Source organism: Ixodes scapularis, unplaced genomic scaffold (assembly GCF_016920785.2).
Source record: "Ixodes scapularis isolate PalLabHiFi unplaced genomic scaffold, ASM1692078v2 PGA_scaffold24__2_contigs__length_7659602, whole genome shotgun sequence".
Classification (NCBI taxonomy): domain Eukaryota; kingdom Metazoa; phylum Arthropoda; class Arachnida; order Ixodida; family Ixodidae; genus Ixodes; species Ixodes scapularis.
The window spans coordinates 3734770-3806858 of record NW_024609851.1 but is presented as its reverse complement, the minus strand read 5'-3'; the positions used below and the strand labels follow the sequence as shown (position 1 = coordinate 3806858).

Sequence of the window (72089 nt, the reverse complement as noted above, 5' to 3'; positions counted from 1 at the left end):
TGGTGTTTCTTAATGCGTTCTACAACTTTCCATTTCTCACTTCCGCTTTTAAACGAAGATTTCAAAAGTTAGCTTGTTACTCTTAATTAAGTAAATAGGCGCACTAACACAATTTCGTGCACTTTCGCAAGAGATTTTCTAACAGCGTACAGTTCGTTTCACCCCCGGAGAACGCTCCGTTTTTTTTTTTTTGTTTTTTTTTTATGTTTGGTGGAAGTTATCTGGGACACTCCGCCTATATGTACTGATAGTGTATGTTTTGTACACTAAAAGCATACATGTAGTGTCCTGAACGTGCACTTATAGTATGCTAAAAGTACACTCGAGGTGCACTTATGGTATACTACATATGTACTTGGGGTGTACTAAAGGTACACTATTTTGTTCCATAAAAGTGTGAAACTAGTACGATTTCAGTACATACCCTAAGTTCACTATTACTATACTTTCAGTATACTTTCAGTATACTGATTTTGAACGACTTTTCGCTAAGGGTAGGCGGCGGTGAAACTCGGTCCGCCAAATAGCAGACGACTTTCTGGTATCGAGCGAGATTTACGCCTGTGTATATGAGGTTCCGAGGATAAATATGATCACTCTTAGAGTGCCAGTCATAAAACACTTCCTTTTTAATATTGTGTTAGATACCCGAACCCTAATGTTTTTTTTACTCGCTCATCTCTCCGTTGCAATCTGCCAATAACCGGAGCAAAGAGCGCTTCCTGCTCTCAGTGGCTTGTGCCGTATCACATTGCGCGGAACAATACATCGATCAGCGAAATGAGAGACCAAAATCGACAAAAAACTATGCATGCCTCTGCAAATAATTTCTAAAATAATCTACTCATAAAACGAAAATGAGCGCTACAGTCTCCTCTAGAAGCCCTGAATCGTAATTTAGCCGTGAATGATAATAGTGCTTCTCCAATGCATGCAATTTACCCACCACCTGGAGCTCACAAAAATTCCCAGTGCTTGGCAGCAGTAAATGGTTACATATGAAGCAATAAGTCAATGCAGAAAGCTAAGGACATTAGCCAGTTATAGGGCCTGCTTGCGGTACCCTTAGCGAAAAGTCGTTCAAAATCAGTATACTGAAAGTATAGTAATAGTGAACTTAGGGTATGTACTGAAATCGTACTGGTTTCACACTTTTATGAAACAAAATAGTATATTTTTAGTACACCCCTAGTACATATGTACTATACCATAAGTGCACCTCGTGTGTACTTTTAGCATACTAAAGTGCACGTTTAGGACACTACATGTATGCTTTTAGTGTACTAAATGTACACTACCAGTACATATAGGCGGAGTGTCTCAAATAACTTGCACCAAACTTTATAAAAAAGAAAAAAAAACGAAGCGTTCTGCGGTAGTGAAACCAACTGTACACTGTTAGAAAGCCTCTTGTGAAAGTGCACGAAATTGTTTTAGTGCGCCTATTTATTTAATTAAGAGTAACAAGCTAACTTTTCAAATCTTCGTTTAAAAGCCGAAGTGTGAAAGGGAAAGTTGTAGAGCGCATTAACAAACACCGAATTAAACCATTTTCAACAAGGTGCACTTTGCATGCTCCTTTTTCCTAGCCTTCAAAAAACAAAAACGCAAGCGAAATACAAAAAAATACCCCGTGACAACTCGCTTCACCAATCACGGTGTGCGAGCCCGCCGCGAATGTGCGTTCTGTGAAGGCGGGAAAAAAACACGAAAACGTATTATGTTTCAAACACTTTAATTGGGTGTTTCTCAATGCGCACTGTAACTTTACAATTGATATCTTGGCCGTTAAAAGAATATTTGAAAGGTTGGCTCATTAATCTTAGTTATTTACATAACCAGGCGCATTAAAAAAAATCTGTGCACTTTCTCAAGACACTTGCTAACGACAGTTGATTTCACTCCTGCAGAGCCCTCTGGTGTTTTTTTAAGTATGGTGCAAAATATCTGGGACGCCGTGTATGTCGGGCGTTCTGAATGGAAAGAACGCTCTCAAATTGACCAGAAAAATTGGCGCCTGCATTTAAAAAGCTGACTTTTCAAAGGTGTTTCTTTGAACGGCTGTATACCAACCTGTGAAATTTCATCTCATACAGCTCCATTCTCGTGAAATGTTAAGAAACGCCGTTGACAACTCAATTGATGATGATAATACAGAGGCGCCACCATCGGGAGATGCACTCTTAAAAATGAGTCAGGAAATTAACGAGGAAATCTATGGCAGCTCTATTCCTCGTGAGAATGACGTACTGGAGTCTTCTGAAACTGTCTGAGAAAAGTCATAAAGAAGAGGTGCATTGCATTTTGCAACTGAAAGTCTGTATGTGTAGCATACAAACATTATGATCAGTGTTCTCCGCGTAATTGATAAGACAGAAATTGAAGTCTTACTTATCACTTTATTTAAGTTTCGGAGCCTCCCTCACTGTACACTCTCCTTTGTGATGATGGTATGCCATTACATCCTGCGTAAAAAGAAAAGAGAAAATTACCCTATGCCACTCTATGATGTACACATTTATGATATTTACACATTATCTGATATCATAAAAGCACTAGAGCAGGGTAGGGCTGTACTGCATCAATTTTAAATTTCTAACCATTTAAAAGTTGGCATTTATTTAATTTATTAGTATTGGCTATTATTCTTTGACAAAGAATAACTGGGCGAGTTGGTACATTGGTAGTCTTTCAACTCCATCGAATATTCAGGTCCTTTTAATATTTTTTTCATGCTTTTGCTTTTTCTAACTGCTCTGCCTTTTGTAGCGGCTTTCGCCGCCACTAAAAAACGTGACATCCAAACTCACTTTATTCACAACACAAAATCGCAAACTTGGAAAGCGTGCCGCTTCGGCATACGCAAAGAGATCATCCGTCTCCACGGCACAGGCATCAGCACGTGCAAGAAATCATGCTGCTTGCTCTCGTAACGTTTTTCACGCTCCCGCTTTATGAAACAAATCGTTGACGAGAGACTGTTAGGACCACACGTCAGAACTAGCATGACCTGTGATTGCTTGAACTGCCGTCAGACTGTACTTTAACGCTCCGCAAAAGCGTCGTCGGGCGACCGTCGTAGGGACGGCGACCAGAACAGGCCCTCGGCTGGCCCTCGGTTCCGCAGCACGCGAATCTTTCTCACTCTGCGGAGAGAGCCATAAATTTTGAAGATACGCTCTTTTCAAATAACGAAATAAAACCGGGTAGAGCATAGTGAGAGTCAAGCATAGCTTAGCAAGCACACGGTACAAGACAAAGTTTGTAACAGCGGCGCACTTCGGCAGAAACAAAAGGAACTTCCTCACCTTCGCTTGCACCAGTCGGCCATGACTGTCCGCCACTTGCGACGCTGCGTCTCACAGCTCTCAGCAATCGCTTCCTATTATTGAACACGGTATTCGTAAGTAAGATATCTGAAATATCCGCAAAAACAGCTAAAACGTAAAAAGGAAGCGTTGCTCGAACTCTCCGAAACTCCAACGGCGGCCGAATGGAAGCTAGTTGCAATAGCGATGGTCTTGCGCAGTTTTCAAAAGTCTCTTCTTTTTGTTCTTTTTTTTGAAGACAAAACTAAGCAAATTATTATATTAATAATAATAATGTCACTTTATTATATTCGTAAAAAATTAACAAAACGTTTAGTCTATCTTAGGTGTTATCTAAACTTTCGGTTTTCTTTTTCAGTGTAAAACCGAAACTATCTCAAGCATTTCTCCCTTGTCGGCAAGGCTATTTTGATTCATCAGCGCATGCTTGCACCGTTGGTATTTCGGCTTTTCTGGAAGGATCGGCTCTCGCGGCACATAAATAATGAGGGCAACCTCGTGTTTTGAAACAATGAGCGTGTCCGTCTTTTTTGACGAGGGAAAGACACGTTAAATTTACGTCGATTTTTTAGAGTGTGGAAATCTCGATGGACGATCTTGTTCGTTGTTGCAATTGTAGATCTCTTTTCACGTTACTTTCGGTGAAAGTTTGAGGTTGTTACATAAAGGTGCCGATTTCTCCAGCCAGTTTCAGAGCGAGCTTCCATTCATAACATCACTTCGCTTACGCGGTTCGGAAGTTGATTTGCGCTGCATGCGACCATGCAAGGTGGAGCATCTTATGTACTCATTATGAGCCGTTGTTTCTTTTGCCTCCTGTCCTATTGATTGCTGTGGATGCAGATATCTGAAACAGCGTATGTCATGTTGATGCACTCTTCATGTGTGTCGTGCGACTCGGCGGACATTACATGGGTGAATAACCGTGGCAGCATTTTTTTTAAGTAATTAAAATCCGTAAATTTACTTCTTCATTATTATTGCTGTTTTAGAGGCGGTCGTTATTGGAGCCTAACACAATCAAAACTGTTCACGAAACAGCAAGGCGCTTTAAGATGTTTATTTATTAAATTTCGCACTTTTTCCCTCGATTCAAGAACCACGCGCGGCAGGGTCGGGCAAAGTGGAGAGTGAAATTAGCGGTTTCGACATGGCATATCGGTGATGGCATGTTTGTTTGTGTTAGCGAGAACTTCTCATACTGGAGTTCTATGCATTATTTAATTTTCTAGTGAAGTTACAACCCTCATAAAGTGCTGTCGCATTCAGCATGAACGAAGTTGCACTCTTTTGAAAGCGTGCCTTTGGTGGATGCTCCAGCATCATACTTCCAACAGTTCGACTGAAGTTAATAATTAAGAATAGCATCCTGCGCTCTGTCCAGTGCGCTGTTTTTAATCAGGCGACGAAAGGCAGAGTTTTAGCGATGAATAACCTAAAACTCGTCACCTTTTTGCAAATTGTTTCAGTTGGGCTAGAGTTTATTCATAACCCCTTTAAAATTGAAAATTCAACATGGTCAATTACAATGTCAATTAAAAAAGCTAATTAGACAACGCACTGTGACGTTTATTTACTCATCTAATGTCCACCGAGCACCACAAATATTTTGTGAAAACGGCATCGGCCTATCTATCGCGTTTTTAGTGTGTTGATGTTAAAAATCGCACTATATATATATATATATATATATATATACCCGTTAATATAATTTGAGTACACCAACTGAAAGCACTGAAAGTAGACCTTTAGTATACTGAAGTGCGCTTTCGGTATACTGATTTTGAACTACTTTTTGCCGCGGGCACTACGATTCTACTACATGTACTAGTTTTGTACGGACGAGTATACTTTCAGTCCACCGCCATTTTTACTGGAAGTATACTTTAAGTACACTTAAAGTATACAATCACTACAAAGACCGCACTGAAAGTATATACTTTTAGTATACTTCAGTACACTTCGAGTGTACTGATTTTGAACGACTTTTCGCTAAGGGTAAGCTTATAACGAGTTTAAAATTAATTCTATAATCCCCATTCATGTGTACGACAAAAAAGAATGAGTTCGCAGGGTTACTTTTCATCGGGGTAAGCCTTTTTGTTCGTATTATTCACCGCATACATAAATGAAGCTCATGATTGCACGTAGCGGCCGTCTTTCAAGCAAGGTTTCGCGTTTGATAACTTTACGTCGCCCTTTCACGTCTTTTTTTCAATAAGCGTACTTTTTTAAATCAAGAAATTTTTTAGTAATACTGCATAGTTGAACCAATGCGGACTGAGACTGAACTTACAGCATGTGTCGACCTCATATATAGTTATATCTTAACCAAACGCAACAAAAGACGCATTTTGAGGAAGGGAAATTAAAGGCCGCACATTTTCAACCCTCTCTTCATCCAAATTTCGGTGCTCTCAGTTGCCGTTTTAGAATAAGGTGCGTCTGAAGGTCACGGCAAAGAAAAAAAAAACGTATTACCTTGAGTTTTAAAGATTGTAAGCCTAGCTCTTTCCAGCTTGAAAGGCAAACTAAATAGCTGCCCAATATGAAAGTTAATTAAAGCTCTGTGCGATGCGTGGATTCAAACTCCGACTACTCAGAGCGAGATCGTAAGTTGTCAATAAAGTTCTGACGGCGTCAAACTAAACTTAAAGCATGTTGGAAGAAGAATTTCAAACAGCTGCAAAAAAAAATGTTGCATGCCACTCATGTAAAAGTTCCTTGGAGCGACCTGAAAAAGGGGTGGTTTCTTGCGTGAGTATTGTTTTGATTAATTTTCTACAATTCGAAACTGTAAATGCCACACTGGGCACAGAAAAAGATCGTAATAACTAGTGTTGAATCGACACACATCTGAGCATTAAATTTGAGAGTGAATGGACAACAGGCACTCTAAATTAAAGTGTAATCAAACCACTCGATACGCTGCAGACACTCCAGGCGGCGCGCAAACGAAGGCCCGAATTTGAGAGCCAGCCAAGCGAAGGGATCTCGTAGAAGGTGCATGCTGGGGAACTTCCCAGTGGAGTGGTCATTAGTATAGTGAAGGTCATGCTTTAACGCCATAGGGTTTATAAGTTCGAGTCACACAAAATTCTGGCGCCGGCGTCGATGTCGGCGTCGGTGGAACGGAAACTCCCGATTGGTCACCTAGGTCATGACATCACAGCCAAATCACCTCGCGCGAGAATTTCAACAACCCACAACGGTCACGTGAAAGGTATGGAATGAAATATATTAAAACACTATTTGTATGGCTAATTAAAGTTCGCCGAGTGTCTCAAACGTATTCACTTTATAAGGCAATTAATTTGACTTCAAGATTCAATTCGAAGAACTTTAAAAGGAGGTGGGATTAAAACCCTTGGTCCTTGTGTTGTGAGCCAGACAAAGTGCAGAGTAGGCTAGACATAGATTTTTTTTTAATTTTCTTTATTAACTATTGCACACCGAGTGGCTTGCATGGCTTGGTAACGAGAGGGGGTTTGTATGTTTATCGTTCCGCTTCCGCTCTTAAAGGTGAAGCTTGAGCGTCCCCGTGTAATTTTTTTGTGACCGACGTAGTAAGGGTGCAGCGACTCTCAAGCAGACATGAAACGATTGCGACAGTCCCCGCAAGTTTCACACCTTTCGCCGCAAGGAAGGTAGCTCCACTACGTCCGGTAAATTACACAGACTACAAAAATTTTGTTGGAGGCCGTACCAGTGGTCCAGTGAAAGGCCGTGTGTTGGGCAGCAAAGGTATACTGCCACAAGGGCGCAGGCACTCTCATCTGGGGATAACTGGCGGGGAGGCTTAAGACGACCTGATACCCAATGGCTGAGAAGGCAAAATTACTTTCAAAAAGTGAATAAATTTGTGCGGTCGCTCTGCAATATTCGCCACCCGATCCATCTGTGCTTCGCTCGTCTCCCAAGGAGTGACACAACACAACAAAAAGACAGCCAATATGTTTGCTATACTTCCCGGTTGCCCGTCCACGAAAACCGGCACTTCTAACCCGCCGAAACTGGTTTTCGCTTGTCGCTCAGAGCTCGCAGTTAGATTCCCTGTCCAGGCCTGCGCATTGTCCTTCCCATGTCAGCGCTGCGTAGGCTATGGTTGAAAAAACCCCAAGACTGCGGGTACACAACACAACACGTAGGCTAGCTGTTCCGGGCTATTGTAGCCCGAGTCTCGCTGCGAAAACACGCCGGGATCGTTGTGTTCTAGACTGGTACGGCCAGGGCTCGCAGTTTCAGCCGGTCCTGGTCCGAGCCTCACTGGTGGACCGCTCCGAGGATTGCCATGAGCCAGACCAACCAGAGTGGCTCCATCGATCCTGCCCGGAACCACGCCCGCGCAGCGCGTTGTGTCACGCGCCAGTTCGTGTACCTTCGGCCGAGCTTTTTTCACGTGTTCTTCGCCCCATCGTCTTCGACCCTCGTCTCCCACACTCTCCCTCCCTCAAGGCCCGGACTTCGCGGGAGTCCCGATACTCGGGGTTTCACAGTCCAAGAAGAAGAGTACTTCCACGTTTAACCATGGAGTGTCCGTCGATGAATTGGGAAGAGAGAGCTGACCGCTCTAGGTCGGCACCATCTCAAGTGTCGTGAGAGGTGTGCCGAGGTGTTGAGATGTGAAGTCTGAGGTGTTGCCGGTGTGGTCACGTTCTAGCTACTCCCGTCAGACCCGATTTTTTATCGGGTGTTGATAAAATTTTATATTTTCTCATTTTTACGCTACGGTGTTATATAATAGTCAGAGAAAAAAATATCAGCTTTCTGAGATGGATGTTGTTAAATTTTTGTTGCATCCTCATATGTGCACAATGCGACTCAATCCTGCCGTTGTGGTTGTGAACTTTGTTTTAAATATTACAAAAAAAAAAACGAACACATTTTTTATTCAACATGGCACATTGGTTTTATGCGCTAGGTTCAGGTATTATGGTAAAGAAAACGAACAGTCGTTAGTAGAGCTGACGCAGAAAGACACATCACATTTTCGGCAGCGCACTTTTGCTTTGGCCGCGCAGAGCTTGTACTTGCACTGCTGTGGCAAAGGCGCTTGTATATGCTGAGGCCAATGGTCCTTTGTGCCACGCGTTACAGCATTTGGCGGTGCAAGCCTCGCGTTCTGGGCATACTGTTTCCCTATCCCAAGCGACTCAGTGCTTAGCCTCCCTCTTCTCCTTTTTTGTATCTTTGTTTGATTGAAATAGGCTAACACACGAATTCAAGGACCTCACTTGTTTTCCCTGTTGCCTTATCTTACTAAGGAAAGTAAATAACCCCACACACGTTAAGGCCGCATTTTGCATAATAAACCCGCCTCACGCTTTCCTTAGGTGAGGAGTTGACGAAGAGAGGGTTCGCTGAGGAACAAAAATATGACCGAGTCTGACATTGAGATGACTGCACACTTAATTTGTGATACTTTGCGAAACATACATTACGAAATTTTAAAGCTGTTAGTTGGGAGCTTGATATATTTTAGAGTGGCAAAGGACTACAAATGCAAATGTAGAATTTTAGGTCTAAAGCATTTCGTGTGTTTTGACTGTGCGCCTTGTTTAACCGTGTCCTCGTCTGGCAACAACAACCCGGGACGCTCCACCACGTATCTCGCTCCTACTCGTTCCTCGTGCGATTTTTTTTGGCGTATTTAATTTCTGCTGCTTGTTGTTTTAGGTCGAGGTATGGCTGAGCCGGCTGACCCGAAGAAAGATTTTTTTTTTCCGGAAGACTAGAGATTGTTGCTCGGCGAGCTTGTCTCAAAGCATTCTGCCGTGGAGTGCAAGCAAACAGACAAGTCGTGGATGGACGCGAGGAACAAGGCATGTGCCGTGCTATGCTCGGAATTCAACAGCATGCACGGTTTCTATCCACGAACCGTCAACCAGCTTAAAATGTTGTGTGATAATTTAAAGACGAAATGGAAGAAGGAGAGGTCATCGGACACTCGGGACTGTGCCGCAACAGGTGAGTTCCCCTTTCAAAACTAATGCTACAGCCATAGTATCCGTACGACTGTACTATGTAATAAACTGTGCGTGTTTTTAGTCCGACGGTCTCGGGGGGGGGGGGGGGGGGGGGGGAAGTGGGATCGTGGACTTCAACAATTTGTGGGTTGTCGGAGACTCCCTGTCAATCCCAGCGTCTAATGAAGTATCTTTATGAAAGTGACTCCACCTTTGCTTGGCTTGTGTTAATTTTATATACGAATAATGATCTTGATATAAACTTCAGTTTTGCGAACACAAAGACCTCAGTTGCTGATTGTCAAGGATTACCGGGAGCAATTCGAGAAGAACTAAGGAGACAAAACAATTGCAGTGGTGCGTTCCATTTCCGTCATTAGCGTTTCGTGAGTTGTTTAGTTAACCGTTCAAATTAGTATGGTTCCAACTGGCTCAATTTTAAACCGTTACAAAATAAGTTCCCTCGGGTAACGTGTAAGGCTGTGCAGAAAGGTAAGAACCTGTATACGAGTGCGCCTGCCTGTCCATTACGCAATATGTTAAGCGAACACTTTTTGTTAGGAATTGAAGAAGCTTAAAGATGAAGGTGAAGTTATGTCTACTTATCTTAGCCGAATGACTGATCTTTGTGAGATCTGCATCAAAACGAGGAAGTTTAGCACGGTGTTCCACACGTGTTCATACAATGCATATTGGGCAAATGCCATTTTATTTTTTTTTGTGTACCTCATGCAATTGACCCCAACTTTTCCTAAGACTTAAAGGTCTGGTTTGGGCCGTATTTGATCAAGTTTGGACGCGAGACTGTGAACTCAAATTCAAGAGGCGCCAACATCAAAATGTGATGAAGTATGTCCGTCCTACCCGGTCGCATAGTAATGTGAAAAATATTCTACAAATATAAGACGAAAAAGTAACCTTGAATACAGGAAAAAAAAGGAAATGGCTTATGAGTCTGTTTGATACGCAAACAAATTCATTTACTTTCGTCGATGTCGATTTAGAAGTCCGATACGCAAGATATTTGAAAGCGGGTCGTTTATTGAACAATCCTCAAGAAGATATGACAAAGGATGGCCGTCAACGGTGGTCTGATGGGTAGTGGCAAACCCATATTTATATGATCTAGATGTATTTTGCATCAGGTACATGTAGTCAGCTGTTTTTCTGCTGAAATTTATGCTGAACCTTGCGGGCATCTTCTAGCTCCGATTTCCACAGACCCTGTTCCCGGATGAATATGACACTGCAATACTTCGCTCTCGGCAAAAGGGTTTATTCACTCACTCGTTGCCTTGGGGGGTTTCGGGATCGGGGGACGGTCATCAGCGAGGCCGGGGGAGAGCCCGCTGCCACAGCAGCTTCTCCGAGTCCCAGCGGTGGTCGTCCACACCGCGTCATGGGAACATCGTCGTCCAGGGTCGCTGTCCGGTCCGCTTGTCGAGTCCGCCACTCGACGTAGTGCCCGCACTCTCTGCGCCAGCGTCCAGCGCCGTCCGAGCTCGCCTCCATGACCGGTCCCTTGTGAAGTCGGCCGCCCAAGCCCTCTTCCTTTGTCTTCGTTCCCCTTTTGAGACCTTCCCAAGTCCTTGTCCCGCCGACCGTCCAATCGGGAACCTTGCTGCGAGCCGACCCTCCGACGTCAGCGCTGGGTGAGGGGGCGCTTGCCCCGTACCTCCCGGAGAGCTCGGACATTCCGCGACAGGCCGGCGACTGGAAACGGGAAGGTCACAGGGAACGAAGGAGCGCCCGACAATACGGCGGCGGGGACCGGCAAGGTCACGGAGAGCGGAGGAGCCAGGGAGAGGGGGTCCCCACACCTCCCCTCCCTCAAGGCTCGGTCCCCGGGGGGCTTGAGGTTGCGTGGTCCCCAGGACCCTTGGCAGGGAGCTCGTTCAGCTGAGTGTCGCCGATGACGACGAGCACCCTCGATGATGATGATGGCATCAAATCAAGCAGGTCAGCGGTGAACGTCCATTCACTGGGAAGCTCGTGACCGACGGAGCATGGTCCACGAACTGGTCCGGAGCACCACAGCTCACAACACGGACGGGCACTCAGGCACACACAACACGCCGGCACTTAAAGTTCACTTCCGTCCCTAATGTAACAGACAGCGAAACGCGCAAAAACGAATAGCGGCACGCTATATCAGACAGCGCGACGAAACCAAAATCTTTCGATCGTTGGACATGCCACGAAATAAAAACGAAACTCTTCATCTCAATACTAGCACGCAGGCAATCATCAAGAACATCACGCTGCGCGTTCATGAGGTACTTAAGTGGAAAACCATTCCTGAACTAAAAGTATGAGCACTCATTGTATACTCAAATCGTACATACGCCCACCATACAACATTTGCTCCTATCAAACTCAACCGCATTCCTTTAAAACAGTAAGCAATCTACCAGAGCGTCAGAACCGCACACCTCTGACAACAATATTAATCTCCAACACGCTCGCGAAGAACACAAAACCTCAAAAACTAAGAATAACCTTCCGTAAAACAGAAACGGTCACAAATCCAGTCCCGTTCGCGAGGTTCGACTCGGAAGGAACACGCTGCCAACAACCCATGACGGGCACTCATGCACTCGGCGTTCACGCTACCCGAGCTACAAACACGCTACAGCCAAGCTGCGCAGCACGCCTTCATCAGAAGGGGTAATCACCTTCCTGAGAGGCCGTTGTTCCGTGGCACCGGCCACTTACACCAGTACAAAGGGAACAGTACCTGGATCGTGCGAACAGCAGATCTCATTGGACAGCCTATTTACACGGCTATGTCCGCAACGTCTGGGCATGTACCAGACGTTACCGCTTCACCGCTCGGAGGTGACCACCCAACAGGAGCGACGAGCGCGTAACGGCGGTCCGCACCGAACCCCGCACGGGCTCGATAACCGCGACAAGCGCATCGACGCACGTTAGAGTTCTCCCTCGGCCAAACCCCGACACCGCATAACTAAAAAGTCTTCCAGCTGATGTCAAGGCCGGCCGGGATCGAGCAATAAAGGTACGCCGTCCACGCGTCTCGCGACTCTTCGACGTTCTCGAATCGAGCAACGTGTCCACATACAAACGCAGTAGGTTACGCACAAAGCTCGCCCCCAGCCAAGTCAACACGCCGCATGACTGAAAAGTCTTCTTGCGACTGTAAGGACAGGCAGGGTTCGAACAATGTAAGTATCCCACACGCGCACCTCTCAACTTCCGCGCAACGAGCGCGATACCGAAATGCCAAATAATCTAACCGGCTGGTCTTGGAAATGGACGAGCTAATAAACTATATTTGCTCTGCATAAACAGTTTCCGCAGCTTCGAAGTGTCTACGGCATTTACCGCCGCATTCCAACACCCGCTACCCATTCATGCAAAGGCTGCAGTTTGTACAGCGACGGGCTGACCCAACGCACAACAGTTATAGGCCGCCGACGGCCATGCCGCTGCCATAATTTCTAGGCTTCCCGGGCACGTACCCGCCGACGTGAACCGTACGTTTTCCCGGGCCAACCGCGCATCTGTACAGGATAAAACTATGAACAACTCGTCACATCATCGCAAGACCGCCACTCCCCTCGTGCAGGTTTTCACTGCACGAGCCCAGCTCTTTCCTCACCTAGCTGTCTTTTCTGCCCTAAATTTATAATTTATCTCTAACCCAGGTCTTTGCACGACCAATTACACTCTCCACGCCCTCGCGTCCCAACGCGAACCAAACCGCGGCCGAGAGCCGTATCCGGCGGCAGCGCAAAGCGCGCGCTGGCCGCCGCTCCTCCGGAAACGGAGAAAACGAAATGAAAGAGTGACTCCCGCCGCGAGGCTCAACCCTCGATATGGCGGTGTGAGGATCCGGAACCAGCTGTGCGCACAATTAAACGGAATCAACCTCACGACTCTACAACCAGATACGCACGGGTCATGCCCATCGCGTCACACTGGACTCCACGGAGCATTACACACGCACAGCCACTGATAAGTGAACACGGAAACTCTGTGGCTTTCGGGATTCCGATGCCCACGCACCGGACATCGCGTACCCGGCACGATTTAGTGGGCTTAGCCCCTAAATGTAGCCTCTGGCCACTAGGTACTCGTTCAAAGCGATCTTGGTCGGAACCACAAGAGCGCATCCGTACCTTAAAACGCTGTCAACGACGCTCAAAACCGCGCCGACAGCTCAAGCAAGGCCAACTGGGAGCTAGCATGCGATCAAACCGAGACGCTAGTCTCCTCCCGGACAAAATGCAATGCGGGAATAATTTCCAAACACAGTCCATGCAACCGCCATCCGCAATGGGTGCGTTCTCCACCCGGAGCGATGCCTCTCTAACGCGTCCGATCGGTAACAAATGTTCCAAAACATTACATCGATACGCGAGCAAAGGCGGTTAGGCGCGTCACATCCCCCCGACCGTGAGCCGGTATCTTTCCCAGCGGACGCGGACGGCCGGAGGCGTAGGTGGGGGGACGCCAGACGCTACAGGCCTCGAGGGGTGCGGTAATTTCGACGCACACAGCGCTCTTGCGTAGCAGGATCAACCTGCCCGCATCTAACCGTGCGCTGAACAGCAAATACTCATGGCGCGTCTCGCAACGGGGATAAGTGAATTCCGGACTTGCTGCGAAAAAGGGTTAATCCCTAAAGACAATGGTCAAGGTCCGCGCCTCCTCGTCAGGCAGGCGATAATGTCAGGGCCTCCGTGCGGCGCTCCCGCAACGAAACTTCGTGCGGCGCTCCCGCGACAAAGATGACCCCCAAAAAGAGCGCGAAACAGTGCCCCAATTCAACCGGAAACAGGTTGGGAATCGAAATGCCTGCCTGATCAAAAATCAGGCCCCACGTTGCGGCGCCAGTTTATGCGGGCATCTTCTAGCTCCGATTCCCACAGACCCTGTTCCCGGATGAATATGACACTGCAATACTTCGCTCTCGGCAAAAGGGTTTATTCACTCACTCGTTGCCTTGGGGGGTTTCGGGATCGGGGGACGGTCATCAGCGAGGCCGGGGGAGAGCCCGCTGCCACAGCAGCTTCTCCGAGTCCCAGCGGTGGTCGTCCACACCGCGTCATGGGAACATCGTCGTCCAGGGTCGCTGTCCGGTCCGCTTGTCGAGTTCGCCACTCGACGTAGTGCCCGCACTCCCTGCGCCAGCGTCCAGCGCCGTCCGAGCTCGCCTCCATGACCGGTCCCTTGTGAAGTCGGCCGCCCAAGCCCTCTTCCTTTGTCTTCGTTCCCCTTTTGAGACCTTCCCAAGTCCTTGTCCCGCCGACCGTCCAATCGGGAACCTTGCTGCGAGCCGACCCTCCGACGTCAGCGCTGGGTGAGGGGGCGCTTGCCCCATCCCTCCCGGAGAGCTCGGACTTTCCGCGACTGGACGGCGACGTGAAACGGGAAGGTCACGGGGAACGAAGGAGCGCCCGACAATACGGCGGCGGGGACCGGCAAGGTCACGGAGAGCGGAGGAGCCAGGGAGAGGGGGTCCCCACAACCTCTGTTTTGTGCCAGTGTGTGTTACGCTTCTGTTCTTCTTCGGTGTCTGAGCAAAATGGGTAGAATTTGATTACAAAGTGTTTGTGTGGTTCAGCAGCTAACGAGGAGTGCCTGCAGCAGCTGCCATGAGCCAGCTGTCCTTGTTGGTGGAAGCGGGGCCTCCCACATGGCACGGCGGCTCACCAACGGCGCGGACAGCGACGCCAGGCGTGCTGGCTAGCCGCTGTTGGCCTCCGAATTCATGGCCCTGATACCTGAGCCAGTGATATTGCCCAAGGGGGACGAGGAGCCATCTTTTAATAGCATATATGATAGGGTCAGGAAGCTTCTCAGAATACATGCTTTTGAAGATTACCATCTTGAGGGTCAACGGCCTTCTTACTTCAGGTGTCGTTTGCTCCCATTTAATATCAAAATTAGGCCACGTAGGATTGCTGCTTTCGCACAACACAACTATCTTGATCCGAAGGGTAGCACAGGCGCAGCTACACACCACCACAAAATACCCTGGCAAATTATGAAAATAACAACTATTTCAATTAAATTAAAGAATTGAAATGAGGAACAAGCACCGTGCGGAGGAATGTATGCATCACTGCACCGAATGTGTTGTCATTATGCCAAAGGCATTCATCGTTCTTGAGTTCACAGCACCTTTCGAAATCAACAAGGTGAGATTAGGCTTAAATGTCTCTGCGAAGCTCAAGAAGCCAACCGGTACGAGGACGAGGCAGAATATGCCAAATTCTAATTGTGTATTGACAGCAAACTCAACTTTTCTTGCTGCATGTGCGATAGGGTGGTTTCAGCAGGACCCTCGTGCCAGAGACGTACTATTGGTGCTATTAAAAAAAAAACTTGATTGAAGATGGGAGTTTTAAACGAGCTAACTCAATGAAATTGTTTCGTGGAACAATGCAAATTACTGCTGTCGCTGTCTATCATCTAATGCTTGGGGCTCTCAAACAACTTGATTTATACAAAAGGCTGTCTCTTTTGATTGCTGGCCGAGTAGCCTAATTTGCTCTAGTCCAGGGGTCTCCGAACTCCCACATGCGGGCCCTATACGGCCCGCAATTGCCCGCGGTACTCTAATGATTTCCGGCCCGTTGCTCCTTTCCACTGCTATATACCCACGCAGAGAGTATACGCGCCAATAGAGTAACGGCGCCGCGACGCCCAGCAAACTCGTCGAATCTGTTCCGATTTCTAGCTAATAGTGCTTTATCTTATAACATAGTACATATCCTCTAAGTTGTTGTCACTAGCATTACCATTCTCAGCCACCTGTTAGATATATGTTGAACAATGTTAAAATCCCTTAGAGTTCTCATAAATTCATAATGTGTATCTTGTGTCAGCACCGTATCAACACCATATCTACCATTTTCTTTAGATCTGTGCCCTGCGTGAATAAGCTCGACCTCCTCTTTACCTTTCTTTACGCCGGTTGAGCGATCTTGTTCCCAATTAATGTATAATGCTATATTTGTCTAAATATTTGATTTTAAATATAATAAGTCATAAACCACTTGAGACTCACTTAAACTCTAACATCAGTTGTTGTTCTTAAATAACTCTCTATGTTTATTCATTTAATATTTTAACTTATCTGTTCTCTAAAACGCGAGACGGCGGCAAATCAGAAATCCCGCGTATGAGAAAAAACGTTTGGAGACCCCTTGTTTAGTTATTGATACGATTAAGCAGTACATAGTCTAGTGACGTTGCAAACCCTGCACATACCGGGGAGTGCTTGGCACATAGTTCAACATCAATGGGTGGCTTAGGCCTGCTTCAGGCGACGCAATTTCTCTCAGCAACTTGACGCCTTAATAGCAGCAACACTGGCCGCGCGCCTAGCCAAACTAGCCGTAATCACTGATTTTATTTTTACTGCACTATACAGACACACAGTTAAGCGCTAAAATTTTTTTATGCCTTTAAATGACGTTTTCAGAATACTAACGCATCTTTTTGAAACAGTTTATTTCCAAGAACAATACATTTCAAAAAAGGACCACTTCTTTAATTGTCATCATCGTTAGCGCGGGATATCACATGAAAATATTGCGTCCCTGTTTGGCTGCTGCCACTTTCAACGTTTTCGAGTTGTTGCGAGTTTCTCCATTCTTTCGAGCCGGAGACAATTTTTGCAATTCGTGTCTATTTCGGGAAAGTTAGGAAGCCCGCCATCAACCCCAAAATAGCTGAGAAAGTTTCGCCGTCTCAAGTGGGCCTTCGGTCTGCCAAAATAGTGCGGAAAATAATAAATTACTTTACTTCAAGACAAGAGACGTCTAGTAAATTTGAGAACTCTGGGAACTTAGAAGGGCATTTTAGGTAACCCATGGCTTTCAAGGAACAGTTTGAGATCCCAAGTATAGATCCCAAGTATAGGTTAAATGTCTGATGAATGTTTCTTAATTGTTTTTGTTTTGTTTCACGTTCTGCAGATTTCTTTATGAATGAGGACGAGCAGCACCGTGGCCAAAGTGGTGGCACAGCTGTAGAGCTCTTGTCCGCAGCTGTCGGTGAATTGTGTGCGCACAGTTCAGCTTTGCTACAAGCCGCAACTTTGACCGAGGTGCCTGCACCAGTTGGAGGGCGTTTCTGAGTTCCGGAAAGAGTTCCAGGGGTTGCGCAAACTACTCGGATAGATCAGATGAAGCGGGATCAGCAGCGCCAGATGGAGGAGCACACCCTCCGCCTAAAGATAGTGGCCAAGGAGCATAGGTCAAAGCAGGAGCGGCACATGCTCAAGATGCGGAAGCTGCAATGTCAACACAAACTAGCCCTACCTAAAATTGCTGAAATGCAAAATTAAATGAGAAGGACACTCTATTTTTTTTTTCTGATTAATACGTTTACTGATTCTTATATCACAAGAGCGGCACAGTGCCTACTTTCTGGTCAGCAAACATTTTTTTAAACCCGAGGCAAGAAAAATGAACCAAATGATGTAATAGACTTCAAACTTTTGCAAACACGTTACATTGAGAAATATGACAATTTCAAGTTTTGAATGTTCAAACATAATTTTTGTCCTTTGATACCTATTATTCTAAAAACTTTACTATTTTAAAATTGCTTAAACTGCGAAGTTAGTCTTGTAGGAGAACAGCTTTAAGCTCTGAACAACTGCTGCAAAGTGGCAGCGACCAGGCTTTCGCGCTGTCCAGGAAAGAATTTGAGTTTGGCAAGAAGTAATAATGACAATAGAGTTACGATAATGAAAACTTAGATATTTTCCTATTTAGATTTTTTGAAACGAATTTAGAAATTGTGGTAGTCCCGCTATGTTTTTCATACATTTATAGCCTGCTTAAATCAAACAGCGTTTTCGCTTAATATATTTCATTTCTTCATCGCGGCGAGTTAGCCACGTTAAGTGCGCTTCTGACCGATCACAGGTGGACTGCGGGAAAGTAATACCCACGAAACATACCTAAGGGAATAGCTTTTCGCAGTACCCGGGTGCTCGGAGAGAAGCGCACTCTAATGTCCACAGCGATTACGCAAAGATTGCTGTCCTCTCTGTGTTTTTTTGTTTTCACTTTAAAATGTTCAATTTGATATTAAAACTAATATTTGCCTATCGCAAGCAGGTTTGAAAATTCCCTCGATTAGAATAGCTGGGCGTCTCTTTAGGATTAATTTTATGTCAAATCTGTCATTTACATGCTATACCAATGTAGGCTTTGGACTTTCTGAAGCCACAGTTCATAGCAATAGTTATAAGAAAACAAACTGAACTTAAAAATGGACAAGTGGAGCGTTGTGAACAACCTTGATAAGTTCAGCTGAATATTTGTTTAAGGATGGTACAACGCTAATAAAAGGCTTGGCAAAACTGTTCAATATTCAGTTAGAAAACTATGTACCGAAACAGCTATTCACTGCCAACCTTGCCAATGTTTCATGTGTGTGCCTGCCTATAAATAGGCCTGTGTAGAGGAAAGTCTAATACATGCGCTTGGTATGTTTAGATATTCCTATAGCAAATTGCAAATTTACTTCCCAACATATTAGGTTAATTCCTCGTAATTCAAACTTCAGATATCTGAAAAAAAGTCTGTAGCTTCCTGGAGTTTGAACTAAGGAGAGTCTACTTCAACCATGGCAGAATTGCGGTCAATGAACAGTAACTAAAATCACTCAAAGCTCCGACGGGCAAGGGAAGCAGCCACGCCAGCCAGCGATCTGATTGCAGTGATGGCTCTGCCAGCTTTGTCTTCATACCGGATATAGTATCATGTGTCAGATCTTAAAAAGTTGAAAATGCGGATGAAATTGAAGATGTGTAGGAAGAGATAAGTTATGCAAAATATGGTAGTAAGTAAAACAAAAATATCACTTCGAAACTTAAAAAGAAAAACGCTAACCTCTCTTAAATTTGAAAACTTCTAACTTCGCAAAATTGGACATTACAAAAATTTGAACTGCTCACTGTTGTACATTTCAACTTAAAACAGTGTAAAACTTTCAATTACAATTTTTAGAAACCTTTGAAAGACTCAACTTTCGCAATTTATTATCGGCAGAATTTGAAAGCTGCAAACTTTGCAAACTAGAAACTCAGCGAGTGTAAAAACTTTTTAAACATTTCGACAGCACTCTCAAGGTGCTTGCAACACCTCTACTGTATCATTACTTGTTTAGCCTAACAGCAGCTTTGGAAGTAAAAATTGTTTCAGGCGTCTACCTGGTTAGGAATGATTTCAATTAAAGAAGTAAAGCTCAAATCAATGATAAGAGAGGTCCCGACGTTTCGAGGCCAGTTCGGCAGCCTGATGACGGGTGACTCTTATGGATCTCTCGTCATTTTTTATAGTGCCCGGTACTGTTATATTTTAAAAACGCGGTTGTAATTTCGCCTTTTTTGCTGATGACCTATCGCTGCACGCATTCTTCATATTGCATCGTAAACCAGACACGTAGGAGCTTGGGAGTGCCCCCTCTTGCCGGTTGCGGTTGTCTATGGTATTCTGAATGTGCCAACCCTATTGAAAAAGGCCAATATGAAGTCGGCTTATTGGAAATATTGTATTCCAATGAAGATGATGGAAACCAATAAAAACGTATTGTTATCCGATTAACCCAATAAGCACGATGGGAATTCATATTGGAGCACAATATCCCGATATAGTATGCGGTTATTGGCATACAACAGGATATTGGAGCACAATATCCCGATATAACTTGCGGTTATTGGTATACAACACGATATCGGAGCACAATACCCCGATATAATACACGGTTATTGGAATAGAATACGACATCGCGTGCATATTGGTGACCACCATGGACATACTGTACGGCCACACGATATACAAATATCGGTCGTGGATCATGGGACCAAAGGAGAATACAATATGATATCGCGCGCATAAATCTCAGAACGCGGATACCAAGTTACCAGCATGAATTACGTTGGCATATGCACACGGCAATACGCGAGAAATATATTGGGTGTGGATACACACATAGCATAAACGTTCTGCGTTGCGAACACATTAACATTGATCGACAGTGCAAGTATGTACAGCTGTTAGTACGGCACACGGTACACACAGCCTCGCGCGTTTGAAACTAGACAACCACCAAACCATTCAGAATAACTATAGCCAGAACACCCGCCGCGACCTACCTCTTAATGACAAAGCCCAATAACGACGTGCTCATTGGAGTGATTGTTTTCCAACAAATGTTTATTGCAGTTGTAATGCAACAAAAGTTGATCGCCAAACGATACACCCAACGTACCGGGATACAATTCGATGTTGCAACACAACATCGCAATACAACAAGAAACCATCGGTGTTGAGACACAACCACCAGACCGAATACGATATCAATACGAAGTTACCGACGGCGAGAAACACAACATCAAACACGATATGTTCGAAGTTACCGGTGTTGGGACCAAAATCGAACACGATACGTGGCAATGTCGGTTCGCACGATAAAACAATGAGGGTGAATAGGTTTGACAGGTCACGTGCATGTAGTTGCTTCTTACGCGCACATTTATCGATATTGACCCACCTTTCTGGGTAATCCTACGTGGTACACAAAATCCACGACGACATGCGAGCACATTTCACCCACCACTTTTCGTCGCCTGTTTCGCGAGATTCACACACTACAAAAAACGACGTGAAAAATACGTGCATTTGCGCCATCAAACGATACGTTACAGCCTCGTTTTTCGAGAAAATAGTTTCCATCGCCAACCCGCGCGCGCGCGCGCAAGCTCGCGCTTTGGAAGCAGTTTGAACTTCGAACTGTTCGAACTGTTCGAACTTCAAAGGGAGCGAGCCCGGCGAGCCCGCGATGCCCGCGAGTCGGCGTGCTGCCGAGCCAGCAGAGCCGGCAGAGCCAGAGCGGCCGAGAGAGCTGAGAGAGCCGAGAAGCCGAGCATGCGCAGTGCGCAGCGGGCCGGCGTCGGTTGCGCGACCCGGCGCCGTCGCGCTGCCGGCGGGATTGGCGTTCGTCGCACTCTGTGCTCGTGGACATCGACCGAAACCTACACAATTTCAATTGCTTCGAAAGGTACGTATACACGACTTTATTACTTGCAGCATTGAGTGCTTTGGTGTACGCGGATCAAAGTAAGCACCGAAGGACAGAAAGGAGACGTGAAGTTTTTAAATCGCGGCCTTTTTGAACGCATGTGTCACCTGTTGAAAACCTCTAGCTGTGCTCTGTTCCAGGCGTCATTTCGACTGCGTGTGCTCCAATGTAACGTCAGTCACTGTTCACACTCGGCTAGCTTTGCCAGTTTGTTATCTCATGTGCGAACTAGACGTAGAAACCAGCGCCGCGTCTCTCTCGGATACTCAGCCTCTAGCCCCCTTCCTTCCGGCGTGCTTTCTGCCGCGACCGTTCGGCGCATTGGATTCGCGGGCGCGTCAGGCTAGTTCGAAGCTGGTTCGAAGAGGCGTTGTTTGAAGCTGACGAGTCGCCGAAGTGTTACCGGAGCTTCTCTTTAGGAAAGTCGCAATCGACGCTCGGCGGCTCGGCTCTGAGCTCGTACTTTTCTCCTCCCGGGTAGACCATGAGTGCCGATGAACGAATTTGAAAAACGCTAGCGAGTGACTTTGTGACGCCGCCCAACTGTACTTCTATCAACGGCGCAAAGCAAATAATGTACAGAAAAAACAAAAAACAAAAAAAAAAAACGATTTTTTTATATTTCGTTGGCCATGTTTCACCTCAACGCAAAGTGAATCGTGGCTGAACGTCGGTTGACTCATTACTGTGCCTAGATTGTAACGGAACCTTTTTGGTGTGATCTTATTCTGATATCGTTATATCTCGCCTTTTCATCTTGGCTGCACATTTCTAGCTGCACATTCTACACATTGCACTCCTTGTCGACATGTCGCTGGTGCTTGAGACTAATTGGAAGTCACTGTTTGCTCACTCCTTGGTGCACATATTTTATGTTCAACATCAGTTATCTGAAGGAGGCTCCATGAAACCCTGGAATTTGTTTAGAGGTACCTCTACATACTGTATTAGAGTGCTGTTTTGTGTGTTGTAGGTTCGTACAAAACCAAATTGCACTTTGTAATATACCTTACGACTCTTTACTACAATTAAATTTGCAATGAAGCATTGGCCACGAGAGGTAACTCGGCCAACGTGGCCGACAAATTCCTCGCATAATTTTCTCCGTGGGTCATTTTGGATGTTTACAAATTTTCTTGTGAATAATGAGTGTTATGCACATATGTTTCTTCTGCTTTTCAGACAGGTACATTAGTTAGATAAACCCCAGCAAAGGCAGCAAGAGAGTCTCATAGGGTCACACCAAGGATAACGGCATTCTTGTCCGAGTCCTGGGTCTTCTCACCGAACTTCACTGAACATAATGGTACATTTCCTTTCCTTAACTTTCTGGGAGCCAAGGGTGAAAGACTAGGCAGAGGGCATGACAGGCGGTCGGCGGAGAAGTCACGAGCTGGCGCGAGACAGTGCGTGCTGAGCGAGGCTGGAGCTGGGCAGGAACATCGGAGCCGGGCTGCCTGGCCTGGCCCATGCCGAACCCCGGAGCGGTCCACCAGTGAGGTTTGAAGCCCGGACCGGTAGAAACGGCGAGTCCTGGCCATCTAGCCTAGGCCATGACGATCCCGGGGTGATTCCACAGCGAGACTCGGGCAGTGATAGCCCGGGACAGCCAGTCTACGCAGCGCTGGTGTGGCAAGGACGATCCGCAGGCCTGTACACTGACTCCGACTGTGAGCTCTGATCGACGGGCGACAACAAGGGTCGGCGTGCCTGGACTGCCGGCTCCGAACGACGGGCAACCGTGAGGTACAGTCAACTTATTCGCTGTATTCTCGTTGCTGTATGTCACTCCCTGGGTGACAGGCGGAGCGCATACCGATTGGGTGGTGATTATTAGTAGCTAAGCGAACTCCATAAAGAAACCAACATTAAAATGGAAAATCCAACGTTGGGCTCGTTCGGTATGCCTCTGCTTCTAGTCGTCCCCAGGGAGTCTCACGGATTCGTTAAGCGGGTTGTTCACTAATGCTAACGATGCCCATTGAGACAAATATGTTGGAATTTTGGCTACTTGTCTCACGGCAGAGCTCAGCAGGTGTCTCCTCGAATCGAGTACTTAAAGGGCTCGAAGAACGAGGTTGCATACCCGCTTTCTCGGGTACCCCAGATTAGTGGTTGGCAAGAGATGGGGAGCGCGTTTAAGATGTAAGAAAGTTGTTTTCAGAGGCAGAGGAGAGTCACGGCAAATACCGTTGACAATAATACAGGAAACTCCGGGCTAAAATGGGAGACGGAAGTAGAAAGCGATCCTGGCGGTGTGGAGTGGACAACTCGCCACTTTCCCCGGAAATGAATCAAGTGGGTCTGACTCACTAGAGAAATTGATTGTCTATGAAGTATTCCCATTTTTCGATGGAGCATAGGCAGCATAAGCTCGTGATATTGGACCTCTTGGTATTTTGATGTCAAAATGCAGTGTGTTGTATAGACCAGTCAGGATTTGTATAGCGATTTTGTAAAATCTAAATAAGTATTAACCTTCTCTGAGCTTGTTGATTTATTTGTTTTATTCCTACCGAAACATGTCTTATTAGATGAACTTTGCTGCAAGTGACCATAATTGGTAATATGCATAAGTGTGTTTATGAGACCGACTTCAAATGACTCCAAGCGACTAGAATTGATAATTATGTGATTTTTCTGTGTGCTTACTCTTATGAACGGCTCCAAGTAGCTTTTGTTGGCTATTAGCATCTTCTTTGACCAGATTAACCTTAAATGGCTGCCAAAAGTATTGATGAGATAATTGACAAATACCCATTTCGGCGTTGGTGAATGCACATGGTTTCAACTGGCTATTATTGGCTACCAGCCTCCACGTTTATATATATTTGATAGATATGGCTACAAATATTAATGAGTAATGAAAACTGAGCTATTTCTGTTTATAAGCTGGAATGACTTCAGGTGGCTATTGTTGGCGATTAGAATATATTTCTGACCAGATTGGCTCAATGGCTAATAGTGGCTGTTAGTCAGTATAATAGCAATTATCTGCTGTCTGAGTGTTTACGAATGAGAATGGCTTCAAGCGGCTATTAATGGCTATACGCACCTATTTTCGAATAGATTGGCTGCAAATGACTACAAACCGCTATTGGTAGATAACTATTGCTTGAGCTATTTTTATATTTACGAAATGGAATGGCTTGAAGTGGATAATATTGGCTATTTGTAATTATTTTTGCCCAGATTGAATTGAAATGGCTGCTGATGGATATTGATGAGATCATTAAACAATTATGTGCTATTTCGGTACTTAAAAATGAGTATGGCTACAAGCGGCTATTATTGGCTTATGCATAAAATTTTAGATAAATTTGATCGAAATGGCTACAAATGGCTATTAGTTACTATTGTTGATATTTATAGGTGTTTTAGTGTTTACTAACTGGAATGACTTTAAGCGGCTATTGTTGGCTATTAGCATATATTTCGGACCAGATGGGTTTCAAATGGCTAGCAATGGCTATTTGTAAGTATAATTGACAATTATGGGCTATTTCAGTGTTTATGGTTGAAAATGGCCACAAGTGGCTTTTACTGGCTATAAACATTTATTTTTATTGCAATGGCTTAATTTGGCTACAAATGACTATTAATTACTACTGTTGATAGTTATGAGTGATTTTTGTGTTCACCAACTGGACTGGCTTTAAGTGGCTAATGTTGGCTTTTATCATCTATTTCTGACCAGATTGGCTTCAAATGGCTAGCGATGGCTATTAGTGAGTATAATTGACAATTATGTGCTATTTCAGTATTTTTGGATGAAACTGGCTACAAGTGGCTATTACTGGTTATAAGCATTTAGATTGGCTTAAAATTGCTACAAATGGCTAGTAGTGACTAGTATTGATATTTATCAGCAGGTTTTTTGTTTACTAACTTTTAGTGGCTATTGTTGGCTATTAGCATCTATTCCTGGCCAGATTCGCTTGAAATGGCTTGCAATGGCTATTAGTGAGTATAATCGACAATTATGTGCTATTTCAGTGGTTTTGGATGAAACTGGCTACAAGCGGCTATTACTGGCTATAAGCATTTAGATTGGCTTAAAATTGCTACAAATGGCTAGTAATGACTAGTGTTCATATTTGTAAGCAGGTTTTATGTTTACAAACTGGAATGGCTTTTAGTGGCTATTGTTGGCTATTAGCACCCATTTCTGGCCAGATTTGCCTCAAATGGCTTGCAATGGCTATTAGTGAGTATAATTGACAATTATGTGATATTTTAGTGTTTTTGAATGAAACTGGCTACAAGTGGCTATTACTGGCTATAAGCATTTAGATTGGCTTAAAATTGCTACAAATGGCTTGTAGTGACTAGTGTTGACATTTATAAGCAGGTTTCATGTTTACTAACTGGAATGGCTTTTATTGGCTATTGTTGGCTATTAGCATATATTTCTGGCCAGATTTGCCTCAAATGGCTTGCAATGGCTATTATTAAGTATAATTGACAATTCTGTGGTATTTCACTCTTTATGGACGAAACTGGCTTCAAGTGGCTATTATTGACTATAAGCATTTATTCTTTATCGATTTGGCTTGAAATAGCTACAAATAGCTATTAGTGGCTAGTCTTGATAGCTATGAGCAATTTTAGAGTTTACTAACCGGACCTGCTTTTAGTAGCTGTTGTTGTCTATTATCATTCATTTTTAACCAGATTATCTTCAATGGGCTAGCAATGGCTATAACAAGTATAATTGTGGATATTCATGAATAGCCATTCATAGCCATTCAATGGATATTCAGAATAGCCATGCATAGCCATTCAATAGATATTCACGAATAGCCATTCATAGCCATTTGAAGTCATTCTGGTAAAAAATAGATGATAATAGCCAAAACTAGCCACATGAAGCCATTTCAGTTTGTAGACAAAGAAATAGCTGCTAATTATAAATACTAGTCACTTTAAGCCATTTGTAGCCAATTCAGGCCGCCCAGGTTAGGAACAGACGATTATAGCCAATAATAGCCAATCCAAGCCAACCAAGTCAAGAATAGATGCCTATAGCCAATAATATCCAGTTGAAGTCATTCGAATCTATATAGACCAATTGCATAAATTGTAAATAATAGTTGCTGATAGCCATGTATAGCCATTTTAGGCCAATCTAACAAAAATACAATCTAATAGCCAATAATAGCCATTTGAAGTAATTTTCAGTCATAATCACTGAAATAGCATAGAATTGTCAGCTATATCCACGAATAGTCATTCATAGCCATTTGAAGCCAGTCTGGTAAAAATATATGGTAATAGCCAACACTAGCCACATGAAGCCATTTCAGTTTGTGGACAAAGAAATAGCTGCTAGTTATAAATACTAGTCACTTTAAGCCATCTGTAGCCAATTCAAGCCACCCTTCAGGAACAGATGATTATAGCCAATAATAGCCAATCCAAGTCAACCAAGTCAAGAACAGATGCCTATAGCCAATACTATCCAGTTGAAGTCATTCAAATCTATACACACTCCAATTGCATAAATTGCCAATAATAGTCACTGATATAGCCATTTCAAGCCTATTTGGCCAAGAACTCCCATAGCCAATAATAGTAGATATTTGAATCCATTCATATTCAAAACATCATGAATACCATGTCACTAAATGTCACTAATGTTCATTCTGAACCGATTTAAGGTGATATTGTTAAGATGATATGCAATTGCTAACAATAGCCACTTGAAGCCATTTTCATTCATAAGTATAGAATAGAAGAATATTGCAACCAATAAGCACTAATAGCCATTTTTTGGCAAGTCGAGCCAACCAGGTCAATAACAGATGCCTATAGCCAATAATAGCCATTGGAAGCCAACTCAGCCTGCAAAAAATCAAGTGAGTCGAAATAGTGACTTATCATCATTGATAGTCACTAGAAGTCATTTGGGCCCCAAATCCGCCATATAATTTATAAACATGATCATATAGCCAATGATAGCCATATAAAGCCAAATCAGTCTGCACACAATCGGGTAAGTCGAAATAGTGACTAATAGCCATTGAAAGTCTCTAGAAGTCATTTGGACCCCGAATATGCCATATAAATAAAAACATTTGATTGTATAGCCAATAGTAGCCATTGCAAGCCAACTTAGCCTGCACACTATTAAATAACTTAAAATTGTGACCAATAGTCATTAATAGTTAGTATAGGTCATTTGAACTCCGAATCTTCCATATAATTTATAAATACAAATCATATAGTCAATAATAGCCATATGAAGCCAATCAGTCTTCAAACAATCAAATAACTCGAAATAGGGACTGATAATCATGGACAATCACTAGAAGTCATTTGGACCCTAAATCTGCCATATAATTATAAATATGAATGTATAGCCAATAGTAGCCATTGAAAGCCAACTCAGTCTGCACACAACAAATAAGTTGCAAAAGTGACCGGTAGTGATTAATAGTCACAGAAGTAATTTGGACCCCAAATCTGCCATATATTTTATAAACATGATCACATAGCCAATAATAGTCATATGAAGCCAGCTCAGTCTGCACACAATCGAATAACTCAAAATAGTGGCGAAAAGTCATTAGAAGTAACTAGAAGTCATTTGAACTACATATCTATCCTGTCAAATTTTGATCAAAAAGCCAAACTTAGCCATTGAAAGCCAACTCCAGGCCGCCCGCAATCAGATAACTCAAAATAGTTACAAATAGTCATTGCTTGTCATTAAAAGTCATTTGAAACCGAAATCCGCCATATAATTAGGAAATAAAATCAAATATCAAATAATAGTCATTCAAATCCAATCTGAGACGTAACATTACAAATATCACGAAATGGTCACTAATGGTCATTAAAGTCTATCACAAATGGAACTACCTAATAAACAGCTGCTTGGTCTATATGCCACGTAATAGCTTAGGATATTGGCCCAGAGCCATTAATGGCCCTTGGAAGGCAATCTAGTTTATACTCGTTCAAATAACTCAGAAATATAATCCAATAGTAATTGCAGTCATTAGAGGCTAACCAGGCCCCTAAAACGACAGGTAAAACTGAACCGAGCACTATTTCTACTTCCTTATAAATACTGACTCTTCGTTAAACAGCCAGTGTAGCATTTACTGGCTGCAATACCAGGTCGTGTAGCATTTCCAGACTCATTGGAAGTGAATCTCATGCAATTTAAAATAATGACCCATGGAGCAATTACATATTTGAATTGCTGTGCTTTATTTCTAACTACAAAGAGCCAGTCACTACAGCTAGTAAGAGCCATGGCCATAAACTGTTAATTTACTAGAAAGTCACTAATTTCCAGTAGGTCATTTGTACCAGGTGTAATACATAGGTCTATATAATCTAAATACTTAGTGCTATCAGATCTTGCTCAATTGGAATCGGCACACCGATTTGCCATAAATTCACAATTCCTGATAGTGTGAAGAGAAGAAATAGTGTAGTGAATGACTGTTTTCCTTTTAATTTCGAGCGCATAGTTTACCATCCCACACCGAGAGATGGCAGCACTTCTGTGTCTCCCGGCAACCCCATGTATTTTGGCTCGAGTTTCCAGTATTGGTAGTCAATGGTATTTGGTCACGGCATGTTCGCTGGAAGGTAGGATAACGAGCGGCAGGAGGGGAAACAGCCAGGACTCATTGCAGATTTAGGATTTAGGCTTGGGGTGATGCGGTAGGCAAGTAAGCGCTTGTTGAGGCCTGGAGTACAGATGGGTTTTTGTCAGTGGGTGTTGGAAAGATTGCAGAAATGGCAGTTGACACCGGGAACACTGGCAGACAAGATTGTCAGCGGGTGTCGGGTAAACTGGCGGAAATTGCGGTTGGCACCTGGAATGCTGGCAGGCGAGTTAATGAGCACTATTATTTGTAACTGCTGGGCTAAGACGGCTAGTTGCTTTGCGTCAGTCCAACAATCGACGAAGGGCGGAGGGACGACTCTCCCTTGAGGGGGGTCGTTCCAAGAAAGCTACGGAATGATTTATATGATTCTTTCTCGACTTCACTCTGGCCGGTCGTGGCAGTGACAGCAAGACTTTAATAGGTTATGTCGCGTCACGACCTGGCCGGGGATGCAGCGGTAGACATTTAGGTGGCTTGTAGCTGTCCAGCTTGCATTGAGGTGTGAACGGTTGAAGCAGGCTTGCTCGCTGAGCGTAAACGGTGGAAGCGAGCCTAAGGCCCACTTCGGGCGGGGCAATTTCCCCCAGCAACTTAACGTCGCAACACCAGCAATACGGGCCGCCTGCGTTCACACGCTGCAACCGAATTGCTATGACTTGCCATCATCATGAATTTGGATTTTTCTTGCACTATATAGACGCACAACTACGTGCTAAAAACGTGTTTTTATATCTTTGAGTGGCGTTGAGAATACTCACTCATGTTTCTGAAAAAGTTTATTTCCAAAATGATCCATTTCAAACCAGGACCAAGTCTTCAGCTGTCATCCTCACCACCACAGGGGTGTCACGTGAAAATATTGCGTCCCTGATTGGCGGCTGCCGCTTCAAACTTTTCCAGTTTGTTCGAGTTGCGTGTCTGTTTTGAGCCGAACCTGATCTCAGAAATTCGTGCTGATCTGGGAAAACCTAGGGAACAACCTACCAGCAACCTCAAAATTGCTAGAAACGTTGCCCCGTCTGAAGTAGTCCTTAGGGAACTCAAATCAAGGGCAGTGGAGCTCTGGGTTCAAACCCACCTGGAGACGTTTTTTTTTCTTTTTGCCTTTTTTTAGTATACTGTTTACGACTTCATTTTCGCGGGCTCAAACTTTTGCGAATCGGGCCAAAGCTGAAAATTTGAAATTATTCGCGGGTTCTAATTTTCGCGAACCGAGCGTAGCTTCCATAGTGTTCACATATTGCCCGAGTTGTTCGCGGGACGTATTTCTTGCGTTTGTAGGCGATTCGCGAAATTCGCGACAATTTAGTCGTTTACAGTATATATATATATATATATATATATTTATAAATAATACTTTTTTAAGTTTTAACGTATAGACGCATAATATACACACTAATTCACATTCAGAAGTGCTTTTATTCACACACTGGCTCCCTAGTGCTTGCAATAGCTTCTTGCTGAGCTATTGCAAGCTCTGCAAGGGGAGGGGCATCTTCCCACCCTTTGCAGGCTGTAAAGCTGTGGCTTGCACAGCTCAAGCAGGTCGCACCTCGCACACTGGCTTCATCATCAAGCATAGGGGCTGCATGAGATGCGCCACACTGTAAGGCTATATACGGTCGGGTCACGGCACCTGGGACCATTCGTCGCTGCACTCAGCTATGGTACGGTGGCATGGTCAGGGCATGAAGCAGGGGTACAACTTGGAAATGCTCATCTTGCTCACATTTAAAGCACATTTTTTTATTACTTTTGTGTCGAGTTGTCAGCATTTTAATGGTGAGAAAGCAAGCAGCAGCGAGAGCAAAAAAAAAATTGAAAGCCGCTCTTCATGAGAATTTATTACGAGCACTATTAAGCCGTGGAGTATTCTTAAAACGCTTCTAAAGTTGAATTAGCATATAATCTATGTGCTAGTGCCTAAAAAAAATTTAAATAAAATTAATAAGGATAAAAATATACACAAGGAGGACTTAAACCAGAACTACACAGTCTGCAAATTTGAAATTTGACACCATAAACCACTTGGCCACCACCCAATTTTATTTTTAGGTCGTTTATCGAGGTATATGAATTTCGTTTGCAGCTGTCGGCTGCAAGAGAGATAGCCTTATTTTCATTTATTTTACTATTCCCACCAAATATGATAAGTGACCAAGAATAGAATTTCATTTGTCGGCCGAGGCACTGTACTTGCATCAAGGCAAACTTGTCTGGCTTGGTAGGCTTATATTTTGTTTCATCACCCGTTTAGGATTCTGTTGTCGCTCATCAAAAGAAAATAAAAAAACTGACTGAGTCTGACTTATTCTGGTTTGCAGGTATCCTTGGCAGTAAACTCTGCTAAGTGGGGCAAAATATATGTTATACATTTTTTAGCAAATATGCATTGTTTTAGCAAAATGAGCTACACTTTTTGACTAAGGTGAAACAGAACGAGCCTCTCCACCTCGGTCTGTTTTCATCTCTCGCAGACACTATTTTCTGCTTTTTGTGGTTTTTATCAGACTTTTGTGTCTCTGTCCGGCCAAAGCATCTGTGTTAGACTCAGACTGGTTTCTTTAGGATATGTGCAGGTAATCTTCGCAGCAAATGGCTGCCAATCAGGAACACGTGTTTGTTCTCGGCCACCAAGAGCAAGTATTTTCAAGGTGAGCTATTACCCGCCTGTATGAGTTTTGTGTTTCATTCCTCTTGGATGCCATTTCCTATGTGTTCTGGTCGTGCATTAGTATTTTGTTGTGTCTCTTCTGCAAAAACACCCAAGTTTGACTAAGACCGGGTCTTTCTTATACATGCAGGTCTTGGTGGCGAGCACCAGCCAATCAAGGCCAGAAGTTTGCTCTTTGCCGCTCATGGCAAATGTTTTCAAGGTGAGTGATTGATGCCTATCTGAGTTGTGTGTTTTATTCCTCACAGACACTCTATTTCCTGTCTTTATAGCGGTCTTGTGTCAGGCTTTTGCGTCTCTGTCTGGCCAAAGCATCTGTGTTAGACTAAGACTGGGTTTTTTAGGATATGTGCAGGTATTCTTCGCAGAAAATGGCTGCCAATCAGGAACACGAGTTTGTTCTCGGCCACCAAGAGCAAGTATTTTCAAGGCGAGCTATTGCCCGCCTATATCAGTGATGTGATGGCTGCGCCAATTGCGCCAAACTGCGCCAAGGGGCTAACCCTGCTACATCCTGCTACATTTTGCCAAAATATGGGTAATCTGCGCCAAAGGGCCAATTTTGGTCGCCTTTCAAAACTGAAACTAAACTAAGTACCGTAACTGAGCATGCATGAGCTAGGCGGCGCAAACGGCCGCCCGACACAAAATACCATGCATCAATCGTCCATGGTTTTTTGCATGGTTTTTTCCGCCATGCCGTCTCTCTCGCTTTTTTTTTTTTAACGATAGTTGCCGGCGTGTGTGTGTGTGCTGCGACGCTAGCGTGCTGGGTACCAGCCATGACGTGACGTTGTGAAACGAAACTATGTTTCGGCGCGGCGGGAGTTACTTTTTGAGCTGAAGCTCTCGCTCCTGAAATCAACGCCCGCAAGATGTTGGAGATATGGAGCTTCCTAAACTGAAACATAAGGACCGCCGCATGTTCATCAACATTCATGTTCTTGTTTAAAACATAGGCTGCTACAAAATCCCTCTCTAGCTCAAAGACTGCTCTGTCGAAGTATTGATTACCTAGGTTTCTCTTGGTGGGCTTTCTTTCGAGAGGGACCCAGGTACGTGAAGAATGTGTCGCGAAGAAAAGTTGAAGTGAGCTGAAGCAAAGAAGGGAATGTCTGCACGCTGAACCCACAGAGCGGGCTTGTTTGTTTCGAGTTCAGTCGTTGCACAAAGCGACCCTGGCTCGCGATGTATTGCATCAATGCGCTCAGGTTCTTTTTTTCTGTGTTTATCTCATACCTCACCTGCTGGCCTTGCAAGCACGCGGCGCTGGACTCTTTTTTTGTCGCATGATGTGCAGTTACATTTTGCATAGACTTTTGGCAACCAGTTTGCGGCAGAGCGGAGAGGCATGGTTTCGGTTTCGATCGAACAGCCGTTTCGCTCGCGCGACGAAGCACGTGACCTGCAAGCCTGCAGGAGTTGCCCTCACGTGCATGTGAACCAACGATGCGAACATAATTGCACAACAGAGGAACCAGCCGGGACGCTTACTATTCATTGTTTTACATTTAATTAGTTTTGACGAAAATCTGGCACGTCGGCAACCAGTAAAACGGTGGCAAGCAGTTTTTCGGAATTGCTTGGCAATGCCTACGGCACTGTACACTTGTGGGATGTCGCAATATTTCTTTGGAGACATTGAAATTGGACATTCATTACTACCCTAAGCTAAAGCAAAGCTTGCTCCAGCCTTGCAGAATGTTTCGAAAAGCAAAAAGAAATGTGTCATGTCATTGGCATTTCAGTTACATCTTGAAAGACTCCCAGTTGGCCGAACTTCACCATAATTGGTTTATTTCGGCGAGCATGATTCTCTTCGCGTGTCCAGCATTTAAAACAAATATTTTTATTTTTATTAGAATATCTGCTTTAAAAGCTACTTTTGCTGCTCCAAAACACTGTTTTGGCTGCTCCAAAGGCCACTTTTTCTGCTCCAAAATGGCTTAGGCCAATCACATCACTGCTATATGAGTTTCAGCATTTGTCAAGGAGCGCAAAAATCACAGCCCGGGAGTTGGCCATTGCAAAAATGTTGACTCAGAAGCGCATAGGGAGGAAGCTTTACAAAAGTATCCACCTGCCTCTACAAGTGAAACCAAAACTAAGAATCTGGGTTCCATTTGAAAAAAAAATTGTCAGCCCGAATTAACTCAAGGCGGCACGGAGCAAACAAGCCATAATACGAGTAGGCTTGGCTCAGGCTTTTGTAGGGGTGTTCGATGACTTGGTGTTTTCTAAAAAGTTATCTTTTTCTAAAAGTGTGGTGGTCGAATATTCGGGGATGGGCATTGAGTCAGGATCTTAAGGTAAAAATTTCATCCACATGCCGGGATTCATGTGCCTTGTCCCCCCTAGCTAGGGGGACAAGGCCTTCAAAATTTTAGGTTCGCAAAAGGGGTGCGTCACTATTGACGTCTCATTTTACGTCAGGCCTTTCATTTTAAAACTGCCTATGAATGACATGGCTAAAATTCGTTTGGGTGTACTTCCTCCCAGAAAGTATATGGTTCTGTCTTAAAAGGTCTAATCTGATGTTGACTGCACCTCAGGTCTCCACCGACGATTCATCAAGACGAGACCCAACCGGGACACTAGGGAGGAGCGGCTTAAGCAAGGGAGGCTACATATACGACAGCTTCTTGCGGACAAGAAACGAAAATAGATAGATGGTGAGGGTTTCAATTGCTAAGCCTTTTGGCATGCACATTCTGTTTGTTATGATTGAAGATTCCTGCAGAGTTCAATTTCAACTATTGTTAAATACCGAGCATGCGCTCAGATCGCAGAAGCGCCTACCCTCTGATTCGAAACGATCCGCAACTAATCAAACGGCATACCAGACACCCATCCACCTGTTTTCAGCAATGCTCAAAATATTAAAAGAGCACATCAAGCGCCAGGTGCTTTGGCGTCTTTGCCACAATGGCGCCAGTTGCAGAGCTGACAGACCTGTGACTGGCACAAGCCATGGCATGGCCTTTGGGAACCAGGGAATCGAGATTAAAGAAGTAGCGCAGAAATAGGAGGCGGGTGGTGAAGGTGAGCAGAGTAAATGGAAAACAAGGATGAAGGGGGTCCGTCGCATGAGGCATCTATGTCCCGTGCATGTAATTTGAATGTGCTGTAGGCAGCTACTCGAAAAAAATTGTTACTTGTACGTAACTAATCAAAAATCTCTCTTGCAGTTTCCACGGCCCACAAGCCAGCAGGTGCCAGTTCGCTCTCGTTCAAAGGTGAGGATTCCAGATTTTCTAGTTTTCTCTAAAGCAGCAATACTGAAGCCAAACAAGCGGTACGGCATATTTAATTGACGGAACTTAGAACGACTGGGGACGCTTTCACTGAAGCTTGTTTTGCTGCAATACACGCGTGTATTGTAGCAAAACAAGCTTCAGTGCAAGCGTCCCGAGTCGTTCTGAGCTCCGTCAATTAAATATGCCGTATTGCTTGTCTGTCTGGCTTCAGTGTTGCTGTAGGCGACAAAACATGTGCCCAGTTTTGTCACAAGAGGCATATTATGTCACGCACATGTAATTTAGATTTTATCTGGCTTAGTGTGCTGTGGGTGGCTGGTCAAAGAAATTGGTACTTGGACGCAGCTAATCGCAAATCTTTTTGACAGTTTCCAAGGCTTAAGAGCCAGCAGGTCCCAGTTTGCTTCTCCTCAGAGGTGAGAATTCCAGATTCCCGAAGCAGGAATACTGAAGCCAGACGACCGGTACAGCATTTTTAATTGACAGAGCTCGGAACGACTGGGGGCTCGTGCATTGAAGCTTATTTTTCTGTAATACAAGCGAGCGACGTTGACGTATGCCCAGTTACGTTGCAAGAGGTTTTCTATGTCCTGCGCATGTAATTGTTTTAATCTTTTCGACTTAGTGTACTTGGCTTATTGCGGAGAAGGCGTCGTGTAACCGAGCTTTCGGTTGCACGTCAAGAGATCCCCAGGTGGTCGAAATTAATCCTCAGTCCTTCGCTGGGGCGTGCCAGATGCCCGTCGTAGGGTTGGCACGTAAAACCCCCAAATTTGACTTTTTAGTGTACTTTACGGGGCTACTCAATGCAATTGCTACTTGAACGCAACTAATCGCAAATCTCTCTTCCATTTTCCATGGCCTACAAGCAAGCAAGCACCAGTTTGTTTTTCCTCAAAGGTGAGCATTCCAGCTACTTTAGTTAGGTGCAAAGCAGGAACTGTGAAGCCAGACGAGCCGATAGGTTTATTTCATTGACGGAGCTCAGAATGATCCGTGGCAGTGGAATGGAAGCTTATTTTTCCACAATCAAACGCAGACATAATTTTGAATCTATCCGGCTTAGTGAAGGATTGCTACTTGTTGCGAACTAATCACAAATTTTTATTTTGCAGTTTCTATGTGGCCACAGCTAGCAGGTGCTGCTTTCATTAAAAGGTGAGGATTTCACATTCTGTTTTCAAACAGCAAGTTTTTGAATGAGGGTCCTAAACAATTAACTTTGTTTTGCAGTAAATGCCAGATCCTCCAGTTCAGGAATATGTTAAATATATTTGGAATGGATAAGCCCAGTGTTTTGCTTCTTTATTCATAATTTGACAACAACAACACTTTTTATTTTATCACTCAGAAATACACACAAGAAGAGACTGCGTTGCAAAGAAATGTCGTGCTGAACGTGATATTCCAACTCGCATATAGTTTATTGGTAGCCGATATAATATATTGGATTCCAATATCCATAATACGCTGAGTATATTGGAATCGTAAACCCTTATTGGATCCCCATACGGCACATGGGGATCCAATAAGGGTTTCTACGGTATTGGATTCCAATATTTTCAGCGTATTATGGATATTGGAATCCCATAACAAATCCTCATTGTAATACAATACAATAAATGTAATGTTTTCCAATACACTGTCTATATTGTATTGCAATACAATAAAAATATATTGTTTACCAATATCCATAATACGCTGTTTATATTGGGGTTTTCCAATAGGGAAGTCTCTAATAAAAGCCGTATTCGCCATTTTCTCTACGAGTCAAGTATAGAGCTGCTGAATGCGAACTTATGATCCATGGCGACCTTGTGGCGACTACCCTGCGTCATACGTTAGGGAAACTACAAACTTCCCGTAACGCCTACGCCAGAATTAATCTGACGTCAAAAATACATCTGTGCAGGGTAACGCGCTAGCAGAACACGTTGCGACGAAGTGCTACATCATCGCAATCAGCAACAGCTCCATTCAGGAGACGAAGAGAAACTAGTGAAGACATTCGTTATTAGTCTTGGCACTTTAAGAACACCAAGGAGCACATCAAACGGTCAGCTGGTGCACTACCAATCGCCTCCGTGTCTCGGTTACGATGCGGGGTATGCTGAGTGATACATCATCCGCAACATACGCGAAAAAACAACTACCGTTTTAAAAGAAGACGACATAACCGGTCACTATGGAAGGCGAAGACGGGTCCACAACAGCCAGCCCGTGGACAAGACGTAGAGCTGGCCTTGAAACGTCGGGACCTCTATTATCATTGGTTATATCCTTAACTATTTCGTTTAAACAACAACATTGTGTCACATGGCGGCATATAGGCAGTTATGTGAAGCGCCTTGCGATGATAATACTCCTCACGGTCGTACTTGTCGTGGGTGGAAGAGGAGTTTGATTGCATAGGTCTTCGGCGCCGAGGCCTTGGAAGGGAAGGCAGGGGTACAGCTGGTGGGCAATGGTCCAAGAGCTCCTGTCCCAGGTTGTGCAATGCTCCAGAGGCCGGCATAGTTTTGGGGACTCTAACCAAAGTTTTATTAAAAACTCATGAACCCGACGTTTCTGGACCTGCTCGGTCTCTTGGTCACGGCTGACTGTAGGTAGGGGCGCGGTGTGGAAGGTTGCCCAGGTGGCTGGCCTTGTCAAGGCGTACCCCATAGGGCGCGAAGTCCAGAAACGTAAGCGCTCGGGAGAGTGCCCTTGGACCGGTTCAGATTCTTGCTCGTTGTTTGGATAAACCAGCACTCTAAATAAAGGCGTTTCCTCCAATGTCCCTCGGTGGCCAATATCTGGGTCTCGTCGAGGGCAAAAGAGTCCCCGTTTTTTGGTCGTGCTCTGCCAGGGCGTTGGACTCAGTGTCTTTCTTTCTCACGTCGTGTTTGTGTCATCGAAAACGATCCGGGAAGCTTTTCGTTTCCCCACATAAGCGACCGGGCAATCCGCGCAAAGAACGCGGTACACAAGACGTTGAGTGCTTTCCCTTCTCCGTCTGTTTTTGGGGAGAGGAAGCCGCCGACGGATGGTAGACAGGCGCTTCTGGGAGACGGAAATGCCATGTTACCGAAGGAGGGGCAGACCTCTGTCGAAAATGTTTACGTTTATGCTCCAGAAGCCGTTATTATGGCAGCTGGCCACTCAGGCTTTTGTTGCAGTCACATTTCAAGGCATGGAAAGCGGCTTTCCAGACCCCAATGGCCCGCTCGGTGCTATGTCTGGTATTTATATGAGCCTTTTTGTACCTGGACAGCAAATTGACCCTTTTCAAAAGTGTAGGCCATCTAGCAGCTGCTGTGGCAACTGTCTGAGGCTGCCATTTTTTCGGAACACATTCTTAGCACGGATTGCACATGAGTGCTTTCTCAGCTCTCAGCATGAATGCTTGTGTTAGGTCAGTGTTCAGAGGGGATTCGTACTCAATCACAGGCTTTGTATCCATGAAATGGCAACTGTGGGCCGCGATAGGCCAGGCTGTGCTCTTAAATATTGCCTCTGCAGACCTCTACCTCGGTATGTATGACATAACTATGGGAAGGCTTATCCCACATACTAATAACAGATTCATATGTATGCAGTAATTGTTAATGTAATCTGCAATTACTTACATTGATAAGTTATTTGGCCTTATGCATTTATTGTGACAGGCTGTATTCTTCATGCATCTTGAATTTCCTTCCGAGGATGAACTGACATGCTGTCCGGGGAAGTTTTCGACTAAACTTGCAATTGTAGTGTTTAAAAATATTAGCGGAATCTTTTCCTCAAAAATACAATATGCCTATTACTAACAAATCTTTCTCGTACACTGTTTGCGAGTGGTTGATGAGGGCATGTTACAATTATGTCTTTGGAGCCTTTATCACCACATTTAAGGGCCCGTCACGTCAATACATTTATCAACTTGTTACATAACCTTTAAAGATCATGATGCAAACACTCTTAAATACTATTTTTACACAGTAGCTGTTCACTCCTGATACATATTTACTGTTGGAAACCATGCACTGAAAACTCACTTGTCCTTTGGGCTGCCAACTGGACCTGGGTTTGCCAGTCATGTCATCATGAAGGAGAGGCAGGCCTAGCCCATGTCACTCAGGGGCAAGGCAGGCACAGTTGCCTCTTCAAAAAGTACGTGGGTGACGCAGTTGTCAAATATACTGCTGCCATGGTCTGAGCCAGACCAAATCGCTACCACGTCGTAAAACTGAAAGCATAGGCCCTGTGATGGCCTGACGGTGCACGTTCAAAGCGCAATTAATAAATGGAATAAACAATATGATTGGCATGCAGCTCGCTATCTAGGGAAAGGGAGGACGTCCTATTCAGGGCCCACGAAAAGCTACCAGGAAACAAACTGGGCCTGCTAGCTGACGCATTTTTTCGGGCCACCAAGGCGTGGGAGTAAGTTGCAAGCTTTGGGTCCTTGCTGGAAGTTACGAGCTAAAATATGTTTTAGCTCAATGAGCTTTAATGCGCAGTATATCACCAATGTGCTCAACACGGTCTTAGCTCAGTAAGACCGATAGGTGCACTGAATAACAGTAATGGGTAAATTACAAATACATATTTTGGCATTTCAGGTAGCAAAGCTGCAAAACTTAATACCCAATGTCTTGCTTACTGTGTATCTGTGTGTGTGTGTGTATTGAGCTCAGATTGGCTATGCATACCAAGCTGAGTGGAAAACTAAGTTGGCTTTTTTCGGGAAGAGTAATGCCAGTAGTCGTCTTCATAGGTCCCCTATCTGTGTATGTAATATTGGTGCACAGAGAATTCCCTAAAAAAAGCACTTCTTTTATGTTTGAAATATGTGTTTTTGGGCTGTGGGTTTTGATGCTATTGTCTTCTCTTGTGTTCTTTGAAAATCATTAGGCGCAGCTCAAAACTGCCCATTTAGGCATTGCATTAAATTTGGTATCAAATTAGATATTGTCACGAATGACAATTGATGAGGCAAAGATAACTGAAGAAACAAAACGTTTAATGGGGCAAACTTGTGCCCAAATTAATAAAAGAAAAAGGAAACAGGAGAGCGTCGCGGGCGTCGATGTCGGCGAAGCCGCAGGATCGAGCGCTGAGGCGAGACTGACTCTGGCTCGCCACGCGAAGTCCCCATGTACACGCGTGGGCTTCTGGAATAATCAGCATAGAAGATTCGATGCGTAGAACATTCGGGCCTGGAACAAGCCTTCAACATGATTCTCGAATTTTCCAGAACACTAAATTGCAGAAATAAACAAAAGACACGTCGCTCCCAGGAATCGAACCCTAGCTTTCCGCGTGGGAGACAAGCGCGATAACCATTAGGCTTTTTTTTCTTTATTTAAAAGTTTTATATGTACATGATTAAAAATATGACAGGCTTTTTCTTTTTTTTTTCAACCAGAGAAACATGTCTTGCGTGGTTACAGTGTCGGTCGGACAACGGCACGCACTCCCGGCTGCGGATCCGACAAGGCCAGCACTCTGGGCTATCGCTTCCTCACAATCCCCGATAGGCTTATGTCCTGAATGAGGTAAGGGCACATGTTCCACAGAAAAAAGCGGCTGCCGCCCGCCGAGGGTCATGGCGCTTCAATGTTCACCTCTCGAAGTGAGTTCTCGCTCTTGCAATCTTGCATTCAATTGCGACCAGCACTCTAAACCAGGTTGCTCCGTTACTTCAGTCAAAGAGCAGACGTACTTAAACCCGTCGACAAAGTGCTGCCAGGCGGGCTTTCCTCTCTCCGCTACTTCTAAGTGGTCCGTCCTCGATCTCCATATTGCATGGAGGCCAAGGAGGGCTAGTACTTCCCACGCTCTGCTCTCTGGCCCCTCTCCGAACTTCAAAAATTTTGCCCGTTTCCATCCCACATACAGGTCGATCCTCAAGACCGCTCGGTGTTCTGCCCAAAAAAGTTCCGCATTGGTGCAACACAAAAACACTTGTTGTAAAGTTTCCGGTGTCGGACACAATACACAATTAGTGGACCATGGCTCAAAAAACCCCATCTTGACCCGCCAGGTCTTGACAGGCAACACTTCAAAATGAAAGCGCGCAAAAAAGTTTTTGGTACTTGTTTTGACGGGGTATCTTCGCAGCCGTTGAAAAACATCCGACTCGACATTGCTTCCATCCACCACGCGATATAACGGCGGCGGCGTAAGCAAGTCTAGGGTGTCCCAGTATAAAGTTTTCCTATTAACCTTCTTCAAGTACTCCTCCGAGAACCGTGCTTTGAAAAACTCAATCGCTGCCGCTATTTTCTTATAAAACTTCAAAACACGTGAACAGGAGTTCCCGGTCTCACCCTCTACCCATGGCCTTAAGAATCTCCCTCCCAGATTTTTAAAAGAAGAAACTATGAGTGCATCTTTTTGATCTCGAAAAAAAAAAGGAAACGTTGAACTTTCAACTTAAGCTCAACGTTTACCAGACCTAGGCCGCCTTTCTTTTCGCTCAAAAACAAGTTATCTCGCCTCATGCGCTCAAAACACGAATCCCAGACAAAAGTAGCCAAGAAACGATGAGCTTTAGCAATGTCCCCCTGTAAACATGGCATCACTTGTGCCGCGTACCCTACGGTCGGAAAAAATACAGAGTTGCATATGAATGATCGGCTAAACAAAGACATCTGCCTGGCATGCCAGTCTTGAACTTTGCTTCTAAGGCGGTTAATGTTCACACCTCCGCGCCCAGCACTCGGTTGCCCCGCATCCAAGCTTACACCTAGGTAGTCCGACACACTTTCCGTCTAGGTGATTCCGAGGTATCGTTGTGGCTTCACATCCAAGTCTCCCAGCCACGCTCCGGCCGACTTGTCTGTGTTCAGTTCAGCACCCGAGGCATCGCAGAAGTCTGTGATGTGTCGGATCACTTCGCGTACTTGCGTTCTCGATGAAAACACAACAGCTACGTCGTCCGCGTAGGCAAGCACTTTCAGGGACCCTGTCGACAAGGACAGCCCGCGAATGTTTGCGTCACCAATGATCGTTCTGCATAGTGGCTCTAGGTACAACGCGAATAGTATCGGCGACATAGGACATCCTTGTCGCACCGATCTAGTCACAGAAATGGGAGCTGTCATGTTCCCATTCACCAGCAATCGTGTTGTGATGCTCCGATGGCATATTTGTACGTACCGGAGCAAGCGTGAACCGATCCCGCAGTTCTCTAGTAGTCGGAAGAGGAAGGCGTGGCACACCCGGTCAAATGCCTTGCTGAGGTCTACCTGAAGCACTGCTAACGGGCACTGTAGCACCTGCGCCGCCTCGTACACCACTCGCATCGTGTGCAGATTGGTGCTGATGGTTCTGCCCTTGACTCCGTAGGTTTGATGTTCTCCGATGGCGTCTCGGAGTCCCCATTCCAGACGCTTTGCTATGAGTTTAACTAGGATCTTATAGTCACTGGTAAGTAGACTTATTGGTCGGAAGTTACCACCTTCTGGAGTTCCTTCTGCCTTCTTCTTGGGAATCAGGACTGTGACTGCCTGACGCATGGAGGGTGGCAGAAGTCCTCGCTTGAGTGTATCCGAAAAAACTCCTCCAAGGATCGGGCTCAGCAGTTCTACGTACGCCTTGTAGAAGGAGCTACCAAGTCCATCGATTCCCGGAGACTTGCGCGGGGTTAGATCCTTAATGGCCTTCTTTACTTCCGAGGTCGTTATCTTCCGGTTCATATGTTTTCTGACGGCTTCCGAGATCTTTGGGAGCGCTTCTTCGGATCTTGGGTGTACCTGATTTTCCTCCACCCCTGTAAGAAGATTGGTGTAGGCGTACAAAAGTGCGTCTTCTATTTCGTTTTGTTGTGTTAGCTCATTCTCGCCAACCTGTAGCTTTTTGATCCTGTTGCGAGTAGCATGCAACCGCTCCTTTGTCTTGAATATCTTTTGCGGCTCTTCGTCCTTTTCCAAGAACAACTTTCTACTGCGGATAATGGCTCCACGGTACTCCTTTTCTAAGAGCTCAAGAATACGGCCTTTGCACTCCCGGATATCTTGCGTAAAAACTCCAGGTGTCCGATTTTCTTCCGCTATCAGGGTTCGCAGCGTCTGTGTCAGGAAGCGCTTCGCCGTCTTCGCCCGTGTTGCCCTCTCTGGACTGTACCTGAAGGCTGCCAGCTTTATCTCTTCTTTAAGCTCCTCCCAGATAACTGCATCCATGACCATACCTTTGCTTCTGCTCTCGATCAGCTCCTTAATCTGAACGCGCAGTGGTTCGTCTTCGAGCAGACTTTCGTTCAGCTTCCAGCCGCTCCTCCATGAGGACTTCTGGACTCGGGGGCCGGGTCTTCCCATTGTTACCGTGACTAAGGCGTGGTCCGAGAAGGCTACAGGCCAAACTTCGAGCACCGACGATGCTGTTGGGAGGTTCCCAGAAAGATACACGCGATCTAGGCGTGCATGGCAGTCTCCCTGCCAGTGGGTGTATGCCGGATCTTCTGTTGATGCATATTCCTTGGCGTCTACAAGATCGAAATCTCGCAGTATCTTCCTTAGTTCAACCCTACTGGCGTCGGAACGTAAGGGCTTAGAACAGTCACGCTCAGACAGCACACAGTTGAAGTCATCCGCTAGCACCGTCTTGCACGGTGTGTCTGGGAGGAAGTTCACCCAAACGAATTTTAGCCATGTCATTCATAGGCAGTTTTAAAATGAAAGGCCTGACGTAAAATGAGACGTCAATACTGACGCACCCCTTTTGCGAACCTAAAATTTTGAAGGCCTTGTCCCCCTAGCTAGGGGGGACAAGGCACATGAATCCCGGCATGTGGATGAAATTTTTACCTTAAGATCCTGACTCAATGCCCATCCCCGAATATTCGACCACCACACTTTTAGAAAAAGATAACTTTTTAGAAAACACCAAGTCATGGAACACCCCTACAAAAGCCTGAGCCAAGCCTACTCGTATTATGGCTTGTTTGCTCCGTGTCGCCTTGAGTTAATTCGGGCTGACAATTTTTTTTTCAAATGGAACCCAGATTCTTAGTTTTGGTTTCACTTGTAGAGGCAGGTGGATACTTTTGTAAAGCTTCCTCCCTATGCGCTTCTGAGTCAACATTTTTGCAATGGCCAACTCCCGGGCTGTGATTTTTGCGCTCCTTGACAAATGCTGAAACTCATATAGCAGTGATGTGATTGGCCTAAGCCATTTTGGAGCAGAAAAAGTGGCCTTTGGAGCAGCCAAAACAGTGTTTTGGAGCAGCAAAAGTAGCTTTTAAAGCAGATATTCTAATAAAAATAAAAATATTTGTTTTAAATGCTGGACACACGAAGAGAATCATGCTCGCCGAAATAAACCAATTATGGTGAAGTTCGGCCACCTGGGAGTCTTTCAAGATGTAACTGAAATGCCAATGACATGACACATTTCTTTTTGCTTTTCAAAACTTTCTGCAAGGCTGGAGCAAGCTTTGCTTTAGCTTAGGGTAGTAATGAATGTCCAATTTCAATGTCTCCAAAGAAATATTGCGACATCCCACAAGCGTACAGTGCTGTAGGCATTGCCAAGCAATTCCGAAAAACTGCTTGCCACCGTTTTACTGGTTGCCGACGTGCCAGATTTTCGTCAAAACTAATTAAAGGTAAAACAATGAATTGCAAGCGTCCCGGCTGGTTCCTCTGTTGTGCAATTATGTTCGCATCGTTGGTTCACATGCACGTGAGGGCAACTCCTGCAGGCTTGCAGGTCACGTGCTTCGTCGCGCGAGCGAAACGGCTGTTCGATCGAAACCGAAACCATGCCTCTCCGCTCTGCCGCAAACTGGTTGCCAAAAGTCTATGCAAAATGTAACTGCACATCATGCGACAAAAAAAGACTCCAGCGCCGCGTGCTTCCAAGGCCGGCAGGTGAGGTATGAGATAAACACAGAAAAAAAGAACCTGAGCGCATTGATGCAAGACATCGCGAGTCAGGGTCGCTTTGTGCAACGACTGAACTCGAGACAAACAAGCCCGCTCTGTGGGTTCAGCGTGCAGACATTCCCTTCTTTGCTTCAGCTCACTTCAACTTTTCTTCACGACACATTTTTCACGTACCGGGGTCCCTCTCGAAAGAAAGCCCACCAAGAGAAACCTAGGTAATCAATACTTCGACACAGCAGTCTTTGAGCTAGAGAGGGATTTTGTAGCAGCGTATGTTTTAAACAAGATCATGAATGTTGATGAACATGCGCCGGTCCTTATGTTTCAATTTAGGAAGCTCCATATCTCCAACGTCTTGCGGCCGTTGATTTCGGGAGCGAGAGCTTCAGCTCAAAAAGTAACTCCCGCCGCGCCGAAACATAGTTTCGTTTCACAGCGTCACGTCATGGCTGGTACCCAGCACGCTAGCGTCGCAGCACACACACACACGCCGGCAACTATCGTTTAAAAAAAAAAGCGAGAGAGACGGCATGGCGGAAAAAACCATGCAAAAAACCATGGACGATTGATGCAGGGTATTTTGTGTCGGGCGGCCGTTTGCGCCGCCTAGCTCATGCATGCTCAGTTACGGTACTTAGTTTAGTTTCTGTTTTGAAAGGCGACCAAAATTGGCCCTTTGGCGCAGACTACCCATATTTTGGCAAAATGTAGCAGGATGTAGCAGGGTTAGCCCCTTGGCGCAGTTTGGCGCAATTGGCGCAGCCATCACATCACTGATATAGGCGGGCAATAGCTCGCCTTGAAAATACTTGCTCTTGGTGGCCGAGAACAAACTCGTGTTCCTGATTGGCAGCCATTTGCTGCGAAGAATACCTGCACATATCCTAAAGAACCCAGTCTTAGTCTAACACAGATGCTTTGGCCAGACAGAGACGCAAAAGCCTGACACAAGACCACTATAAAGACAGGAAATAGAGTGTCTCTGAGGAATAAAACACACAACTCAGATAGGCATCAATCACTCACCTTGAAAACATTTGCCATGAGCGGCAAAGAGCAAACTTCCGGCCTTGATTGGCTTCTGCTCGCCACCAAGACCTGCATGTATAAGAAGGACCCGGTCTTAGTCAAACTTGGGTGTTTTTCCAGAAGAGACACAACAAAATACTAATGCAAGACCAGAACACATAGGAAATGGCATCCAAGAGGAATGAAACACAAAAGTCATACAGGCGGGTAATAGCTCACCTTGAAAATACTTGCTCTTGGTGGCCGAGAACAAACTCGTGTTCCTGATTGGCAGCCATTTGCTGCGAAGATTACCTGCACATATCCTAAAGAAACCAGTCTGAGTCTAACACAGATGCTTTGGCCGGACAGAGACACAAAAGTCTGATAAAAACCACAAAAAGCAGGAAATAGTGTCTGCGAGATGAAAACAGACCGAGGTAGAGAGGCTCGTTCTGTTTCACCTTAGTCAAAAAGTGTAGCTCATTTTGCTAAAACAATGCGTATTTGCTAAAAAATGTATAACATATATTTTGCCCCACTTAGCAGAGCTTACTGCCAAGGATACCTGCAAACCAGAATAAGTCAGACTTAGTCAGTTTTTTTTTCTTTTGATGAGCGACAACAGAATCCTAAACGGGTGATAAAACAAAATATAAGCCTACCAAGCCAGACTAGTTTGCCTTGATGCAAGTACAGTGCCTCGGCCGACAAATGAAATTCTATTCTTGGTCACTTATCATATTTGATGGGAATAGTAAAGTAAATTAAAATAAGGCTATCTCTCTTGCAGCCGACAGCTGCAAACGAAATTCATATACCTCGATAAACGACCTAAAAATAAAATTGGGTGGTGGCCAAGTGGTTTATGGTGTCAAATTTCAAATTTACAGACTGTGTAGTTCTGGTTTAAGTCCTCCTGGTGTATATTTTTATCCTTATTAATTTTATTTAATTTCTTTTTTAGGCACTAGCACATAATTTATATGCTAATTCAACTTTAGAAGCGTTTTAAGAATACTCCACGGCTTAATAGTGCTCGTAATAAATTCTCATGAAGAGCGGATTTCAATTTTTTTCTTGCTCTCGCTGCTGCTTGCTTCCTCACCCTTAAAATGCTGACAACTCGACACAAAAGTAATAAAAAAAATGTGCTTCAAATGTGATGAAGATGAGCATTTCCAAGTTGTACCCCTGCTTCATGCCCTGACCATGCTACCATACCATAGCTGAGCACAGCGACGAATGGTCCCAGGTGCTGTGACCCGACCGTATATAGCCTTACGGTGTGGCGCAACTCATGCAGCCCCTATGCTCTATGATGGAGCCAGTGTGCGAGGTGCGACCTGCTTGAGCTGTGCAAGCCACAGCTTTACAGCCTGCAAAGGGTGGGAAGATGCCCTTCCCCTTGCAGAGCTTGCAATAGCTCATCAAGAAGCTATTGCAAGCACTAGGGAGCCAGTGTGTGAATAAAAGCAATTCTGAATGTGAATTAGTGTGTAAATTATGCGTCTATACGTTAAAACTTAAAAAAAAGGTATTATTTATAAATATAAATATTTATATATATATATACTGTAAACTACTAAATTTTCGCGAGGAACTAATTTTCGCGAATTTCGCGAATTGCCTACAAACGCGAAAAATACGTCCCGCGAACAACTACAGAAGCTAAGCTCGGTTCGCGAAAATTGGAACCCGCGAATAATTTTAAATTTCCAGCTTTGGCCCGATTCGAAAAAATTTGAGCCCGCGAAAATGAAGTCGTTAACAGTATACTAAAAAAAGGCAAAAAAAAAAAAAGAAACGTCTCCAGGTGGGTTTGAGCCCAGAGCTCCACTGCCCTTGATTTCAGTTCCCTAAGGACCACTTCAGACGGGGAACGTTTCTAGCAATTTTGAGGTTGCTGGCGGGTTGTTCCCTAGGTTTTCCCAGATCAGCACGAATTCCTGAGATCAGGTTCGGCTCAAAACAGACAAGCAACTCTAACAAACTGGAGAAGTTGGAAGCGGCAGCAGCCAATCAGGGACGCAATATTTTCACGTGACACCCCTGTGGCGGTGAGGATGACAGCTGAAGACTTGGTCCTGGTTTGAAATGGATCATTTTGGAAATAAACTTTTTACGAAACATGAGTGAGTCTTCTCAACGCCACTCAAAGATATAAAAACACGTTTTTAGCACGTAGTTGTGCGTCTATATAGTGCAAGAAAAATCAAAATTCATGATGATGGCAAGTCATAGCAATTCGGTTGCATCATGTGAACGCAGGCGGCCCGTGTTGCTGGTGTTGTGACGTTAAGTTGCTGGGGGAAATTGCCCCGTCTGAAGTGGGCCTTAGGCTCGCTTCCACCGTTCACGCTCAGCGAGCAAGCCTGCTTCAACCGTTCACACCTCAAGGCAAGCTGGACAGCTACAAGCCACCTAAATGTCTACCGCCGCATCCCCGGCCAGGTCGTGACGCGACATAACCTATTAAAGTCTTGCTGTCACTGCCACGACCGGCCAGAGTGAAGTCGAGAAAGAATCATATAAATCATTTCGTAGCTTTCTTGGAACGACCCCCCTCAAGGGAGAGTCGTCCCTCCGCCCTTTGTCGATTGTTGGACTGACGCAAAGCAACTAGCCGTCTTAGCCCAGCAGTTACAATTAATAGTGCTCATTAACTCGCCTGTCAGCATTCCAGGTGCCAACCGCAATTTCCGCCAGTTTACCCGACACCCGCTGACAATCTTGTCTGCCAGTGTTCCCGGTATCAACTGCCATTTCTGCAATCTTTCCAACATCCACTGACAAAAACCCATCTGTACTCCAGGCCTCGACAAGCGCTTACTTGCCTACCGCATCACCCCAAGCCTAAATCCTAAATCTGCAATGAGTCCTGGCTGTTTCCCCTCCTGCCACTCGTTATCCTACCTTCCAGCGAACATGCTGTGACTCTCCTCTGCCTCTGAAGACAACTTTCTTACATCTTAAACGCGCTCCCCATCTCTTGCCAACCACTAATCTGGGGTACCCGAGAAAGCGGGTCTGCAACCTCGTTCTTCGAGCCCTTTAGGTACTCGATTCGAGGAGACACCTGCTGAGCTCTGCCGTGAGACACGTCGCCAAAATTCTAACATATTTGTCTCAACGGGCATCGTTAGCATTAGTGAACAACCCGCTTAACGAATCCGTGAGACTCCCTGGGGACGACTAGAAGCAGAGGCATACCGAACGAGCCCCACGTTGAATTTTCCATTTTAATGTTGGTTTCTTTATGGAGTTCGCTTAGCTACTAACAATCACCGCCCAATTGGTGATTATCCGCCTGTCACCCAGGGAGTGACATACAGTAACGAGAAGACAGCGAATAAGTTGACTGTACCTCACGGTTGCCCGTCGTTCGGAGCCGGTAGTCCAGGCACGCCGACCCTTGTTGTCGCCCGTCGATCAGAGCTCACAGTCGGAGTCAGTGTACAGGTCTGCGGATTGTCCTTGCCACGCCAGCGCTGCGTAGACTGGCTGTCCCGGGCTATCACTGCCCAAGTCTCGCTGTGGAATCACCCCGGTATCGTCATGGCCTAGGCTAGATGGCCAGGACTCGCCGTTTCTACCGGTCCGGACTTCAAACCTCGCTGGTGGACCGCTCCGGGGTTCGGCATGGGCCAGGTCAGGCAGCCCGGCTCCGATGTTCCTGCCCAGCTCCAGCCTCGCTCGGCACGCACTGTCTCGCGCCAGCTCGTGACTTCTCCGCCGACCGCCTCTCATGCCCTCTGCCTAGTCTTTCACCGTTGGCTCCCAGAAAGTTAAGGAAAGGAAATGTACCATTATGTTCAGTGAAGTTCGGTGAGAAGACCCAGGACTCGGACAAGAATGCCGTTATCCTTGGTGTGACCCTATGAGACCCTCTTGCTGCCTTTGCTGGGGTTTATCTAACTGATGTACCTGTCTGAAAAGCAGAAGAAACATATGTGCATAACACTCATTATTCACAAGAAAATTTGTTAACATCCAAAATGACCCATGGAGAAAATTATGCGAGGAATTTGTCGGCCACGTTGGCCGAGTTACCCCTCGTGGCCAATGCTTCATTGCAACTTTAATTGTAGTAAACAGTCATAAAGTATATTACAAATTGTAGTAAACAGTCATAAAGTATATTACAAATTGTAGTAAACACTCATAAAGTAAATTACAAAGTGCAATTTGGTTTTGTACGAACCTACAACACACAAAACAGCACTCTAATACAGTATGTAGAGGTACCTCTAAACAAATTCCAGGGTTTCATGGAGCCTCCTTCAGATAACTGATGTTGAACATAAAATATGTGCACCAAGGAGTGAGCAAACAGTGACTTCCAATTAGTCTCAAGCACCAGCGACATGTCGACAAGGAGTGCAATGTGTAGAATGTCGTCTAGAAATGTGCAGCCAAGATGAAAAGGCGAGATATAACGATATCAGAATAAGATCACACCAAAAAGGTTCCGTTACAATCTAGGCAGAGTAATGAGTCAACCGACGTTCAGCCGCGATTCACTTTGCGTTGAGGTGAAACATGGCCAACAAAATATAAAAAACGCGTTTTTTTTTTCTGTACATTATTTGCTTTGCGTCGTTGATAGAAGCACAGTTGGGCGGCGTCACAAAGTCACTCGCTAGCGTTTTTCAAGTTCGTTCATCGGCACTCATGGTCTACCCGGGAGTAGAAAAGTACGAGCTCAGAGCCGAGCCGCCGAGCGTCGATTGCGACTTTCCTAAAGAGAAGCTCCGGTAACACTTCGGCGACTCGTCAGCTTCAAACAACGCCTCTTCGAACCAGCTTCGAACGAGCCTGACGCGCCCGCGAATCCAACGCGCCAAACGGTCGCGGCAGAAAGCACGCCGGAAGGAAGGGGGCTGGAGGCTGAGTATTCGAAAGAGACACGGCGCTGGTTTCTACGTCTATTTCGCACATGAGATAACAAACTGGCAAAGCTAGCCGAGTGTGAACAGTGACTGACGTTACATTGGAGCACACGCAGTCGAAATGACGCCTGCAACAGAGCACAGCTAGAGGTTTTCAACAGGGGACACATGCGTTCAAAAAGGCCGCGATTTAAAAACTTCACGTCTCCTTTCTGTCCTTCGGTGCTTACTTTGATCCGCGTACACCAAAGCACTCAATGCTGCAAGTAATAAAGTCGTGTATACGTACCTTTCGAAGCAATTGAAAGTGTGTAGATTTCGCTCGATGCCCACGAGCACAGAGTGCGACGAACGCCAATCCCGCCGGCAGCGCGACGGCGGCGGGTCGCGCAACCGACGCCGGCCCGCCAGGCCCGCTGCGCACTGCGCATGCTGGGCTTCTCGGCTCTCTCAGCTCTCTCGGCCGCTCTGCCGGCTCTGCTGGCTCGGCAGCACGCCGACTCGCGGCCATCGCGGGCTCGCCGGGCTCGTTCCCTTCGAAGTTCGAACAGTTCGAAGTTCAAACTGCTTCCAAAGCGCGAGCTTGCGCGCGCGCGCGCGGGTTGGCAGTGGAAACTATTTTCTCGAAAAACGAAGCTGTAACGTATCGTTTGATGGCGCAAATGCACGTATTTTTCACGTCGTTTTTTGTACAGTGTGTGAATCTCGCGAAACAGGCGACAAAAAGTGGTGGGTGAAATGTGCTCGCATGTCGTCGTGGATTTTGTGTACCACGTTGGATTACCCAGAAAGGTGGGTCAATATCGACAAATGTGCGCGTAAGAAGCAACTACATGCACGTGACCTGTCAAACCTATTCACCCTCATTATTTTATCGTGCGAACCGACATTGCCACGTATCGTGTTCGATTTAGGTCCCAACACTGGTAACTTCGAACATATCGTGTTTGATGTTGTGTTTCTCGCCGTCGGTAACTTCGTATTGATATCGTATTCGGTCTGGTGGTTGTGTCTCAACATCGATGGTTTCTTGTTGTATTGCGATGTTGTGTTGCAACATCGAATTGTATCCCGGTACGTTGGGTGTATCGTTTGGCGATCCACTTTTGTTGCATTACAACTGCAATAAACATTTGTTGGAAAACAATCACTCCAATGAGCACGTCGTTATTGGGCTTTGTGATTAAGAGGTAGGTCGCGGCGGGTGTTCCGGCTATAGTTATTCTGAATGGTTTGGTGGTTGTCTAGTTTCAAACGCGCGAGGCTGTGTGTACTGTGTGCCGTACTAACAGCTGTACATACTTGCACTGTCGATCAATGTTAATGTGCTCGCAACGCACAACGTTCATACTATGTGTGTATCCACACCCAATATATTTCTCGCGGATTGCCGTGTGCATATGCCAACGTAATTCATGTTGGTAACTTGGTATCCGCGTTCTGAGATTTATGCGCGCGATATCATATTGTATTCTCCTTTGGTCCCATGATCGACGACCGATATTTGTATATCGTGTGGCTGTACAGTATGTCCATGTCGGTCACCAATATGCACGCGATGTCGTATTCTACTCCAATAACCGTGTATTATATCGGGGTATTGTGCTCCGATATCGTGTTGTATACCAATAACCGCAAGTTATATCGGGATATTGTGCTCCAATATCCTGTTGTATACCAATAACCGCATACTATATCGGGATATTGTGCTCCGATATGAATTCCCATCGTGCTTATTGGGTTAATCGGATAACAATACGTTTTTATTGGTTTCCATCATCTTCATTGGAATACAATATTTCCAATAAGCCGACTTCATATTGGCCTTTTTCAATAGGGTACGTTTGTCCGCAGGTTCTTGAAAAAGTCTGTTTGATCAGCCGCCTCATTGGGAGCGTAGACCGACACAAATTTATGTAACTCCCCGTGATACAACACTTCCACGCTGCAAACTCGTCCATTCCTGTCGGTCCCCCACTCAGGGCAGACTGTGATTCCCCTTTCCTTGCGAATCATTATCGCCGTGCCCCCACTCTGTCCGCTTGCCTTCGACAGAAAGAAAGTGAAGTGCCGATCTACAAAGCGACTCATTCCTTGCGCCTGGCTGTCTGTAGAAAGCTTGGTTTCTTGCAAGAAAGCGACGTCTACCTTCCTTTGCAAGAGTGTGTTTAGCATCCACTGCTTTCTGATTGGGGCCACCAGGCTGACACAGTTAAAGGTAGCAAACTTGAGCGGTTGCATTGCGTACTATGGGAAGGAGGGGGGGGGGGGGGTCTGGCTCAAGAGAAATGGACTTTGAGATTGCACAGAATTGAGTAGCAAGGCGGACCCACCTATTGAGGGGCTGCTCGTCGGCGGTCTTCCTGCGGCGTGCGTAGGTTGGGATTGAATCGCTCCTTCTTCATCATCTGCGTTCGCCACTTGAACTCGGAGCGCGCTGTGAGGTTGCCCTCCCCAGCGTGCCCGCCCTGCCGCTGCTTCAACTCCTCGCCGGCTTCGTGTATGTCGGAATCGTAGTCATTGACGTGTCTTACTTTAGCGCCCTCCTTGTCGACTGTTTCCGTGACTTGGTTACCTGCACCGCTTGGCTGCTCTGGGTCTTGGTCTTGTGGAACAACCGCGACGTCATACCCTTTGCTATACCCTTGTGAACTGGCTCGTTTCTCCGCGTCTTTTCCCTACTGTTCCCCTGGGGTGTTGACACTGTCTGCTGCGGCAACGGCGGCCTTTTCCTTACGCGCTGGAGCGGGTACCTCCGGCTCGGTTTCCCGTGCGGCATCCCCTGCTTCCTCCTCGTCCATCTCAAGGGTTTCACCGTCTCCGGTCCCTGCTGTCTCTTGCGTGACGGCTGCGTAGCTCCTAACGCAGTTCTCACGTTCGTGCCCGATGTGATGACATCCGTCGCACCTTGGGACACGACACTACCGTCGAATATGTCCTGTTCCCTTGCACCGGAGGCACAGTGGCGCGCGCCCCGGCACAACGACGAGGACATTGCCGCCAGCAATCTTCAGCTGGTGTGAAAGGCGCTCCTGGGTGACGCCCTCCTTCAGGCTTATCCGCACAAGTCTCGTTGTCGACTGGACACCGGTGAAGCCTTCTGCCCTCCACTTTTCGCGTGAAATTTCTTGAACCCTGCCGAAAGGCTCGAGGACGATCTTCACAGATTCGTCGGACACGTGGAACGGGATCCAGTGAAGCTTCATACGGACGTCCGCGTTTTCTGGGTCTACGACGAGGCAGCGCTTGTCCTTGATGCAGAGCTCCTTAGCGTCGACCAGGCGCTGCTTGGTGTCCGCCGTCTTCAGCGTGATGATCCACAGATGATTCATCTGGTATGCTCCGAAGGCTCCAATGACCCCCATCACACCCAGACGTTGCATTTCAGCCTTAAAATCGCCTATCTTGTATGGCCTCCCGGGGATGTCGCAATGCAGCAACACAGAATTACGTACGATAATTCCTGACGGCAACGTAGGCAGCACAACGCGATAGTCGCTATCAGTCGTTGAAACCGAAAAACGGCGGCCAGCCAGGGCCGTTGATAACGCTCCTGGGGAGCTCATGATTCCGCGTCCATCTCGTGCGAGCACCGGAAGTGGAATGCGATAACCATTAGGCCACGCGCTCGCTGCCTATTTGGCCAGCTGCGCGCGCGGCATTACTCCCCCTTTATAAAGTGCATCGCCCCAATGCAGCACAAAATAAAACTAAACAAACAAAAAGAACGGTAAACTAAGGAGTCATTTGGAATACATAAGGTCCACTATCCTATCGAGCGTAGTACGGCTTCATGCGCACGACGTAGACGATTTCTGGTCGTGGAGGGCGGCGTGATGAAGTCCGTGTTCCGTCAGGCATCACCTCGTAGTTGAGATCCCCGAGTCGACGGCGCATTTTATAGGGTCCAAAGTAGCGCTTCAGGAGTTTCTCGCTGAGACCACGGCGGCGGATCGGTGTCCACACCCACACCCTGCCCTTACAGAAATGTCATATATGTCCCAGATATATTTTATATAACGCCATATATGGACATATCAGTAGATATATAAGGTCTTATATTCCCATACAAGGGCTGAAATCAGGGCAAATATGGCAAGGTGTCACCATATATGACAAAATATATTGCCAGATAAAGTCATATATAACAGTAAATGATGCCTTATACTCCTATATATGGCACTATATGGTGCTAGATATGGCTCGATCCAGATACAGATGACTCAATGTGGCGATGCAGGCGAGTTGGTTCATACTGCAGTCATGTAGTTTTTATCAATACTGATAGGGTTGTACACATCGCGCCTCTGTTAGCGAACACGACATCGGCGCATTTTCCCATTTTACTTCTAAATAGCCTTAGCGAGCACAAAAATGTATCCCTAACATTATAGGACTAAATGAGCTCTTTCCGTAGCAATAATAACTTGGATGACATTCCTTGGTTTCAAAGAGAAAAACTGGAAAACACGGCGATTGCTTGTTCGCTCTAACAGTGTCGCGCTCTCTACAGTCCTTTGTTATACGAAGACATATTGCATATCTCAATTTTGAAATTTCTCTGAAACATGTTTTCTTTTAGCTGTATGGCATCAATATTTTTTTCAGGAAAACTGACTTGCTCTGACTGTGTTATTTCTAAGAACACACCGAAAACACTTCACATCAATTGCATATATTTATTTGTGCACCGTTTCCAGATTTCATTGGGTTTTCATGACACCCAAATGACAAATCAAGATGAGTATATAGGTATATGCGACAAAATTACTCTCATCAAGTTATTTTCAATTGTAGGTGACTTGCAACTATAGCCGGTTACAGGTCAAGAACAAAACGGAAAGAGATGGAAAGCTCTTCCCATCACTTTCCATTTTCTACTAAAGTGAAAAGAGATGGGAGGAGCTTTCACTTCAATCTTGAACTGTCACCGACTGTATACTCATTTACCAAATCCTTCAATCAGACAAAACATCCTTAAAAATGCAATTTCAGAATTGTGGTTCAGCCACAGTAGCTCAACTGCATGTTTATTGCAATGAATACTTTGATGCAGGATTTAAAAAAAAAAATCATTCACTAATAAAGTAGAAGTTTTCACTCTTAAGAACCTCCGAACAATATCTTACACAGCCATGGAACATTCCTGGAAGCTGTGGTTCTCCTTAGGGCCACTGCCTTTGGGAGTTCCACGTTCGCGGCGAGACGCTCTACCGCGAAGCGGGTTCGTACTCGCGTGGCATGCTGCTCGTTGAGCGCAAACAGACACCAGTCACGTTAGTAACGGTGATAAACTGTTTATTTACAATGAAACAAAATAACAACACAGCGGCTATAAGCTGGTGAACGCCGTCGGTGTGGAGATCGCCCACGGCCGAACGGTCGTTCACAAAGGTACAAAGTACGAGGTAAACGCTCACCGGTGCGCCGGAAGGGTCCCCGTTGTCGCCGCCGCCAAATCCCAGGAAGAACAGCAGAAGCGAGACTGCTGTCCGCTGGTTTTAAGATAACGGCGGGGGCGAAGTGGCCAATCAAGGAGCGACACGTCGATCTCCTTTGTGCGGGGGTTCGTTACGGAAATCGCCCCAAGGGGGGAGAGGAGGAAGCCACTCACAGTGGTAAGCAGCGCCACCTCTTGCTACGCCAGCGCGGCCGCCACGGCGCGCCAAAACGCTGACGCGACAGAGTGTTGAGGGATCACAATCCCCACACTCCCCGCTCCTTAGCCAATAGTCACTCGCAAACGGGTGGACCAACACACGCACACAAGACTAAAATAAATAAAAAAGAAAAAGGCCGCCAGCGGCTGCAACACACGGGTAACAACAGCCCGGCTCATACGTTCATGCTTCAAAAGTTCGTCCAACGGTCCCTCACCAGCGGTACAGCTCTCAGCGGCAGTCGGTCGGCTGCGTCATTCCGTGTCCGCCGCGCACGTGGCGGGTCACCTCCTGAGCGCCCAGGACGGGGTAGGGCGTCGAGCCCAACGTGACGACTGTCCCACAGCAGCATTCCGACAGCCCAGACTTCGGACTTGAAGGTGAACACCTGAAGGTGCAAGCACTCCGGAGCCATCCACCGCACTGGGAGGGCGCCCTTGGACTTCTGGTGGTACACGTCCGTCTCGGAGTCCGTAATGCTCCTGGAGAGGCCGAAGTCGGCGACCTTGTAGCAGCCGTGTTCGTCGACGAGCACGTTGAGGGCGGCCAGGTCCCGGTGGATCATCCTCGGCTGCGGATGTAGTGCATTGCCTGCGAGACCTGCCGGGCGAACTGTGCCAGGTCCCTGGGGCTCTTGGACTTGTTACGGGACGAAACGGGAGCAGCTGGTCCCTGGTCGGCGATCTTTTCGACCGCGGCGCGGGTCCCGAAGATGATGAGCCGGCAGTCCCCGACCGGAAACGATCCCGACGGCCCACGAAAACGACGGGTTGCTGGTTTGGTCCGCGGCCGGCTGGGGTAGCGGGGCCGCCTGACGAGTCACGCCCAGCCGTGGTCCCTGGACGCCGCTGAACTGCCGTAGCCATGAGACAGCAGCTCACGAACGACGCGAAGCAAAGGCTGGAGGTCCTCCTCTTCGTAGGTGCAGAACGTACTACGGTAGAATGACCACTTGGTCTCCGACCGCTTGTGACGACGCTCGCACCACGCCCTCGCGTTGACAAGTGGCACACGTGAGCGTAGGTGGCAATAACTTACCAATGACAGTTACGCGTACCCTTTCCCTCAGAAGCCGTGTTTGCGGGATTCCCCTACGGGTTCATCAGGGAGCGAACGCTGAGGTGACGTATGTAGGTCACTGCTTGCCAGTAAACAATGGTGTCTGGCGCGTTCGCGAAGGCAGCAGGTGTATTGTGCTTTGCACTTCCCTTAATGTGACATTTCGCCACTTAATGGGGCTGCCTCTACGAAAACTTCGGATAATAGTTCCTCCGTCTACGCAGATTGTAGCGAGACGCCTGTTGTTCATCGTCGGCGTTATCTCGCGCTGCGGGTGCATGTTTTTGCGGGGGCTGAGTTTGCTTGTTGGCCCCGTTTTCCCTCTCATGGTAGGGTTTCAGATCGCACACATGTACCGGCCCACCGACTTTTCTTGATTGCAAGTTTGTCAGCTTGTACACGAGTGAGGACAGAAGTTCCTGCACTCGGTACGGGCCACACCACTTCGGAGCCAAAGCGGCCGAGAAGCCTTTGCTGGCATCACTCAGAACATGGTTGCGTCTGAAGACGAGATCGCCCACTTTGTAGCGGAGATCTCGATGCGAGCGGTTGTACTGAGCTTTTTGTTTCGCTCGCGCTACCCCGAGATTGCGACGCGCCTCCGAGAAAGCTTCCGTCATCCGAGTTTGTAGCTGCCGCGCGTGGTCCGTTTGCGTCGGCTGCGCGTTGTCCACTCCGGCGCTCGCCCCTAGGACACGGTCCATGGGGTTTGGAAGCTCTCTCCCGAATGTGAGGAAAGCGGGGGTGAAGCCCGTCGAACGGTTGAGAGTGGTCCGAAGTGCGAACCCGACCTCGGGGATAGATGCGTCCCAGTCACGGTGCCTTTCCGCGAAGGCGGCCAGCATTGGTTTGATGTTTCTGTTACTTCGCTCCGTGATGTTCGACTGCGCGTGGTACGGCGTGGTTGTTCTGTGCTTTATGCAAAGGGCCTTGCACCGATCCACGAATACCTTCCCGACGAAGTAGCTCGCTTGATCAGTCAAAAGAGCTTCGGGGAACCCAAAACGGGTGAAAACCTCCATAAGCTTCTCCGTGATCGCGCGGGCTGTCAGCTTACGGAGTGGAAAAAGTTCCGTCCATTTGCTAAAGTGGTCAGTTACAACCAGCAGATACTGGTGTCCTTTAGGGCTCCTCGGTAGGGGGCCGACCACGTCGCAGGCTGCAAGAGACCATGATTGCTGGCTCGGAATCGGTTGCATTAGGCCCGGCGGTTTGCCGCCTCTTGGTTTGAAGCTTTGGCAAGAGTGGCAAGTGCGGGCATAACGGAAAACGTCCCGTTTCATGCCCGGCCAGGTGGCGATGCGACATAACTTTGTGTAAGTCTTGGAGCCGCTCGCGTGTCCGGCCAAGTGCGAGTCGTGATAGTAGCGCAAAACTGCGTTTCTCAGACTGCGGGGTACCACTACCTTGAACGCTTCGTCGGAGTCGTTCTCGGAGGGTATGTACCTCAGCAAGAGCCCGTCATTGCTCAGCAGATATGAATCCTCCGTGCCCGCACCAATACCAGATACGCCCCGGCACTCGGCGCCTACTACAATACCAGTAGTGTTGCGCCCGGCGGTCGCACCGCCCGCCTCCACGGCGTCCGACTCTTCTGCGAGTCCCTCGATCACCTTTCGACAAAACGGATCATTCTGCTGAGCTTTCAGAAGCTCTTCTTTGCTGAACACGATTCCCACGGCGCTCACTGCGTCTAGGTGGTTGATCGTCTCGTCCGGGGTGGTCAGATCTGCTGCCTTCCTTTGGGACTGAGTCACGGCTTCGCCTGACACTTTGAGTGTCGTTGGCTCGGCCTGGGTCTTTGCGGAAATCTGGGTGCAGTCTACGGGGGCTCGTGACAATGCGTCCGCCACCACGTTTGTGCTGCCTTTCCAGTACCGCACGACGTAGTCGTATTTTTGCAGCATCAAAGCCCATCTTGCCAAGCGACCAGCGGGTTCGCGAAGTCGGGAGAGCCATATTAGGCTTTGGTGATCTGTTTCGATCACGAAAGTGGTCCCGTCGACATAAATGTCGAAACGCCGGAGTGCAAAGACGATGGCCAAGCACTCTTGTTCGCATGTGCTGTAGTTCCTTTCAGCTGGCGTCAACGAGCGGCTGGCGAAGGCCACCGGTCGGAGTACACCTTCGTGCTGTTGGAGCAGGACCGCGCCCAAGCCAAGATTGCTGGCATCTGTTTGGATCTGAAAGGGCTTGTTCAAGTCGGGTAGCTTGAGTTCAGCTGTGTCCGCGAGCGCTCGGGAGGTGCGGCGAAAGGCCGCTTCCTGCTCGGGACCCCAGCTCCAACTCACGGACTTTCGCAATAGGCGTGTCAGTGGTGCTTGAAGCGTCGCGCAGTTTGGGATGAATTGGCGATAGAAGTTCACCATTCCCAGGTAGCGACGGAGGGAGCTCACGTCGGTTCGCGCAGGAAACTTCAGGATTGCCTGTAGTTTGTCGGGATGTGGCGCAAGGCGCCCGCCATCCAGTTCAAACCCGAGCAAGGCGATGCGGGTTTCGGCTATTTGAGCCTTTTCGGGGTTCAGGGTCATTCCCGCGGCTTTTAGCCGGTCGAGTACGTCCTCGAGATGACGTAGGTAATCTTCGAAGGTGTTGGAGTAGACGACAATGTCGTCGAGATAGGCCATTGCATGTTTCCATTTGGCTTCTCCCAGTACTCGGTCGATCAATCGCTGGAACGTCATTGGCGCTCCGCACAGACCGAAGGGCATTCGTGTGAATTTGAAAAGCCCGCGGTGACAACACAAGGCTGTTTTTGCCTCGTCACCTGGCTCCATCCGAACCTGGAGGTAGCCTCGGCTAGCGTCCAGGGTGGTGAAGTACCGCGCACTGCCCAAGTTGGACAGAATCGAGTCGATGCTCGGTAGCGGGTAGGCGTTCTTTCGTGTGACGTCGTTGAGACGGCGGTAGTCCACGCAAAGACGTGAGCTGCCGTCTTTCTTCGAAACCAGCACCACGGGGAATGCCCAGGGGCTGTTAGATCGCCGGACGACTCCGGTGTCGATCATTTCGTCCAGGGCACGGTCGATGGCTTTTCGTTTAGCCAAGCTTACGGGTCGAGCGTTCTGCCTTCTTGGCACTTCGTCGCCCGTGTCAATGCGATGTCGCACTTCATTTGTGCAGCCAGGTCGGTCCGTGAACATTGCGTCATAGCGGCGCAACAACGACGACAGTCGGGCTTTTTCTCGCCCTGACACGCTGCATGATTGCGTGAGGAGTGGGTGCGTCATTTCCCCGATGGGGGCGGCGCTCGCTGCCATCGGCGCTAGACTCGGTGTCTTGGGGTCAATGGCCCGGTTTAGGGAGTCCCTCGCGTCCTCTCGACGGCTCGTCGCGTGCGCCAATGGTGGCGTTGGCGGTACGGCTGGGGGTTCGCAGAAGGGTTTCATGGGTGCAAACGTGCCCTCCCGATAGCCTGCGCTGCTGACGTCGATTACAATGCCTGTTTTGGCAAGGAAGTCTCTGCCCAAAATAATGGGCACCGATAGGCCAGGGAGATGAACGAAGCGTTGTCGTCTTACTCGATTCTCCCATCTCGCGACCAGCCGCGCGGTACCAGCCGAAAGGGCGGTTCCGCAGGCTAGGCGAAAGGCAGTGTTGATTTCTCGGAGTCGGACAGAATTCTGTCGGAGGTGAGTTAACACTTCGTCGCCGAACATCGAAGCGCTTGCTCCGGTGTCGAGGAGTGCCTTGAATGGCTTGCCGGCGATTGTTACAGAAATGAACGGGGCCGGTGTGCCGGTCGGGAAGCCTATTCTGTAGGCGGTCGGCAAAAGAGTGGCCATGGGACCCTCTGATTCTTTATTAGCCACCGGTCCGTCCGTCCAAGGGTCGTTTACCGGTGGCTTTGCTCGTTTCTCGCACGGTGCGATTCCGTGTTCGGCCGCTCCGGGCACTGGCGAGCGAGATGACCGGGGCGATTGCACCGAAAACATCTTCTGTCGTCGCCTCGCTGGGGGTTCCGCCGTGCGTTTTGGTTTTCGCCGGCTATGTCGTAGCGTGCATCGGCTCGCTGAGATTGAGGGATCCTCGTTTCCTCCTGCCTCGCTGCCTCGTTGGGGCGCGAGTCGGTGGTTCTGAACTGCGGCGTCGGCCGGCTTGTTCGTCTACCGTAGGAGTACGGGTCGAGCGCACGATCTGAGATTGCGTACGTGTCTCGGCCCCGATCTTCCGCATAGTTCGCGGAATCGTAGAGCCTTGGTGCTCGGGATGGCGTGTCCCCGCTCCACGCGCAGCGCGGTTCTAGGGCCGCTGACGCTGGAGGCGGAGGCCGGTACGCACGGGCAGCGAGAATGTCACCCTGAAGGCGCCGGGCCTCGGAGGCGAGCTCGTTCAGGTCGCGGAAACGGCTGCCTCGAAGATACGCAGCGAAAGTCGGGTGGCTTTGGCGTATGACGCGTTCCACTCGCTCTGCATTGGGAGCTGAGGGTTCTGCGAGCTCGAAGAGCTCTTGCATGGCTCGTACGAACTCCAGCAGGGACTCGTCCGGATGCTGGGTTCGCTGTTCGAGCTCCCGCCGCATCCTTCTCTCGTAGTCGGCGGGAAGGAATTCGCGGCGGAACGCCTCTCGGAACTGATCGAGCGTTCCGGGTTGGTCACCGACAAGTCGGAACCAGTGTGCGGCTTCGTCGACGAGCGCGATTGGCAGAATGCGCTCAAGTATTTCACAATCGGACATTCCCATCGCGCGTTGGTACTTCCGTAAATCGTCAAGGAAGTCCGTAGCGCTCGCTTTGTCTGCGTAACCCCGATAAGTCGGGACGGGAATTCGGACCGGAGGTCGTTGGGCCTGTGGTGCGAGTGTTGTCGTTCGCAACGCACCTGTCAGACTCTCAATCACACGTGCCGCGTTTTCGAGCAAGGTGTAATGAGGCGCCGCAGCGGTTTCTCCGTGGGGAGACCGGTAGGCTTCGCTTTGTGCCGGCGGCGAAGCACGTGCGTTTGGGGAAGATCCGGGAGCGATGGCGCCCGTCCGGAATGGCGTCGGAACCACGCTCGGCTCCAGGGGTGCGCCGTAGGGCGCTTCTCGTTGGAGGGTTGGCATTTGGGCTTCCCGTTGAAGGGGGGGCCGCGCGAATGCGTCGGCCGCGGCCGCCAGCGTGAGCAAATCCGAGAAGTCGGTCAGCATCGTCACGGTAAGCGCTGGTTGCGCGAGGACTCGTCACTTGGCAGCAGTCGCCACACACAGACGTACCAGGGTTCTGGTCGTCAGCTCCAGGTTGGGCGCCAATTTGTGGTTCTCCTTAGGGCCACTGCCTTTGGGAGTTCCACGTTCGCGGCGAGACGCTCTACCGCGAAGCGGGCTCGTACTCGCGTGGCATGCTGCTCGTTGAGCGCAAACAGACACCAGTCACGTTGGTAACGGTGATAAACTGTTTATTTACAATGAAACAAAATAACAACAACACAGCGGCTATAAGCTGGTGAACGCCGTCGGTGTGGAGATCGCCCACGGCCGAACGGTCGTTCACAAAGGTACAAAGTACGGGGTAAACGCTCACCGGTGCGCCGGAAGGGTCCCCGTTGTCGCCGCCGCCGAATCCCAGGAAGAACAGCAGAAGCGAGACTGCTGTCCGCTGGTTTTAAGATAACTGCGGGGGCGAAGTGGCCAATCAAGGAGCGACACGTCGATCTCCGTTGTGCGGGGGTTCGTTACGGAAATCGCCCCAAGGGGGGAGAGGAGGAAGCCACTCACAGTGGTAAGCAGCGTCACCTCTCGCTACGCCAGCGCGGACGCCACGGGGCGCCAAAACGCTGACGCAACATTCTGTTGAGGGATCACAATCCCCACAAAGCATGAACTCAAGAAATAGACATACACCCAATTTCTGCATTCTGCGCCTAACAACATCAAGCATTTATATTGTGACAGCAAAAAGCAGTTACCATTCACACCATATCTGTACAAGTCATCACAAAAATGTAATTACATAGAGAGCACATAAGTTGTTTAGCTGTGTCTGCAAACAGAATGAGTGTTAAGTGATCCAAGTATACAAATTATAAAGGTCACTATGAAGGGAAGACAAGGCCGAGGACGAGGGTACTCATATAAGTCTCTGGCTTTCATACAACATATTCATGTACACCACCAAAAATTCTGATACAAGATGTGTTTACAAAACTAACTGTAATTATTTTATAGTGGCGAAGTATTATATAGCAAGAACCAACACAGATTGTCAACATTGAGGGAAGCTAAACTTCAAGGGAACAAAAATATGTTGCCTTTAAAGCACGGTCAAACAAAATCTGCATGGAGAACAAACTAGTCAAACAAAGCCTCCGTGGAGAACAAACTATGGAAACATATCACGCACCTGGAATTCCATCTAAACGACATAATATTAGCCGCAAACGTTTATGCGTGACGAGCAATACAAAAAATTGCTGTTACTGGTAGTGTGGACGTGCTACACGCATGTAGGTGATACTTCACCCCTCGGTCGCTGAATAAGCAAAGAGGATGCCTGGCTGCCAGATGGAGCAGCAGTTCATTTTAGTGGCCGCTTCCTGTGGACCATAAGTTTTCGTGGCTGACATACTAGTAAAAATAGCTAACACACAAAACAAATATTGCAGACAAATCCCACTCAATAACTCGCAATATAAACTGAACATAGTACAAATGACATCATATGGCTAATATGAGGAAGTTCTGAAAAGCTCTCGGCCCGACCAAGAGAACAGTCTAGTATCATGAAACTTTACTTATTGACATATTCACCTCTAAGTTAAACTTTCTTTCAGATCTAAAAAAAGAAAGCGTTCAGCACGATCTGGTGTGTATGATGGATAATCAATGCAATACAATCCCAAGCTCTCCAAAACATCCATGGTCATTCCCGCCCTGTGAGCAGGTGCATTGTCCTGCATAAAAAGAATGCCTTTGCATAGCTCCCCTCGCAATGTCTTCCAAAACCTCCCTTGGGAGTGGAAGACATTGCGAGCTCTTGTCACAGCTTGAGAAGCCTGCCGCCTCATCTGCCGACCGTTCCTCGACTGGTACGTTCTCCCAGGAGGGTAGACTCTCACATGCCCCTTGCTCTGCAGTAGGTATGACTTTCGTGGGTGCTCACAAAAGGATCACCCATACAAACCATTAAACTGCCTGATGGCTTGGAGCATTGGTCGTGCAACTGCGTCGACAGATGAGATGGGGGCTCTAATGTATGCAACAATGGTCTTTCCCGTTTCGGGATGTCGCCAAGTTAGTCCGTTAGTGGCAAGCTCTATTACTTCCAGGACAAAAGGCTTCAAAAATGTGTTTATCGTCGACTTCACACCGAAGCACAGGAGCGTCAAAATTTGAAATATCTTTCGGACTAGCGGCGGTAGCTCAGGGATGATACAATGAACTGGCCAGAGTGATTTAGTAGAGCTTTTGAAGACCTGCACACCATCAGTGTTCCACAGAAGTGAGAAGTTGAATCTGGACGAATTAGCAGGCTGTTCTTGATACATTAAGCCGTTGACAATATTCTTAACTGGCTTGTCACTTGTTTTGCCGGAAGTTTTGGGGAACTAGGCGTATATTCTGTCGTCTTCCAGAAATGATCGTAGTGTGTCGGCTAAACTCATTTGCGGAAAAGTGCCCTTGCTCCGGCAGGCCTGATCACAAGTTGGACAGACTGTCGCTTCCTCAGCTAGGTATGTCTGACAGTTAAGACAATAAAAGTGGTTACAAACTCCTTTTCCCCTCTGGAATTGTGAGAGGAGCTTAAAAAATTTGAAAGTTATGTCCGGAAGTGTGTTAGACGATGGTAGCATTGCCGAGAAACCAGAGAGGATTAGGCCTAAACATTCTTTCGTAAGCCGAAACTTGAAAAATATCATTACGAGTATGAGACAAGCCTCGATGTTGGTGAAACAGCTGCCTTCATACAGCGGACACTCATCAGGGTGGCGGTATTCGGAAGTAACTGTACCACCGTCCTCTGCTGCACTTTCCTCAGTGTCAGAGTCGGCACAGTTAAACTCACCCGTCTTGCTCTCAGAACATGACACAGGGGGGCTAGATCAACAAGCTTGTCCTCCATCCACGGATGAGACCAACACATCCATTGATGTGTCATCGTCAGTCGGAGAACTGGTCGTTTCTCTGGAGGCTCCAGTTTCTGAGATCTCTCAGCGGCAACAGGTCTCTCGGGGAAGCTAGAATATAATAAAAACATTTGATCTACATTCCCCTGGTGAGGATTTCATTGTATCCCTTTGCATAGGAACTAGTGCATAAATTTGCTTCTTTAGCCTTGGCTGGCATGAAATCTGTGAAGTAATGTAGCCATCCCATGTTCTAATCTCGTCTGACTGAATCGCAAACCAACAAGAAGAGCGAAGTAACTCTTTACGATTGCAGCATGAAAACAGGGCTTGTATTTAGCAATGCATTGTCAATAAAAGCAGCCAATGGTCATCTGGCATCCTTTGACGGCTGAACTTTTTGATATTATTCTGTTACCCTGTGAGGGTGCCTAAAAAATGAACCAAATTACATTATGTATGTTCTATGCGTAGGAACGAAAGAATGGGAGGAGCAGAAAAATCACTCTAGTTTCATTTCGCCCCTTGAATTTCTTTTGCACCTCACAGTAAACCAGCATAAACTCACCATCTCACATAAGTACACAATTCTTAACAATCACAATCTTCCAGCGGCAATAAACAGTGCGATGTAACCCGTCAGCAATACGAAGGTGAATGCCAGATCGTTAGCTGCTTCATGCTATCAGCGCCGTTACGGCTTGCGAGTCTTATCGCACACTTTACCGAGATTAAGCTCTTGAATCAAACGCAGTTCTCAGCGTAGAAGTCGGTTTTGATTTCGGTATCGCTGTCCGTAGGCGCCGTGCCCACGCCATTGACAGGAAGTGCTTTGCATTTTACATGTGAAAAAAAAAAGCGGAAGGTGTGAGCATCTTATGAGGATCTCATGACAAATACCGTGTTGAGTCCAAAAGGATGAGAGTGTCTTTATCAGCCGAAAATAAATGATATCGCAAAGCTACTTTAAGGAATCACCAAGCGCCCCTTGATAACGTCTGAAATGCTCCTACTGATCATTGTGGCTTCTGCGGCGATACCGCAGAGCTAGCAACAGCGTTCGATCCAAGCGCTCAAACTCGTCAAAGCGAGCGATAAGGCGTGCAAGCTGTCACGGCGCAGCGGTTGATGGTCCGGTGTTCACATTCATATTGCCAATGGGTGTACAGCAACATACTGAGTTTGATGTACTGTAAACCGGAATATTTTTAGCGCATTAAAATAATTTTACCTATTAAAAAAACAATTCTGCAAGACAGATGCAGCTAAAAACCCTATATGTGTACAAGCAAAGAAATCAAACATGTCTATACAGGATTATTTTTTTAGCTACACAAAGTTTTCAAAAAAAGGGAACGTGACATAGATTAATTTGAACCCTGGGGAAGTGTTAATTGCCATGGCGGCCTCTAGAAAAAAGGTGAAATCAGGTAATTAGTTAGCTAATTAACTAAAATATTTTAACTAACTTTTTAATTTTTCTCTTGAGGGCACATAATGTATTTAGAGGATTGAAGATCTACCACAATATGGCCTAGCCGTGTCGTCAAATTTGGATAAAGAAATTCCTAGTAGGCGTTAAGGGTCGAGAAATGTCCGTTTGGTACATGGCGTCAAACCGAAACTAAACAGGAAAGAGGGCGGGTAAAGTTATCGTTCCACCCTTTCGGGCATGCGATTCGTCATTATCGTGGCCGGCTCCACTTGCTTAGGCGAAGCTGGCTACGATAACGACGATCCATGAAGGCTGGAAGGGCAGAGAAATAACTTTACGGGCGCTCTTTCTCACTTAGTTCCGGCTTGACGCCATGTACCAAAGTGAGATTTCTTGACCCCGTAGCACCTACTACAAATGTTTTAATCAAACTTTGATGGCAGGGCTAGACCATATTGAGGTCGAGCTTCAATTCTCTAGTTACATTATGCTTCCTCAAGCAAAAAATTAAAAAAAATAAAACAGTATAGTTAATTAGTTAATTACCTAGTTTCATCTGTTTTCTAGACGCCACCATGGCCATTCACATTGCCCCAGCGCTCAAATTACTCCATCTTACATTCTCTTTCTTTTCAAATTTGATGGTTTGAAAAAAAACACCCTGCACAGCCACCTAAAACAGTTATCCATGGAAAAAAAAATGAAGCACATGGTGCTGTTGGTACAGCCATTGACAAGATATCCTTAAGGGGGACACTGGCTAGAGGTTGAACTTCTGAACTACTCAAGCGATCGGAATGACATTTGTAGGGGAGATTTAACTTCAGATGAAGGGGTACTATGCAAATTTTCAGCTCTCTAGGACAAAGTTACATGTCTGCATAAGAAGATGTGTCACTCTTCATTAAGAACACTATGATAATCAAATGAAGCTATTAGGCATAAGTTTAACTGCTTGAATATAAAGTGGGGGATGTGGAACTTCGGGCTATCTAGTGTTTATAACTAAAATGTAAATATTTCATGAAGAGTGATTACCTCAAAATATAAGATGCATAACTGTCCTCTGTCAATTTTTGAAAACATAGCCTTTTTCTCAAAGAGGACTTCAACTTAAAACAGACTAAAGTAGATAGCACGATTCCCCAGAAATTTCAGTTCAGAACCATCTTGATTGTGGTATCAGAATAATTGTATTCTCAAACAAAAGATTCCTTCGTATGAAATTTGCAGCAAAAAGTGGAACAGAGAAAATTGCATTCAAACATTGAACTCCTTTACATTGTTAGTGCCTCACAATGTGTTGAAAATATTTTATATCAACGTAACTATCTGGCGCATGGTTATGAAATTTAGTGTAAGGGTGTATAAATAGTTTCTAAAACCGAAAACCTCAAAATTGAAATATAAATTTTTTTAACAAATTTTGAAGCTTAGGCTTATGTCTACCCCTTAAAGGAAACAGGGAAGCATAAGTGTAAACTCCCTGTGTGTTTGTCGCTAGAAATTGCCTAAATTTTCTACAGTTGATTAACCGGTCAGGAACTGTTGCAATTGTTGAACCAAATTGCAAGTTGTTCTAAAGGTCTACAGACCAGACAACAAATCTATAAGCAACTCGTTCATTTCATCTGTATGGCGTAGCGTTTTTCACCCAGGACTAGGTTGGCACCAATATGAGTAAGCTCTGTGAAGTTGGCTTGCCGGCAGTTTTCCATCCGTCAAGTATTTCTTGTATGGGCCTCGTCTCCTGCTTGGGTCCATCTTAATGCAGCAGCGGTGTCAGGAGGTCCCGCTTGATTCCTAAAATATGAAGAGCATAAGAAAATTACACAATTCTGGCAAATCTTTCAGTATGAATTGTAATGCAGGAGGCATACTAAAGCCATTTTGGCATACAGTTTATATGTTGAATTTAAGCATGTGCACGACAGAAAGCACAACAAACACACAAATGGTACCTCATCTGCGATTACACGCCGTTTACTGCCACATTCGCCACCAAAACTTTGTCTTCCCGCGTCCGCCTAGCCGGGTACTTTCTTTGCTGTGTACGCGGGTACAACGAGCACACTTTCAACTTGCTAGCGGCGTTACTTGAACACTATCCCTGGCGCGCACTTAGAGGCACAGTACCCGAGTACCTGCTAAGCTATAAACGAAGAACCCCTAAGACGCTAGTTTACGTCGGTTAAACCAATCTGCCAATGGAAATGACCAAATCTATACGCACGACGTCGTGTGCTCGCGCCGGAAGTGGCTAAACGCATGAAGCGGAGAGCTCATGCCGGAGAGTGCATGTACCACTGGGGGCGCGTTAAGCCACCCCTCCGCCGCGTTCAGTCGGCAACTCAAGCCCTGCTCTCCCCCATGCACCTCCGGAAAGTAAGTCCCATACCATTTAGTTGAGTGAGAATGCAGAATGCAGGAGATGTAGGCGGGACGCTACAATCCCTTTAACACTACTCGTAAGGCGATTTCTCGAATGGACGGCCATATTTTTTTTTTAAAAGTGGTCGAGATTGAACGAGGCGTGGGACATGAACCATATATCGTTTCCTCCTTTCTTCGCTTTGCCCCCGCAAGGCGACGAGGCAGAGGAGACGCGAGGCCGTTCTCTTTCCTTCTCGCTCTACAAGACGTCAGCATATCTGTCAGGTGTTCCTTCTTTTCTTGAAAAATACGGTCATCCGTTCGAGATATTGCTGTACGAGTGATGTTTTGGTGTTTGTAGCATCCCGTTGCACGCTTTTGCCGCCGTGTTTTGTGGAATCCAGATTTCGGTAGAGCATCCATTACTCTCGATTTGCATTAAACCTCGAAATGAGTTCTTGAAATAATGCTTTACAAATCCCTGCTGGTATTATCCCTTCGTTAGACTGTGTTAGTGAAGGGAAGACAATGCAGTGATGATATGGCTGTCTGCGGTTTCAACCACACATTATTAAATCTTGTGAGCATAAAGACCCGTATTGCAGAATAATCAAATTTTTACTACATAAAACAGTGCACCTGTTGTATGTTTACACATTTTCTCTCTGTGTCTAGAGAGAAAAATCGCAGAAAAAGCAGCAAGCCAAGCAGCTCCTGGCGGACATCGAAGATGCACAGGAAGGCAAGCTTGAAAGAGAAAATGCATCTCCCAAAAGAAAGGGAGAAGAATTGGAAGTTGAACTGAAGAAATATCGAAGTAAGTTTGGGTGTGACAGTTAACCCAACCAGCACAACCTTTTAAATGAACCTGTTTTAAATGTGTACTAAAGACGTTTCTGAGATAGTTTGTCATGGTAATAACTTATTCTGTAGGCTCCTAGAGATAAAAGAATTATGCTCCTGCCAGGTATATTTCCCTACTAAAAATTAGGGCTCGGCATTTGATTGATTAACATACCAATTAATGCTTTAATCGCGATTAATTTTTTTAACCGGTTAATCGGTAATATTTTAACGAACTAAAATAAAGCAAATAGTAAACGCTTTCACTACGCAGACGAGGACGAGAACACCTCTATGAAGGGCAAACTTTAGGTCACAATTTAGCCTAAAGCAAACTGTAGGGGGAAGATTTGTAACTCCTGACAAGGTGCTGAAGGTTACACATCTCCCGGCCACTTCAATAGGGTTTGATTGTCCGTTTAGTGCAGCAGAGAGAGACGATAGTGTTAACAATCAAAGGAGGTCGCTCTTGCTGGATAATATAGCCAAACCTTTTATCTTATGCAGCTGAAGTAATAATGTGTCAGTGGCTTCAAACTGTTCTTAACTACACATCAAGGTTGATTCATGATAAAACTTGTGTATTAGGCCCTTTCCCAGGTAGCACACCGTGTCGTCCGGTATCGGGACTACGCCGGCCGGTCCTGCTAACAGGATGTCGGCGCCCGGCCATTGGTGCCGGTGAGATACCGGCCCCGGCCGGCGTCGGGGTTTCGTCTTGTTCACTGGCCAGTTCCGCCGTAGAAGTTACAGTTATTGGTCAGCATCGGGTTTTTGCTGTCTTTGCTGGCCAGTCTTTCCATCGAGGTTCCAGTAACTGGCCGCCATTGGTATTTTGCTGTCTTTGATGGCCAGTATTTACATGGAAGTTCAGTTCAGCCGTTTTTGCTATGCAGTCAAGTCATTGAGATTCTGACGAACTGCGGCAATTCATGAATAGCGAGTGGAACTGTTTGCGTTGGTCAATCCTTCGCCAATAACTGCCGACGCTGGTGTATTTGATCCCAGGATGGCAAGACTGACCTGTTTTATCGCGAAAACGCGAGAAAAAACAATGCGGCGAGGAAAATTTGCAGTTCAGGATTCGAGAATCTGACCACCTACGCCATCAAGAATAAATTATACAACGCCGAACGATAATTTTTCAGGACGCTAGTTTAATTGACCGATCTCACCGGCCAGTTTGACTGCGCCACCACTGCCGCCATGCATAAAGTGAACTTTAGTCTTTCTGCACGTGCGACAACCTCGCAGAAGCCCTGCACGTGAGGAGCACGAGACAGCACGAGCCCTCTCGTGCTCTGCCGTTTGCCTCCTGTGAACTAAAGTTATGGTGGCGTTTCGCATGGGTCGAACGCTCAGTGAGATCGGTCTATATGATGTACCATACTTGAGGTCCGGCGGTATTGGCGACGTGCGCGATCAAAAGCGTCGCTGTGGTCGGCCTTCCACCATTGGCCAAATGCTGACCATGACGTCAGTAAAGGATTTCTCTTCGACGGAAATAAGAGGAATGGAAGAATTTCAATTTCGACGTTGTTGGTGGTGTTTCTTTAATAGCGCGATGGTTTCAAGCTTCCACCATGCTCCTTACAAACACCATCCTACTTGTCGTTCGCAAGGTAATGACGTCACGAAAGGTAACCATAGGAGGGCGTCACTAAAACATCTCGCCGGTAATACGCACGTGTTTGGCTCTGATCAAAAAATAAAATAAAAACGGTGTGGCGGAGCCTCCGAATGATGATGATGATGACAACATTTAATTTGCCCATAGATGGGGTCAGGGAAGGGGGAGTGTTGAGAGAGCCTCCCCCTCTCCCCCCTCAGTCGGCGGCCAGGAGCTCTTGTTCCTTGGCGGCGGCCTCGGCCATCTGGACCAGACGGACCTGTTCACCCGGGTCCGAGCTGAGCAGCACGGTCTCCCACTGCTCGGAGGTTCTAATGTTTAGCATTAAAATTTGAGCTCTATTTCTGTTGTTTCTATGTTTTTTAA

General features: G+C 46.5%; 1 protein-coding gene and 2 pseudogenes across 1 annotated transcript; all 3 read right to left on the bottom strand.

Moving 5' to 3' along the window:
- Nucleotides 1–40401: 40401 nt before the first annotated feature.
- Nucleotides 40402–43211, bottom strand: LOC115332001. Its single transcript, XM_042291161.1, has 2 exons — nt 42490–43211; nt 40402–41320 (listed from the first exon to the last, which is right to left on the bottom strand). The coding sequence occupies exons 1-2, from the start codon at nt 43209–43211 to the stop codon at nt 40507–40509; spliced, it is 1536 nt and encodes a 511-aa protein (XP_042147095.1). The 3' UTR covers nt 40402–40506.
- Nucleotides 43212–53013: 9802 nt separating this feature from the next.
- On the bottom strand, nt 53014–53808 carry LOC115319191 (annotated as a pseudogene).
- Nucleotides 53809–64128: 10320 nt separating this feature from the next.
- LOC120841256 lies at nt 64129–65692 on the bottom strand (annotated as a pseudogene).
- Nucleotides 65693–72089: the final 6397 nt, after the last annotated feature.

Excerpts from the sequence above, each read along its gene's own strand:
- LOC115332001 (XM_042291161.1), bottom strand. The coding sequence starts at position 43,211 with ATGGGAAGACCCGGCCCCCGAGTCCAGAAGTCCTCATGGAGGAGCGGC. Across the intron at positions 41,321-42,489 it reads GGTAGCTCCTTCTACAAGGC|TTCAACGTTTCCTTTTTTTT; the intron begins GTACGTAGAACT and ends TTAAGTTGAAAG.